Raw genomic sequence first — 72,089 nt, 5'->3', positions numbered from 1 at the left:
CAGTTAGCTTCCAAAGAGTCCAGGGGCATGCATGGAACCCGCAAGAGGCACTCGTCTTACACGTTCCACATTTCCAACCTCCTCCTTAGTACCAGTACCCGCCCCAGGGTGATCCGGGCCAGTCCTCCTCTCAAGGAGGCGGTTTTCCTAATTATCAAAGTTTGCATGATTTGTTGCAGGAAAACCTCATGTGCACCAGGAACACCTACAACCTAGCCAGCAACACGTACACCCGGGTCGGAGCAATAGAGAGAAACATATCCGACATACAGGTTGACATCAGGAACATCCGGGAGTACATGGCGGGGCACGGAGGAGGCGATGACGATGAAGACGAGGATATGGACTAAGCGGGAGGAGTGGAGGTAGTGGTTCATGGTTGGAGGTCCACAGGTTAATCCCTTTATCTCATGAACAATTTCCGGCCTGCGTGCCGTGTGTTGAACAATTTACTTTCTTTAACTCTTTTTAATTTCTGCATTTTTCTTTTCTTTTTATTAACTTATGACGTGGATGTTTGAACAATGGTAGTTTAGGATGCTTGTTATGGTTTGGCGTAGTATTTATTAATAAAACAGGTACATACGAGGCTTAGAGCACTAAACATTAGTGCCACCAAAGCCGGGACAGCAAAACCGAAGCCAGAAACCTGTTTTACACCCTTGCAGATTGTCTACACGGGGCCGTGTCCAGCCAACACGCCCCCGTGCCCATTACCCCAGACCTGCTGTTTGTCTAATTCTGCAGATTTTTGCCAGACACGGGGTCGTGCCAGCCAACACGCCCCCGTGTCCACCTTCTGTAAGTTTTCGTTACTGGCACTCTGAACACGGGGTCATGCTCATCGAGCACGGGGCCGTGTCCAGATGTCCAGTAACATAAATTTTTGTTTTTAAACACACTTTTACACATTCAATCAACCTAAAAACTTATTTTTGGGACACATTGAGGACAATGTGTAATTTAAGTGTGGGGTGGATGCTAAACCTTGAATTTTTGCAAGTCCTAATCACAAGCCCTACACAAAACTCTATTGGAACCGCTAATCACCCCAAAAATTTTTTCAAAAATTTTTCGTTTTTTTTGCTTGTCTTGGTTTAATTTGGGAATTACAAGTTTTCAAAGGGTTATATTTTTACAAATTTACAACCGATAGCATCTTGATAAAAAGAACCAACATAAGAAATTATGAACGGCATGACAAATCTAGTTAAAATTTGATTATATATACTTGATCACATAAAAACCCATTCCCACAAAAAGTGAGTTTTGAGCCCTTATTGAGCATACAAATACACATCTTTAAAATGCTCATTTTTCGTTTCTTGTGTGAATAGCCGCTTGGTTTCTTACAACTCTAGAACTTGCCACGACGAAACATTCCCGGTCCTTACCAACTTAAACCCGAGTAAGTAAATGATGGAGGCATTAGGACTAACCCTTTTTATTTCTACACCATTATTTTTCTTTTTTTTTTTTACCACCTACCCAAAATCCCCCTAGTTAACCCCTTTGAGTCTAAACCTTTTCATTTCTTAACCCACAAAACAAACACCCTTTTTCCCACCAAAATTTTTTTTTATTTTAAACCCTTTATTTTAGTAACAAAGCTCGGTTTTTCATAAGAAGTTTCTTATGAAAAAAATGATGAAGCCAGGAAATAAAACGAACAAGTTCATCAAAAAGAACTTTGTTTAAAGAATTGTTTCACTAATAAAAAATTATGAAAAATAAAAGTCTTGTGAAAACCGATGTTTTTTACGCCTTTCGCCCTTTTTCTACTAACCACTAACCCAACCACCTACCTTTAACCCAAGCCTAACCCTTCCCCAAAGTCCTCTTGATAATCACAAAAATTTATAGTTAGAAAGGAGGAGGATTGATTGCTTGACAAGCATATGGTAGGAGTAAGTGCCATGCCGCTCTCGAGAGTTTTCACAAAAATACACCTTCGGCCGAGTGTCGAGTGATCCCCCGTGAGGTATGTGAACCTGTATATAAATGAAATTTTAAAGAAGCATGTTATGCCCAAATAAGTAATTTATCTTATGTAATGTTTTAAATAAATCATGACGAATAGGATTGTAAATAAAATAAAAATAAAACCTAACAAAAATCTTGGAATCCCGACACTCTATGACTGTTAGTGCACCTACGTCTGTCGACTACGTCTTACATCGAGTCTTGAGGAATGAACAAGATCAGACATGGCACGGATACCTAGAAATGCAAGTTGTATAGAGATCGCTTATTAGTCACTAGTCTAGGACCGCTTATATGTCATGTTTAGGCTGGATCGCTTATTAGGTCAGATGGCTGGACCGTTTTTCTGTCATGTTGTTGGACCGCTCATACGAACATGTACGTATGAGCGGACTAGAAAGTCTATATATAGGTCCTAGGGGCGATCCAAAACACATAGTTGATGGTGTTTTGTTCCGGTACTCTGCCGAAGTGCTGTCAGATCGTGTAATCGCATTCGATATTAATAAAACAGCAAGATTAAAGTGAATACAGCTTCAATCGCACCGAATTATTAGTTTCCGCCTCTTAATTCGGATACGAACTTCTCTGAACGACTTAAACAGGTCTTGAAACGATCCTACAAGTGGTATCAGAGCTCAGGAGGAGGAGTTCTTGCCATTTTAGCTGCAATTCTTCTGATTTTCTACTCTTTCTTCACTTTTTCAAAATTTTTCACGGTAAAAACGGCTCAAAATCACACAGTGCACTCGGAATCATGAATTAACAAATCCTTGAAGTTTTCAGATCTAAAATCAATGTAGAAACCAAGATTCTAGGTGGTTCGTTTATACAGATTCGCGCAAAAAGTGACGTCAGCATCTGAACCGCTCCAAAATATCTCTCTGGACCGCTCCAAGGATCAAATTTTGGGTTAGGATCGCTGAAAATTTTAGTTTGGACCGCTCATTTGACAGTCTCTGGACCGCTTATTTGACAATTTTCTGAACCGCTCGGTTGGACATTGTTTGGTCCGCTTTTAGTGACATCAGTTTACTTTGGACTTTTGTGAACAGGGTGTTAAACTTTGGAAATTGTTGTGAATTTGTGAACAATTGTGAACTATGGATATGGAATTTTATAATGCTTTTGCTACTCCGGCCTCGATTACTCAAAGTGCTTTGATTGAAAATGAAACCGGAACGTCTCAGAAACCACCGAAACTCATGGATATTGATGATTACAACGTGTGGTCGGAACGATTCAGAAATTGGGTCGAAGCTTATCATCTCGATGCATGGGAACACACTGAAGAGCCATATGTTAGACCAGTTAAAAATGGTGTGCAGCAAACACTTCGAGAAATGAGTTCAGATGATAAAAAGAAATATCGTGATGAGAAGCTTATGGTGAGTCTACTTCAGCAAGCAATAAAAGAAGATATTCTGATCTTGCTTCAACATGATGGAACTGCATATTCGATTTGGACAAAATTGGAATTAAAGTTTATTGGAAGTGATGATATGCTTAAGAATAAAAAAATCTCTCATGAAGAAAGAATTCGATTTGTTTCGTGGTTTAAAATCTGAAAACACCAAGCAGATTATTGATAGATATTGTAACTTGGTGAGAAATATGACAAAACTTGGTATTAAGAAAGAAACTGACGAATTAATTGAAAAACTTGCAGATGCCTTTCCATACGAAACATGGGGAACATTTCTGATGATGCTGAGATCTAACAGAAAAGATTACAAAACTATGACCTTGGGAGATTTTATCAAGCATTTAGAAGCTCAAGAGATGGAGCAAAGAAAGATCGCTAGGATGAAGAACTACGATGGAGAACAGGATATTAGTCTGTACTACAAGCATGGTGCTACTGATTCAACAAAGTATTCTCCTAAGATCGAAACTGCTTACAGTGTTAAAGATTCTTCTGAGAAGACGGCATCTCAAGGATCAAGCAACAGCACAAGATTTTCATCTTTCGATCCTAACATCTCTGTAACAAAGAATGGTAGAAAACTTCAGTGTAACATTGTGTTAAGCCTTGAAAATGATCAAGACTACACTGAAGAGATTGCTAAAAATCAAATGTCTTTGTTAGGGATGATTTTAGAGTCTTATAGTTGTTTTGTTGTAGGAAAGATCGGAAATCCAATGCTCACGAAAGAGGATTACGATCAAATTGATGCTGAGGAAATGGAATTGATGGATATAAAATGGTGTATGGCGAGTGTGATGAGACGTGCTGAAAAGTTTAAACAAATTACTGGTCGTGATGATTTTCGTGATGCAAACGTTTCAGCTTTGGGTTTTGATAAATCCAAAGTTACATGTTTTCGTTGTAGGGAGAAGGGGCATTTCAAGAGGGAGTGCAAAAACCGTGAAGCTACTGGTGCCCAGAATCCTTTCAGAAACAATGATTATCACAAGAAAGCCATTTATCATCAAATCACACCACCAGCATAGCAGCAGGCACAAACAGCTCATGGAAGAGATGTGATAGATAATTCGAAAAGAGCATGTGTTGTTAGTCAGGGAAAATATGATAATTTTACCTGGGAAAAGTATCTTTCAAAAGATAGCAAAGTGTGTCTAGCTGAACAAGATGATGAAAAAATGGCTGAAGGTTTTACCTGGGATGATTTTTGTCCAGATCAAAATCTTATGGCCAAAGAGATGTCTAAAAACACTTCTCATGCTTTCTTTGCTTATGCTTATGATTTGAAATGTGCAGAAAGATGCAGAAAATTCATGGAAGCTGCTGAAGAGAGACGAAGAAAGATCAGAGAGGAGGCTGAAGAGGAAGAGAGATTGAAGGAAGAAGCAAAAGCTGAGAAATTGAGAAGAGCTCAATTTTTAAATTCAAGCAGGACAGTCAAAGAAGTTCCTGAATACGAGATTAAAGTGGATGCTGAACCGGTCATAGTCCAAGAAAAATGCATGAACTGTGATTCGCTGATTAAGCAGAACAATGAGCTTTTGCACAACATTCACAAGTTGAAAGAATCGTATGATACTATGAACAGAGAAATCAACAAATATACTGATTCTGATGGTGAACAAGCTGAAGCTATGAATACTTTGAAGATAGCTTACCTAAGACAGCTTGATACGACGAATTATAACATAAAGAAATGTGCAGATCTCGAGCTTGAGTTGGCAACACAAAAGATAGAAACTGAGAAAGTTAAGAAATTATTAGATAGTTACTCATGTTCTACTTTTGTTGTTGACAGGATTTATCCAGTTGTGAAAGATTTGAAGACATTTGAAGAAGTGAAGATATTTGGAGAAGAAAAATCCGTGACAAAAGATGAAGAAAAGTTGAAGAATTCTGGTAAGAAATCGAGTGTATCCTACAATAGATGTCCGCCCCCGGTCGAAAATGGATATTCACATCGAAAACCAAATTCAGAAAGAGTCAATAAAGCGATCAATTTGAAATGGGAGTCTGGGTCGTCGGATAACTTACCAGAAAATATTGATGTCACATATACTTCATCAGACACTGATCATGAGTCAAAGTTGATAAAAAGTATGGTAGATCAGGTGTTAGACACAGATGACAATGAGGAATCAAAACCGAAGTCAAAACTCGAGTTAAAGTCTGGGTCCAGTGTGTCAAAGCCAACAGTCAAAAAGGACAAACGGGTTTATGATAAAGAATTTTTATTTTCGAAGTCTAATTTGAATGATGAATCAGTCAAAGTGGCATATACTTTGAAAGGTTCTGACAAATTATATTCTGACGAGAGTTTTCCAATAAGAAGTGTCAGACTTGAAATGATTCAAAAGGTTTTCAAAATAACAGAAATTAATATTTCTGAAATAAAAGATTTTAATCTTAATGGAAAACCAAAACAATACACTTCAAGAGATCAACAGAGAATCAACAAGAAAATGGGTTACAATTGTGGTTATAGTTTCCAAAAGAAACCAAACCATAATCGTAATTACAAAAAGAAAGGTCTTGGTTTTGTTCCACCGAAAAACTATAAAAATGAGAAAATGTATAAACCAAAAACAATGTTTGTTGCAGGAAAAACTACAGAAGCTGAAAAAGAAAAATCATTCAGAAATCAGACGAATCAAGAATTCCTTGCTAAGAAGCAAGAGGACATGAAGAAGAAGGAAGACCCAAAGAAGGTTGAAAAGAGATCTTGTTTTCAGTGTAAAGCTGTGGGTCATGTTGCGAAAGATTGTCCAAAGACATTTCGACCAAAACAAGAAGTCTCAAGAAAAATGAAAGAAAAAGTTGTTGAGAAGACTGAATTGTCAACCCGGAAGTTCATAGGCTTTGAGAATTCAACTTATGAAAAAGGAGAATGTTCAAAGAGTGCTTCCAAAAGAATAGACAATGCTACAAATCAGAAATGGGTTGTAAAAGGTTCAGGTAAAAAGTCTGGTGATGAATCTGATTCCATAAAATCAGAGGAGCCACGTGCTGAGAAAAAGATTGAAAAGAAAGTTCCGAAAGTGGACGATGTGAATTTTCCGCCACTGAATGCTAAAAATTACAAATCTAAAATCGGAAAAGTTGAAATTTCAAATCAGTTTTATTCTGACAAGAAGAAAATTGATGTTGAAAAAACTTTCAATGGAAATGTAAAACGCATCTTTGGAAAAATGGTCAGTGGTAAGGCCCAAAGCATTAAGGATTTTTATGCTTCCAAAGGATGGGTTTACAAGTCAGTTGAAAGGAACGATGAAAACAATGAGGTTACACCCAAGGAAGGTCAGGCTTGGGTGGATATATTTTTCCAAGAATAAAATCCTGACTTGCCGGAGATTCCAATATGGTATTGTGGATCATGAATCGGCATTTTTCTAAATCTGTGTTTGAGATGTTGCAGGACTTGCCGGAACTCCCAGGTTTGTAAGCGAGGAGTAGGTATCGATACCTCGAGATTTCAACCAAAAGATGGTAATTGGTTGAAAAACAGGTTTGATAAGCTTAATTGCTAAACCTACAAGTGGTTGTATGGTAGTGATTGGTGTAAATCTTACAAGTGGTTAAATCAAGGTTATTAAATTGAACTTGATTTAATTATCATTCAAGAGTTTGGTAAACAATGTGATGATTTTGCCCCATTTTTACAAAAGGTAAAAGCAACTAAACTTATTTTCCGGAAAAACCATTATGATTAAAACAAACTTAAGTGTTTTGAAATCATTATGGGAAAATAGTTTGTTGTGAGGGGAAGTTCTGATTGTTTAAGCCAAACGGATGGAGAATTGAGGTGTTTAGATATCAGTTGTCTTGTTCTGTACAGTTTGTTTTCAATTTTCTTTAGATGTATTTGAATTTTAGGGGGAGTAAGAATTTTTAGAAAATCCAAAAACATCAGAAAATTTGAAAAAGACAAAAACATGATAAAGCTGAAAAATGAGTTTTTGTTGCATAAAAGAGGAAATGATAGTACATCAGTGGACTATCACAGCACGCTAAAGATTTGTAAAATCAAAATGTGATAAACAATCTTACTGCGGATGTGTCAGTAGATTTTCGCACATTTAGTAAATTGAAACGAGATATAAACCTAAATCAAACTTACTTAATTCGTGGGTAACTATTCTTGGATATATGGGTAACCCCCGAAATCTTGTTTGAAAGGTCCCGTATTCTGAAATACTAGGTCTTTATGCTCAGTGATATCTGGGGTATCATTCCGGGACTTCTGCTGTATGGAAATACTGACCTAGTCCCCGAATAATACTTTCTGCTAAAAGCTTTGAAACACAAGCTCGCCCTCAGCAATCTGATTAAACAATAAAATTGATAATCTTTGCTGTTGTAATAAAAGATCCTCTAAAGGGGACCCACCAAAAGTCGAGCCGTCATCTCTCTGCTGAACGGAAGTTCTGACCTGAGCTCTCACGGTTTCACATTTACCCCTTTACAGATATCATCTGTGGTATACTCACCTGTAAGACTGAATATTTGGGATCTGGATACGGGAGTATATTCAAGTGGAGTGATACACAATTAAGTTTAAGTCTCTAAAACATTAATATTGTATCTCGAATCAATTGAAATCCGTGTGAAAATTCAAGTGGACAAACATACTGACAATCTAGGTAAATTGTTTAGAACTTAAAACGATTAGAAGCTTAATGGTGCTTGTGATGTGTTTCATATCTGATATGATCCTCTTGCACAAACTCACAAAAATATTGTCTGTAAATATTTCATTTTCTGCAGAAAATTCAAAAAGATTTTTGGTGTGTTTTAGCATAAATTTTGAAAATTCAAAAAGATTTTCGACAACTGGTGTTGGGAATGCTGATTTTCGAAATTCAAAATGCTAAACTTGAAGAACTGGTTTGGGGAATGTTTGTGTGTAGATGGTAAAGTTGTTTTGATAAGAACCAGTTATAAATTCTTGAATGCAAAAACATTACTGTATTGGTTCAACATAGTTTCTAATTTGTTGAAAAGTTTTAATATTTGTAGAAACTTATAGTTGGGTAGAGATTGTGCAGGACTTGAGCCAGATATTGATCCTGAGAAAGAATGGAGCCAGGTATCGATCTGGAACCTGATGGGAGCCTGTTAACGATCTTAGAACCAGTGAAAGTTTGAATTCCAGACTACGATCCCAGCTGTGTGAGAGAGGGAGTCTGAAGACACCATGTCAACATTCAAGAGAGAAGAGTTTGTTGATGATGAAGATAGAGAACGAGGATTCTTGGAACGACAAATATTTCAGAGGCAGATTGTCGACTGATGAAGATTGTAGATAGACATGTGCGAAGACTCTATGAAGACTCCGTCAACATCCAAGGGGGAGTCTGTTAGTGCACCTACGTCTGTCGACTACGTCTTACATCGAGTCTTGAGGAATGAACAAGATCAGACATGGCACGGATACCTAGAAATGCAAGTTGTATAGAGATCGCTTATTAGTCACTAGTCTAGGACCGCTTATATGTCATGTTTAGGCTGGATCGCTTATTAGGTCAGATGGCTGGACCGTTTTTCTGTCATGTTGTTGGACCGCTCATACGAACATGTACGTATGAGCGGACTAGAAAGTCTATATATAGGTCCTAGGGGCGATCCAAAACACATAGTTGATGGTGTTTTGTTCCGGTACTCTGCCGAAGTGCTGTCAGATCGTGTAATCGCATTCGATATTAATAAAACAGCAAGATTAAAGTGAATACAGCTTCAATCGCACCGAATTATTAGTTTCCGCCTCTTAATTCGGATACGAACTTCTCTGAACGACTCAAACAGGTCTTGAAACGATCCTACAATGACAAGCCCAAAACCTTCTCTTCTACCCAGTCCATTTGGGAGTATAAAGCCACATTATAAAGAGTTTTGCGTGAGGAGAAGCAAATATTCAAGTGTCGGGGTATTTGATGTATGCAAAATGCAACATATAAATTACATCAATTGTGGCATAAAACTAACCCTTTTTTAGTACTAATGTTGGAAAAAGTGTGCTTTTGTCTTCCTTTTGTATTTTCAGGATTAAATAAGCTCAAATGAACAAAAGAAACAAAAGGCAGCTAAATCTAAAATAAATACAAGAAAAGGAGTAAATGTGGCATGCCCGACCCCTCGACATCATCCTCCCAAGAAAAAACAAGAAAACAAAAGGCTGAGCATGCCTCGTGCTCAATGAGCACGGGGGCGTGCCCAAGTGTCTGCAGAAAAGACAAAGCTGTAGAAGCTTCTATCACCCACCACGGGGGCGTGCCCAGCGGACACGGGGCCGTGGTCAACTCTAAGATTCGCAGAATCTAAGGAAATCTTGATAGTGCAGATAGCTTCTGCACACGGGGTCGTGCCCAGCGGACACGGGGGCGTGGTCAACTAATGCAGACAAACTGCAATTAATGAAGAAAGAGAAGAGGATGGACACGGGGCCGTGTCCGGGCTTCTGTGCATGCTATAAATAGGGATGCTTGGCTCACTTGCAAATCATCCCTTGGCAAACCACCTCTCTCACACTTCACCCACATTCTACCACCACCACAACACCATTATCCACCACCATCATCCATCATCCATCATAGAGTGTGTGTAGTAGTCTCGGGATCCAAGATTGATCGTAAGAGTTCTTGACAATCAAAGGCCATGTTTGCCTAAGTCTCTTACATTACTTCGTGAAGACAAGCATTTAGTGTCATACTTTTTATTTTTAATCTTTTCGCACTTTTTATTTGGTTATGTATTAATGACTTGAATAACTAGTTTCTTATGTTGAAGGTGAGTCTTCCTTATCATTTATCCGTGGTGTCTAGGCATTATTTTACTGTCTATATAAAATAAAAGATTTACACCATTCATCTCCACGGTCTATATGGAGGTATGTTGGCAACCTGGTCGGGGGTTAAGGGAATGGTTTGGTAAGAGTTTTGCCTTGTTCAGTGTATAGATCCTGCAAGGACCTGGGTCAAGCTTAGTAGGATCTCCTTCAATAACCATCGGTATTGGATGGCGGGGGTCCGAATTTCTTGATCCCCTCATATGTAAACTACTATTAATATATTAACCAGGTTACTTAGGACTGTATCCCTGCTGACTCAGACTACTTAGCCGAGGGTAACGTCACATTCAAAAGAGGGGCCTACCACATTACGCATTAATAACTTAATTAATTATCTTTCAATAATCCGACCCTTTAGGATTGTATCCTTGTTGACTCAAACTACTGGGTTGAGGGTAATGCCACCTTCAAAAGGGGCCTACTACAATAACTAAGATAATCTCTTAAAAAGTGCAAAAGTGCGGAAATAACCAAAGGTTACACTAAAGGCGAGTCGGATCCAAGTGATTCATCTTGTCTATCTGTTTTTATTTTATTTTTATTTTTCAGCATTTTAATTTTTATTTTCTAGTTTAAAACCTTTTTCTAAATTTTTGATTTGATTAGATGTTGAGGATAAACCGGTATTAAAAGCTCTTGTGTCCTTGGACGACCTCGGTATCTTACCAACACTATACTACGCTCACGATGGCTGCAGTTGCCCATATGTGTGTTTGGTGTTAGTAAATATCGTGTTTTATAAATTTAAAACTTGACTTAAGTGGTTAAAAAGGGCTAAAAATATACATAAAAATATATCACACCACACACGCATCAACATATCAACTATGTTTTAGTAAATAATAAGGCCAATTAAAATATATGTTGGTTTTGTACATAGTATATCAAATTATACTTTGGTAAATAATATCACATATGGGAGCATATCAAACTATACTTTGGAAGTATATTAAAATATACAAAAGAAAATGTGATTTAGAATTCATTCAAACCTTAGTATATCAAACTACACCTTAGAGACTATAGAAATACCACAAAGGCAATTTATATTTGGCTAAAATTTGGTTTCTGACATTCTATACAATAGGAATGGGGTGTCTAGTCCTATAGCGCTATATCATACTACCAATCAGTTTGGTGAATGTATAAAATAAGCACAACCCAACAATTAATTTATCATCTTTGAAAATTTGTTTTTAAACCATAGATAATCATACAATTTGTCAAAAGATATGTACTAGCATGTATAATCAATTTATACTTTGAAATCATGAAAATAACATTTACGCACACATGTTTCACCCCAAAACATTTGAAAACAGTAAAGGAGGGGACTATGTACTCACTTGAGAATGCTTAGAAGTCTTGAATAACAACCAAGCAAAGCTAGAGGGATCACGGAAATCAATCGGCACCTAATATAAGTAACTATGTAAATAAACCGGACCTAAGTCGGAAGATCGGATAGGTTGAGGTTTCTTAAACAAAATGAGTATTGGAACTCATATGATATGGTTTAACAAAGCCTACATACTAAATCGAAACCTAACCTAAGTGCTTACGACCCGTTTAGGTAGCTGACGCTACTTTAACGCGTCGTTCGCGTAAAACGCGTTCGGACCGCCTAGCTAGTCCTATGACAAGTATTATATGCCTTAACATGTCTAATAATGTTACCTAATCAGTTTAGACATAAAAATTTAGGTTACATATGCTTAAAATGAATTTATGCGTAAAAAGGGCATTTTAGTCATTTTCCTAAGGCATATAAACTACCTATCATACAACTACTTAAACGAAGTGACCATAAGGTATAACCTCGGAAGGTTATTCCCCATACAACTATGGTCACTAAACATGCTTGGTCGGATCCTAATGATCGACCAAACGGGTCTAATTCGAAAGTCTAAGCGGTTATTAAGACCGCTTGACTTACGACTCTATACAAGCACTATACTAAAAGTGACGAGCTAAACATGTTAAAACATGCTTAACGAAGTTAGAAAACAAGTTTGATATCAAAACAAACGGTTTTGATACCCAAAAAATAGTTTGATTGCAATATACGCATAGGCACGTATTTTGACCGAAACTATGACTCGTCACTATGCCTAATTAACGTGGTAATCAGTAGGTATAATCATAAGGGACTATGACCATCGTGATTACGCTCACGTTGCGAAGTTAAACGAACTTCGTGTTGACCATAAACTGGTCAAAGCAGAAAGTCAAACACTGCTTGACTTTCACGCTTAAAAACGCATAAAAGAACGAAAGAAGCTTACAAGAGGTCCAAGCGATGAGGATTTGATCTTAGAATTCTCAGGTATGAAGGTTTTTGAGCTTCAACTTAGAGAATTAAGATCAAGGTGTGAGCTTGGATTGAAAACATGGGGGGTTTATATAGTTTTCGGGCAACTGTTAAGATCATTCCTCGGTAAACGAGCTTCGATTTGACCCGTACAAGTGAGCCCATAGTTTTAGAATACCATGGGTGCCCCAAAACAGCCCATAGACTTGATAAAAACCATTTGCAAACATGGGGAACAGCTGGAACAAGCTGGAAACAACTTTTGCTGATCTGGGGGTCGCTCGCACCCCGTGTACGAGCCAGACAGATCCTACGCGGCCCGTGACCACCTGGGATATCGGCAACAAGTTTCAGATTTGCAGTTTCAGTCCCTACATGCTTTTAAGGCCATTTTTGATGCGTTTAAGGCCCGTTTAGCCAGTTTCAAGGCTCTACAATGATGCCTAAGCATAGGGGACATGGAACATGCTCAAAAATATGTCGGATGTCTGTTCTTTTGGTCATACGATCACGTTATTCGGTTAATTACGACGAAACACGAACGGACGTGAAAAACGATCCAAATTACGTGACGAATGAATTTTTATCATGCCAATCACTAAAATAAAATATTTTAATGATTACATAAATTTTTGGATGTCCGGATATATTCAGAACATAAGATATGCGTGAAAATGCAAACTTATGCACTTTTTGATGCTTTTAGTCGCTGTTGATCAAATAAGTTTATTTTTGCGCACCAAACACCTCTAAGCCTATTTCTAAGCTATGTAAGGGATATTTAGGGCATTTTTAACTTATGATCATATTCCAGAATGTTCGTTACAGTACGAATTGGCATACTTTCGCAGTTTGTCGAAATTAGTCCCTGTAAGCGAATAAACTTGATTTCAACACACCAAACCCTCCAAAACTTATTTCTAAGTTATGTAAAGGTTATTTAAGGTATGTTAAGCCCATGTCACTGTTCTGGAGTGTTTGTCGCGTTAAACTGATTAAGTTTACGCAGCAGTTTGCGTATAACTTTCCAGAAAGCGATTTAGAGCTCGAAATCGAACGAGAATTGATATGTGCAAATGATACACATATTTATACAAATCCCAAGTATGAAACACAACATTTAATTGATTTGGTATTTGTTTGATGGCCGTGGAGGCACAGATGTCACATGATGCTATTGTAGTAGCCCAACCTTGTAATTTATACACATTATCAATAAAAGCTTGAGCTACAGATGTTGCAGAAATTGGTTGGGTGAGACCTATAAAGTGAGCATATTTGGTTAATCTATCCACCACCACAAATATGATATTTTTGCCCTTAGACTTAGCTAACCCAATAATGAAATCCATACTTATAGCAAAGAAGAAACAAGTAGGAATGGGTAGTGGATGAATAAGGCTATGATTAGCAATTATGTCGTGTCTAGTTTGCTGACATACATGACATTGCTCGTAGCTTTAGCCTGCCTTTTCTAGTAAAACAAACTCTTAAGCCTTTGATAAGTTGCATGAAAACCAGAATGCCCTCTTAAAATTGAATCATGATAAAAGTGTAAAATCTCTTTCCTCAATTGATCAATATTACCCACTACCAACTTTTCCTTCCTTCCATGCAAATTATTAGCCCAAGTATAGTGACCCATTGCTTCATTATTCAATAACTTTTGAATGATTCCATGCAATTGCCCATCCTGATTCCAATCAACGGCTTAATTGAGGACGCAACCAACTCAAATAAGGATGGACTTTGTACACTTGAAAGGGCATCAGCTATCACACCCCAACCGATGACAGAAACATCGGGATGAGGCGAATAAATTGCTCAAAACTTCATAACACTATGAGACAATATGAATTTAAATTAAATTTCATAAATTTCTAAAAATGTCATACAAAAATCAAATATGAACAACATTGTTTAACATAACATAGAATGGTAAACTAATCTAGGTGTGTTTCTATGTCCACCTAAATCTCGTTCTTCATAGCATCATCAAGTCTATCAACTTGCAACATGTATTAAAATAATGAACAAAAAGTTGGCGACAAGTTTTGTTACATAGCATAACATAGAATAAAATAGTTTAAAGTCTCATATCCAACATGAATAACAATGTGCAAGTTACTAGTATGTTGAAACGGTGTAAGCTATATGTTCAAACCCAAGAATCCAATGCGTTAAAATAGTCTATCCCAAAGAATAATGGGAGGTAACATGTTTAACTTAACAATACCCCAAGACTCGTGGGCGGTGCATTACTCCTATAGCGCTATAATTGTTAAGGTAGGGTTGTACGAAGTTAATGAGCATATAGGCATGAAAAGTTTACATAACATACGAGATTAACAAGCATCATATAGTTTCATGTTCAACATGGATAGAGAGTGATTCAAATAGTTTCAAGTGTTTCATGTGTTTATATAGAATACATGTTGCACCCAAAAGTGTTAAAAGTAAAATGGGATCGAGTATACTCACAGTTTTGCGTAGGGTACCACGAAAACCGAGAGCAGAATTGACGAAGTCTTGGGATTACAAGTGGTTGCGTTTACGATTCCTTGTAAAATAACGCACGAGTAAAAATAAGGATTTCCGAACAAACTAAAACGGTTACCCTATATTTGAAAATATCACGTAACGATCTTGTTAATATTTCCAAAAATAGGACCCTAAGAAATCTTTTCTAATTACGGTAAGTTTCGAAAAGCGAGGCGTTACATCTGCAACAAGTTTTTCTACACCTTTTTTGTATTGGATTTCAAAATCATAGTGCATCAACTTTACCATCTAAGCATGTTGAAGTGGAGTAGTGATTTTCTAGTCTATTAAATATTTTAAGCTCTTTTGGTCAATCTTAATAACAAAATAACAAGAAATAAGGTAATAACGCCGTTCCTGCCAACAAAATAACAAGTAACTCTTTATCATAGACTAAAAGAGTTTCCTATTTGGGAGAGAGGGTTTTTCTTATAAAAGCTAATGGATGACGGGCCTGCATTAAAACTACCTTAATACCCACTGAAGAGGCATCTGTTTCTGTTATAAATTGTTGACTTAAATCTGGAAGTGCTATAGAACTTAAAGCATGTACGAGCTGTTGAAAGGATAATTTGGCAGACTCAAACCAATTAAAACCATCATTCTTAATTAAATCTGTTAAAGGCTTTGCAATCACACTATAAGACCTGATAAACCTTGTTTATTAAGCTGCTAGGATACAATCCCACTATGTCGGAATATTGAAAGATAATTAAGTAAGCTATTAATGCAAAATGGTGGCCCCCCTTCCAGGCAGCGGTCACCCTTAACCCGTTGGTCTGAGTCAGCAGGGATATAGTCCTCGCGGGGTTGGTTTAAAGTTTTAATAGTAGTTTATAGATAAGGGGTTCAAGCGGTTTCTTACTCTCAGTCGGGCTAGTCATTCCCGGCCAATCCATAGAGTAGTACTAAACTTGAACTAGGTTCTCACAGGACCTATATACTGAACGAGACATAGAATTACCCAACCACCCTTCTAACCCCCTTCCAAGTAGTTAACACGCTTTATATAAACAGTAAAGACACGAATATGTGAATCAACAAAATATGAAGAATGGTTGAATAAATTCGCCTTCAATATAAAAAAACTAGTTATTAAAGTTATTAATACATACCCAATTAAAAAGTTGCTAAAGATTAGAAATCATAAAAGAAAATACGTAAAAGATATGTCTTCACCAAGTGATGTAAGAATTTAGGCAAGCATGGCCTTTGTTTGACAAAGATTCTTACTATCAATCTTGGATCCCGATACTACACACATACTCTAAAAGATGGAAAATGGATTATGGTGGTGGATGATGGTGTTGTAGTGGTAGTGGAGTGGTGGCAAGTGAGAGAGAAGTGGTTTGCCAAGGGATGAGTTGAAGTGAAACCAATCATTCCTATTTATAGCTGAAAACAGAATGTCCACCACGGCCCGTGCCCGCTTGGCACGGCCCCGTGGCCATCGGTCTCTCTCTTCTACATTAACTGCAGTGTCAGACTTGTACTAACACGGCCCCGTGTGTCAATGGCATGGCCCGTGGCCAATGTACTTGATGTACTTCTTCATATTCTAGAAATCCTAGAGTTGACCACGCCCCGTGTTGCGCTTGGAATTTGTCTTTTGCTGTTGACTCTTTCTGCTGCAGTGAATTCCCATCGGGCATGGCCCATGCTAGGTGAGCACGGCCCCGTGCCAGAGCTCCTGTTTTTGTTATTTCTTGGGTTTGGATGTGGATGAGGGTTCGGCAAGTTGCGTCAATCCTTCTTTATTGCATTTTATGTTGGTTTTTGCTGTCTTTTTGCTTCTTTTGTTCATTTAAGCTCTTTTAACCTGTTTATTAAAAAGGAACAAAGAAACAAGCTTTTTCTAATATTAGTACTGAAAAAGAGTTGATTTTATGCCGTATTTGATATAATTTAGATGTTGCATTTTAAACACATCAACTAGTAAAAGATCTAAACCATTAAAAGCTAAATAAACAGTCCCTAAATCAAATGTAAAAAATATAAAACTAAAAAATAAAACATGTATTGCCAAAGGTTTTCATAAAAGTATTTTTTTTTCAAAAAGAAGAGAAAGCTGATGTTGAGTAGATCACATAAAACAATTATCACATAAGAACCGACTTTGCAGACTGAGATATACATTAATTATTTCATGGGAACATTTTTCACGTTGTACTATTGTTTCCCTTGATTAATTTTTCTCACAATTGTTTCTTAGTAACTTTTTAATGAGATAAACTAACACAATATTATTAGTTTATTTTGTAAGTCCTAAAGTTTTAATTTTAACATTTGTATGAACTATGAAGTAGGTTGTTAATAGTGTATATACAAACAAACAAATAAACGTACCCATTTGGTATAATAAGCGATAATATGTTTGAAAGAGGACATTATAAATGACTATGAATATAAATACTATGTACCATCGCTACCCTTATTTAGAATTAAGTTCGATTTACATGTTTGTGTAGAAAAAAGAAAATATAATATTTATCGGTATATTTACCCTTATTAATCTCTGCCGTTTCAAATCAAATCACATCCATTTTTACTTTTACGTCTCTTTGTTTCAATTATGTTCAGTTTACATGTTTATGTAGAAAACATAATATTTATCGGTATATTTACCCTTGTTAATTTCTCCTGTTTCAAATCAAATCACTTCCATTTTAAGTCTCTTTTTTTCTACAAGATATTCTCTATTATATTATTATTATACATATGAATTTAAAGTCATCATGAATAGTGATTTTATATTTTAAAAGTTTCTAATATTTTAAAGATTCATTTTTCCCTATTTTCACCGGAAACATAACATTTTTCCCTATTTTAAAAGATATTCTCTATTATAATATACATATAAATTTAAAGATATTCCCACTGGAAGTAACATCTCTATTCCTACGGGTGGAGATAAGGTTGTCTACATTTTACCCTCTTCTGACCCAATCTTAGCTTTGGTGTAGATGTGACTTACTGAGTATGATGATTATCAAACTGTGCGTGCATGAGGAAATGTTTCTGTTCAATCATCAAAAAGTTATGCATGTCGATTGATTCCAATAAAAAATTGGGGAAATGGACTGTATCACCCTCAACTTTGCAAAATTGGCCAATATCACGCTCAACTTTCAAGTTGGCTCCCACTACCCTCTACTCGACAAGTTGGTGTCATTGTCACCCCTTCGTTAAAAAAACACTAACTGAGTTAGTATTTTAAGCCTATGTAGCATTTAAATGATGAGTTGGAAGCACACGTGGACAGAGCCTCAATAAATACCCCCTTTCCCTCTCTAATCAGTTGCATTTCATCAAAACGCAGTTCACAAGTTCACTTCGATGTTGGCGATCAAACCCTAGTTCCTTGATCATCGATGATTGCAGGCAACATTCAGACTCCCAAGAGGTAAGGTTTATGTTAGGGTTGATTGCATTGTGATTTTACACACTGATTTAAGTTATGGAGCGTATAGATGTTATGCTTTGGTACGGTGGTTGTCTTGATTTCTCTGTTGATCAACCTCAGTATATTGATGGTAATTCTAAGTTAATCCAAATGGATTTTGATCATATCGCATACTTTGAGCTAGTTGATTATGTAATGGAAACCAACGAGTATGAAATTAGGGATTTTTATATGTATGGGATGGATGCGGATAATGGTGATTTTAAACTGTTTCGTGATGATAAAGATGTGTTGGAACTTGCAATTAAGGCTAAAAATTGGAGTGAATCGTTCATTGAAGTCTTTGTTCAACGTAGCCCAATTATGTTTGAGCATAAGACCCACCACTGTTCCGAACCCAGTAAACCATAGGCCCAGTCCACTTGCCAGTCCAGTACCCAGCCCATTAAACCTAAGTCTAGTTCCCAGCCCATTAAACGACAAGCCCAACCCAAAAAACTAGTACCCAAGCCCAGAAAAAAAGTAGTACACGTGAAAGTGGGTAGGGAATCTGGTAAATGTTTTACAACTCCTGAAGTCCCTAGATCTGGAAGTACATCAGGTGTTAAACAGGTTGTTGAAGAACCAGTACACGAGGCTTCATGGGCATTTGATATAGATAAGGAAACAAATCTTAAAGAGGTTGTGAAAGAATCAGTAAAAGAGGTTGTACAGGAAGAAGTCTTTGGTCAACATAGTGATAAAGAAGCTGATTTAGAACAGGACAGTGAAGACAGTGAAGACAGTGATTACAATTAATGAAGAGTCCAGTTGTGATGATGATGAGGATTGTTATTCTGATGAGGATGAGGTTTTGGAAGAATTGGTTGGCTTAGATTCAGACAAAGAAGATTTTGAATGGAAACAATAACAAGATGCAATTAAACAAGCTACCAAGGATGAAGAAGCAGCCACAAAGAAGATACATGAAGAGTGTATCAAACATAATGAAGAAGAAGGTAATTTGCATGAATCTAATGATGCAGGTTGTGCACATGTAGATGGATACAGTAGTTATGAAGAATCAGATGGTGATATTGCCACACCAGGTGATAGTGAAGAAGATGATGTTCGAGGTAAAAAGTTTAGGGAAACTGTTCCAAGTGTAAGTGCACAAACTAACTGGAAGAAGTTTGTTTGGAAAGTTGGGACAAGGTTTGCTTCAAGGGATTCCTTTAAGGAGGCAGTTAGAAGATATGCTGTGTCTAATGGCAGGAATCTTTTTCATAGCAAAGAGTGATAGCAAACAAGAAGGTCGTGTAGTAATCAAGTTGGTAGCAGGGTGTCCTTTCTATCTATTTTGTTCAATGCACACAGGGAAAGAGTGTTACATGATTAAAAGTGTGAAAAACCATCACACTTGCCAAAGAAACATGATAAAGAACAGGCAACTAACTGCTAAGTTTATAGGTGATGAGTTCCTACCTCAATGCAGTAAGATTGGTTCATATCTCAATGCATTAAGGAAAGCAAATCCATCATCAACTTTCAAGTTGGAAACTGCTCCACCAGGTTTCATTAATCTAGATCCAGAGGCCACATGTGAAGCATTCTTCAGACTGTTTGTATGTCGTGTCTCAAGTGGTTCTGCTCCAAAGAGACAGAAGAAGTCAACTAAAAAGGCAACCCAACAGTCCACTCATGACGCAACCCAGCAGTCCACTCTTGAGGCAACCCAGCAGTCCACTCAAGAGGCAACTCAGAAATCTATTCAAAAGGGAACCAAGTCAAGTCAAAAGGGAATCAACAGGTCAAGTCAAAAGGGAAAGAGAAAGACCAATCAAGGTTGAAGTTATATGTGATCTTTTGTGTTTGTGGCACTGTTATGTATGACTTAATTAAGTAGACAATGTTATGTATGACTTAATTAAGTAGACAATGTTATGTATGACTCTAATATTTTGTCTAAAAACACCTTCTAGTAATGTGGGACCAGTTAAGTAGTCAATCTATAACTTTTCTATGTTGTTTGACTTTTTCAGTGTTGTTTGACTTTTTCTGTTGTTGATTGAGTCACATATTGGTGTACATATTCCATTATGGTCATTGTGTTCACTTTAATAGGTTGACTCAAAAATTGATGACCATGCTTTCTGTTTGGTATGTTTTGGTCAGTCTGTAGTTTGGTTTGGTGATTTACAGTTTGGTCTGCTGTTTCTACAAGTGCACTTGGAAGTGCAGTTGCACTTTGGTTCATATTTGGCCAACTATGCACCTAGTAACAGTTTGACTACAAAACACTAATTTAGATGTCCAGTTGAGTCAAAGAAACAAAACACTTCATTTCATAACAAGTGGGCACAAATGGTTACAAACACTAAATACCACAACAGTTCATTATCAATAAATACTAATTCCACAAATACAACAATATGGCAATTGCAATTACAAAGGTTAGCACATATGGTTTCTTCGACTTCGTCTTTGTGTCAAATCTCATTGCTTTCAAGTTCTTGTTCTCTTCTATTAACAACATACTCTTTAATTCAAGGTTCTTTATCTTCAGGTCTTTAAACGTCACTTGAGTTGAGGTGCCGTATGAACGTTCAACGAACATCTTATCAACATCTTCTTTCCAGTGGAAGAATTTGCAATCCCCTCTCTACAAAACACAACAACTATAAGAAAATTGCAATGGAATATCTCCTAAACACCAAATTGATATGCAATTTCAACTTACAGGCCAGTGAGAACAGCCGTAAAATTCTTCACCATGTCGTTCACTTTTACGACCAGCTACTCGAAGAACAGCAACAACATCGTGATGACAGTACAAATTGCCATCTAAATCGACCTTGAATACTTTAGGTTTTCGAATTACAGCAGAGGTAGAAGAAGACGACATGTTGACTGAATGTTTCAATTGGCAATTAGGGCAAGATCGGCTCTGGGGAGGAGGTATTAGGGCAAGAACGGCGATGACCCTCTACCTGCAATTGATCTTCGTCACCAATTTGATGGGGGAGAAGATGAGTTTGTTTGGGAATTAGGGTTAAATGGTTGAATTGATGTTAAACCTCTGATACATCAAGTTTCTGTCCACGTGTGCTTCCAACTCATCATTTAAATGCCACATAGGCTTAAAATACTAACTCAGTTAGTGTTTTTTTAACGAAGGGGTGACAGTGACACCAACTTGTCGAGTAGAGGGTGGTGGGAGCCAACTTGAAAGTTGAGCGTGATATTGGCCAATTTTGCATAGTTGAGGGTGATACAGTCCATTTCCCCCAAAAAATTTGAAGTTATTGTTTTAAATGTAGAAGGCACATAATTAATGACCAAGTTCTTGAGAAATATTGTCATTGTCCAATAATCATAAGATCAAATGCTGACACGGCGTGAATATAACTCGTAGGAGAATGAAAGCAAAGGGACGTGCTTTAGGATTTATTGAAATGGTAAGAAAGTCTTTGTTTTAGGTACAATGCAGAAGAAATTGCATGATATCGGTTTGACTTATATGCAAGTGGTCCCGATTTGCAAGTTACAATTGTGTCTTTCAAGTACTATTCATATTAGATTGTATCGTTAAATGATTTTATGCACGGCGGTCTATCTAATATGACACTAGTAGAAGAAAAAAAAATATGTATCTGTGATTCCTGTGAAACCGTATATTTTTTAATAGTAACACCTATAAAAAAGTCTGTATATCACAGTTCCGATAGTTAGCATGCTACCTTCAAATATTTTTTTCTTTATCAGGTATGCTCTAATAACTATTTTGAATTCTGTTTCTTTGTTGGATTTGGTTCAGCCTTTAGCACTTGGGATCTTGGATTATTTAAATACCATAGTTCATCTCAAAGTTCTTATGTGTTTTGTATGAGTTAAGTTATTCTACAAAAGCTCTTAAAAATAAGAAGTGTAAGAAGACATTATAGAGTTACAAGTGTGCAAGAACCTAAAACCTAAACCCACTACACCACCACCCAAAACCTAAACACCCACCCCCACCCCACCCCAACGACACGATCTCTGTTATCAAACAAGAATCATAAAATTAATACATACCGCACCGATGTTGTTTAGTTTGATACGGTATGGTAGCGATACGATTTTACTATAGCAAGTGCTGGTACCACAACGAACCAAACATATATCAACTAAATTTCCATCGCGAAGCGTGGGAGAAAGTCACTATTAGGGGTTTATAGTATTTGTTTTGCAGTCAAGTGTTTGTTATTTACTTTCAGTCCCTTGGGTTTATATATTCTTACTTTTGGCCACTCAAATTTTGCCACTTTTGTGATCCATGTTAAAGCTTTCTTTGTATAAATTCGAGTTTTTTTTACGTTTACAACAGGTTGCGTAATAACTTTGCGTTTGTCTACATCATGTGACGGTAAAAATTCACGGTTTTGTTTTGCCATTTTTTCCGGTTTCGCTCGTCGTTTACTTACTACTTGACATGGTTTTACAACCTACGCACCTGCAACAGGTGGGTTAGACACTAGTTACTAATAGAGTATGTAACAAAGGTCAAACTATTGTAAAGTTAATCAGATGGTATAGAAAGAGATTTGATTTTATTGTAAGACAACTGTCAAAGGCAGGTAGAGAAGAACAAAAGGGGTTTATTGGAGTCACATGATAGTTCATTTTATAAGAATAAACTTCACTCATCGGTCATATAATGAAATTTAACCGAGTTATAATTTGTCATCGATCATGCAAGTGGAGCGTCCGACAAAGCCTTTTATTGAGTTTTAAAGAAGAATGAAAGCCTCAAGAAACAAAAGTCTTCAGGGAATATTAATATGCATCTATAATTGGTTTGACAAAATGATGATTTTATTCTATTTCTAAATTAAAGGAAAGCTTCCCAACATCCACAGAAAAACAAATCTCTCTCTCTCTCTCTCCTCTCTCTCTCTAGCGTGATGAGCTTCAATAACGTATGTGTTTGATTCATTTCTGTAAAGTGGTCAGAAGCACTCATGAAGGTATTTTATAAAAGAAGCTAGGGTTGATCAGCACTCTCAAACTGCTGCCCATAAAAAGTAGGAATGAGAAAAAAACTTGCTGTGCCTTAGGGTTTATATATATGATCGAGTTCGTGTTCTCAGCCTGGTGTTTATAGTATTTATGTACATATATTATATATTTGTTCTTCAGGTTTCTTAACCACCTGTGTTCTGATGCTTAGCATCTATATATTTTTTTAAAAATTTGAATTAAACATACATGCTTCTCACCTTTCTCACTTTTGTTATGTATGTCTTTTTTTCCTTAAAAAATACAACTTCTCAAAATAAAGTTTCTTTCATTTTAGGTTAGCTGACTTGGATTCAACTGTTTAGATGTTGCTTCATCTTTTGGAATAATTCATCATACCGATCAAACCGAAAATTGGAAGAAGTTAATGAAGGAGATTTTTTTTTTTTTTTGGAAAAAGGAACTAGGGTTCCAGCACCATTAAAGACAGACGTAAGTTGATGTATTATATTCCCTACATATAGCATGTTTTGATCAGTCTTTATAAACGTCATATATAATTTTAATCAATTCCAAGCCCAACTGCATAAAACCACTGAGTTTAAATTTGGAATATAAAAAAAGAGGAGTTGCAAAGAAGTTTATGGAAGTAGATAAAAGACTGTAAATATGGTATTAAACTATTAACTACTTAACTAAGTAGGCTATTCATGGTAGGGTAGTCCTATAATTTTAAAATAAAGATCACATATAGATCTAATTCCTATATACATGTGTGATAATAGCTATAGAAGTTGTTTATATATTTACATTTTCCTGCATGTGTCCTTGCATTTAGTTTAATTAATAGTTAGTCCTCTACAATAATAGTTAGTTGATCCATTCATTCTGCTTCATTGTACCCGTAGTTTTTACATTGTACCCGTATTTTTTCCTTAACTACTAATAATTCTGGACAATTACAGATTTTAAACAACAATGTTTTAATTCTATATACTTGCAGAAGTGAACCATGTCAGAAGATTTGGATATGCTAGGGAGTAAGGAGGAAATTAGTTTAGATCAACATGGAGAAAACACATCATCTATTTCTTCGTTAAATAAGCATGTCACATCTTTTGACTTAAATGAAGAAGCAAACAGCCGGGAAGGCAATGGCTCATCACTTGAGCATGACAAGAAGGCCGAAGCTGCAGGAAGTTCATCAATGAATATAAAAGGTCCGGTTAGGCGATATGTACGCTCCAAAATGCCAAGACTTCGTTGGACTTGTGAACTCCATCACGCCTTTGTTAATGCTATTGAAAGGCTTGGTGGACAAGATAGTAAGTTGTCTAAACTGTTCAGTATATTTATCGATTTAATCAATTAATAGTTTTCTCTTTATAGCCTAGTGGCATTTTGGTGGTGGGATAAGACTTATTATGATCAATAGGTCATGGGTTCGATTCCCACAAGGGGGTTTTTTCTCAGATTTTTGGGTTTCTTCCTTAATTGGTGTATAGGCATTCTTGCCTAGTGGAGATGGATATGATCGGGTGGTTCCGCTAGTGGCATGATGTGCGTGAAGTGTGTTATATTTTAGGTGTATATTTTAAGCTCATTTTACACTTTTAGCCAAGTTTTAAATTTATAAACACGATATTTACTAACACTAAACACACATATGGGCAAGTGCATCCATCGTGGACGTAGAATAGTGTTGGTAAGATACCGAGGTCGTCCAAGGACACAAGAGCTTTTAGTACCGGTTTATCCTCAATGTCTAATCAAATCAAAAAGTTAGAACATGGTTTTAAACTAAAAAAATAAAACTAACTAAAATGCTGAAAAGTAAAATAAAAATAAAAACAAATACACAAGATGAATCACTTGGATCCGACTCGTGTGTAGTGTAACCTTTGATTATTTTCGCACTTTTGCACTTGTTTAAGAGATTATCTTAGTTATTGTAGTAGGCCCCTCTTTTGAAGGTGACGTTACCCTCAACCCAGTAGTTTAAGTCAGCAAGGATACAATCCTAAAGGGTCAGATTATTGAAAGATAATTAATTAAGTTATTAATGCATAATGTGGTAGGCCCCTCTTTTGAAGGCGACGTTACCCTCGGCTAAGTAGTCTGAGTCAGCAAGGATACAGTCCTAAGTAGCCGGGTTAAAGTTTTAATAGTAGTTTAACTTATGAGGGGGTCAAAGAGTTTGGACCCCCGCCATCTAATACCGTTGGGTATTGAAGGAGGTCCTACTAAATTTGACCCAGGTCCTTTGCAGGATCTATACACTGAACAATGACAAGACTTGATGCGTGCTAGCGTGTATATAATTTAGATGAGTATTTAAGCCCTTTTTACACTTTTAGCCAAGTTTTAAATTTATAAAACACGATATTTACTAACACTAAACACACATATGGGCAAGTGCACCCATCGTGGACGTAGTATAGTGTTGGTAAGATACCGAGGTCGTCCAAGGACACAAGAGCTTTTAATACCGGTTTATCCTCAACGTCTAATCAAATCAAAAAGGTTAGAAAATGTTTTAAACTAAGAAAAGTAAAAACTAACTAAATGCTGAAAAATAAAATAAAAACAGATAGACAAGATGAATCACTTGGATCCGACACGTGTATTAGTATAACCTTTGATTATTTTCGCACTTTTGCACTTGTTTAAGAGATTATCTTAGTTATTGTAGTAGGCCCCTCTTTTGAAGGCGACGTTACCCTCAACCCAGTAGTTTGAGTCAGCAAGGATACAATCCTAAAGGGTCGGATTATTGAAAGATAATGAATTAAGTTATTAATGCAAATTGTGGTAGGCCCCGCTTTTGGCGGTGACGTTACCCTCGGCTAAGTAGTCTGAGTCAGCAGGGATACAGTCCTAAATAGCCGGGTTATAGTATTAATAGTAGTTAACTTATGAGGGGGTCAAAGAGTTTGGATCCCCGCCATCCAATACCTATGGGCATTGAAGGAGATCCTACTAAATTTGACCCAGGTCCCAAGCAGGACCTCTAAACGCTGAACAAGGGCAAGACCTTTACCAAACCGTTCCCTTAACCCCCGACCAGGTAGCCAACATACCTCCATATAGACCGTGGAGATATGAATGGTGAAAATCTTTTATTTTATATAGACAGTAAAATAATGCCAAGACACCACGAACAAACGATAAGGAAAGATCACCTTCAACATAATTAACTAGTTATTAAAGTCATTAATACAAAACCAAATAAAAAGTGCAAAAGATTAAAAATAAAAAGTATTATACTAAACACTTGTCTTCACCAAGTGATGTAAGAGACTTAGGCAAACATGGCCTTGATTGTCAAGAACTCTTACGATCAATCTTGGATCCCGAGACGACTCACACACTCTATGATGGACAATGGATGATGGTGGTGGATGATGGTGTTATGGTGGTGGTGGGTGGTGGATGAAGTGTGAGAGAGGTGGTGTGCCAAGGGATGAGAGAGAATGAAACCAAGCTCCTCTATTTATAGGCTGAACAGAACGCTGGACACGGCCCCGTGTCCGCTGGACACGGCCCCGTGCCCGTCTGACATTCTCTCTCTTCATTAATTGTAATTGCGAATTACAATTAATGCGCCTGCTGTACTTTCACCACGCCCCCGTGCTCGCTGGACACGGCCCCGTGGTGAGCAATGGAAGCTTCTACTGGTTTGTCTTTTCTGCTGCTTCCTGGGCACGCCCCCGTGTTCGCTGGACACGGGGCGTGTTCAGACTCTGTTTCTTTCTCTTTGCATTGGGAGGTGCCGTTGAGGGTCCGGGCAGTCCACTTTTGTTTCTTTTCTTGTATTTTTGGTAGAATTAGTAGTCTTTTTGCTTCTTTTGTGATTTTGAGCTCATTTCATCCTGAAAATACAAAAGGAAGACAAAAACACTCTTTTTCCAACATTAGTACTTAAAAAGGGTTAGTTTTATGCCTTAATTGATGTGTTTTATATGTTGCATTTTACACACATCAAATACCCCCACACTTGAACTTTTGCTTGTCCTCAAGCAAAACTCTTTAAATGTGGCTTACACTCCCAAATGGAATAGGTAGAAGAGAAGTTTTTTTTTAGCTTGTCCTAGAGTGTCGGGAATCCAAGGTTTTTATAGGTTTTATTTTTATTTATTTACAGTCCTATTCGTCATGATTTATTTTTGAACGTTTCATAAGACAAATTACTTAATCGGGCATAACATGCCTTATAAAATTCCATTTATATACAAGTTCACATACCTCACGGGAGATCACTCAACACTCGGCCGAAGGTGTATATTTTAGTGAATCACTCGAGAGCGGCACGGAACTTACGTCTTCCATAGGCTTGCCAAGCAATCAATCCTCCTCCTTTTTAACTTTTTAACTTTGTAAATATCAAGAGGACTTTTGGGGTGAAGGCTTGGGTTTAAAGGTGGGTGGTTGGTTAGTGGTTAGTAAAAAGGGCGAAAATCGTAGCAAGTGTCGGTTTTCGTAAAATACCTTGTTTTTAGTGACTTATTATTTTTGAAGTATTTCTCCAAACAAGCTTTTGTAGCTTTTGTTTGTTTTTGACTTCATATATATATATATATATATATATATATATATATATATATATTTTTTTTTGATGTCACATGAAAGGGCAAGTTGACGAAAAACCGAGCTTGTTACTAAAATAAAAGGTGAAAAAAAATGAAAAAGGTTTTTGGTGGGTAAAAAGGTTTTTTTTTTTTTTTTGGGGTAATGAAATGAAAGGTTTAGGCTCAAAGGGGTTTTCTAGGGGGATTTTGGGTAGGTAAAAAAAAATGAAAAATAATGGTTTTGAAAGAAAAATAGTTAGTCCTAATGCCTCCATCATTTACTTACTTGGGTTTAAGTTGGTAAGGACCGGGAATGTATCGTCGTGGCAAGTTCTAGATCTGTAAAAACCGAGCGGCTATTCACACAAGAAACGAAAAATGAGCATTTAATCTAAATATGTGTATTTTTTTTATGCTCAATAAAGGCTCAAAACTCACTTTTGTGGGAATGGGTTTTTAATGTGACCAAGCATATATAATCGAATTTTTAACTAGACTTGTTATACCGTTTCATAATTTTCTTATGTTAGTTCTTTTTATCACGACGCTATCGGTTGTAAACTTGTAAAAATATAACCTTTTTAGAACTTGATATTCCCAACTTAAACTAAAACAAGTAAAAAAATAAAAAATGTGAAAATGTTTTTGAAAAAAAATTTGGGGTGTTTAGCGGTTCCAATAGAGTTTTGTGTAAGGCTTGTGTTTAGGATTTTGCAAAATTTCAAGGTTTTAGCATCCCCCCCACACTTAAATTACACATTGTCCTCAATGTGTCCAAAAATAAAGTTTTTGGTTGATTAGAATGTATAAAAGTGTGTTAAAAACAAAGGGTTGTGTTACTAGCAGTCTGGACACGGCCCCGTGTCCGTTGGACACGGCCCCGTGGTGAACTGCCAGTAACGAAAACTTACAGAAGTTGAACACGGGGGCGTGTTGGATGAACACGGCCACGTGTCGGGCAAAGAATTGCAGGTCAGTAGCCAAACAGCAGAACTGGGAGATGGACACGGGGGCGTGTCGACTGGACACGTCCCCGTGTGGACGGTCTGTTAGCCTGAAAAATAAGGTTTTCTCCCGGTTTTCTGCATCCTAGGGCTGCAAGTGCTAATGTCTAGCACTCGAACCCTTGCATTGCACCTGTTTAATCATTCAATACCAACCAACCAAGCACAAACCATCCTAATTTACCATTGTCAAGCATTATCCAAACATAAAGTAAAAACAAAATAAAGATAAAAAGTAGTTCGGGAAAGTAAATTGTTCGACAAATGGCACGCAGGCCATGAATTGTTTGATAGATAAGAAGGGCATTCAAACCTGTGGGCTCATCACCAGCCAGCCCCTTGTTCCTCCCAGCCTCCTACTCCATGTCTTCATCACTACCATCACCTCCGCCCCCCTGCCTCGCCATGTACTCCCGGATGCTACCGATATCATCTTGTATATCGTTGACGCTGCGCTCGATAGCTCCAACCCGGTGGTATGTGTTGTTGGCGAGGTTGTAGGTGTTCCTGGTGCACATAAGGTTTTCCTGCAAAAGATCGTGTAAACTTTGAAAATTAGGAAAACCGGCTCCTTGAGAGGAGGATTGACCCGGATCGCCTTGGGGTGGGTATTGAAAATGTGGAGGTGGTGCATGAAGAACTAGAGCCTCCTGCGGGTTCCATGCGTAGCCTTGCGTCCTCTGAAAGCTCACCGTCCCGTCCTCCGCTTCATAAAGCAAGTTCATGGCTCGGCAAATATGATAATCGACCCGTCCCGACCATGGACTCCTTTCGAAGGACCTTGGGATATTCGTGAAGTGCTTGAAAAGACGGTACACCCATCCCCCGAAGAAGATTGGTGTAGGAGCAGAGGCAAGGCGGTTCAAGTGCATGTTTCGCAGTAGGAAGTAAGGAACATCGAGGGGCTTCTGGTTGTGGATGCAGTGAAGGACAACCAAATCTTTCAACCCAACAACGCCACTACTGTCATGGCGTTGGTTCAGCGAGTACGTGAGGAGCCTGTGGATGTAGCGGTATAACGGGTCCCTCAGTTTGGTGCTTTTTGTGCTGCTCGGGTTGTAGATTCCATCACCTATTTGAGCCCATGCGGCTTGGCGTTCAGTTGCATCCAAGTCTCGTAATCCCCCGGTATTCTCTTCATTCCCCGCTTCTTCATCTCTGTATAGCCCTATGATGGCTCCAAACTGCGCCATGGAGTTTCTATAGGTGGTCCCTCCACATCGAAATTCAACCGCCTCGTGGTCAAACGGTTCGCATCTTGAGTTGAAAATGAAGGTGCTATAGAACTCCATCGTGCATTGATGGACCGACCGAAGTCGGGCAGTCAATGCGACGTGCAGTGGACCCCTCACAATGTTGTTGAAGCGGTCCAGTTGGTTCACCATGGTTAGCAAATCAGTACATGCCCGCCTTGGGTACTCTTCCGGTCTTGTTTGTAGGACCTCGTAGCGTGCCCTAGCGTCCAGTTCGTTTGCGTTAAACCGTGTGAATTTAGACATCTGAAAAGAATACATCAAAAGTTAGTACGAAACAAGGAAAATCGGAGTGAAACTGCAAACAGTGAGCTGGACACGGCCCCGTGTTCAGCGGACACGGCCCCGTGTCCAGGCGTCTGTAACACAAAAATTTCATTTTTCGTCCCGGTTTCGAAAACCTGAAAATTTTTAGCCTAATAGCAGCGGTTTCCCCCGAAAAAGAAACCCTAAGTGTCATTTTTCCCAAAACAAACCGTTTACCCTTTCAATTTCGTGTTTTTCGGGTTAAGAACGAGGGTTTGGGTTTTTAGTTGGAAATCGGACAAATCTATCAACAATACATGTCTAGTTACTTTCTACTACTCTAGTCTAAACTACTACTAACAATTTTCATCAAAAATTTTGAGTTCGATCCGGATGAACATGAAGAACCCTAGATTTTTCCCCAATTTTTGATGTTTTAACTACATGCAAGTAACTAATCTAACTACTAAGAAGGTTAGAATCATACCTTGACGTTGTTAGATTCGGTGGTGACGTTGAAAATCCGCAGAAAATCGCCTCTAACCAGAGAGTTTTCGGTGAAACGGGGCGTGTGGAATGGTGTAACTGATAGGAAAAGAGGGTTTTATCCCGACAGTCGCCTCGACACGGCCCCGTGTCCAGCGGACACGGCCCCGTGCCGGGCGAAGTTTTTGAATTTTTTTTTTTTTTGTGCTCGTGTGCATGCCCCTTATTTCCGAAAAATGGTTAGATGATTTACCGGTTTTGAACGTACACTTACCTGTAACATGTCGGGTACGAGTTTATTCGTTAACCGTCTGAAGTGAGATCTCCTCTTCCTCATCCTCAATGGATCCTCGGTAGAGTTTCAGCCGTTGGCCATTGACTTTAAATGGTGTCCCATTTCGAGTTTTAATTTCTACAGCACCGTGTGGAAAAACATGGGTAACGGAAAAAGGTCCTGACCACCTAGATTTTAGCTTACCGGGAAATAATCGAAGTCTTGAATTGAACAATAGAACTTGGTCTCCAACCCGAAATTCATTAGATTTAATATATTTATCATGCAAATTTTTCATTCTTTCTTTATAAATTTCGGAGTTAGAATACGCATAATTCCTAAGTTCGTCTAATTCGTTTATTTGACAAAATCGATTTTTACCGGCAACTTCTAAATCTAAGTTTACGTTTTTTATTGCCCAGTAGGCTTTGTGAGCTATTTCTACTGGCAAGTGACAACTTTTTCCATAGACTAATTTATATGGGGTTGTGCCTATAGTGGTTTTATAAGCAGTTCGAAAAGCCCATAAAGCGTCGTCTAACTTGTCGGCCCATTCTTTTTTATTTATTCCTACGGTTTTTTCAAGTATTCGTTTTAAACCTCGATTAGTCACTTCGGCTTGCCCATTTGTTTGAGGATGATATGCCGTTGAGACCCGGTGATAGACCCCATACCTTGTTAATATTTTTTCGAGTTGATGATTACAAAAATGGGTACCTCTATCACTTATTAAAGCCTTTGGTGTCCCGAAACGAGAGAACAACTTTTTCAGAAATTTTATTACTACTCTTCCATCATTTGTTGGAAGAGCCTCGGCCTCTGCCCATTTAGACAAGTAATCGACCACCACAAGTATATATTTGTTTCCCTTTGAAGGTGGGAAAGGTCCCATGAAATCGAGTCCCCACACATCAAAGATTTCACAGACGAGAATGCCATTTTGAGGCATTTCGTTTTTGGAAGAAATATTACCTGATCTCTGGCAGGCATCACATGTCTTTACAAGGTTTTGTGCATCCTTGTAAATGGTTGGCCAGTAAAATCCCGAGTCAAATACCTTTCGTGCGGTACTTGCGGCACCATGATGTCCTCCGTATGGACCTTCATGACAATGACGGAGTATTCTTCGCGCTTCATTACCATGGACACACCTTCGGATGAGCTGGTCGGCACACATTTTGAAAAGATAGGGATCTTCCCAAAAGTAATGCTTTACATCAGCAAAGAATTTTTTTCTTTGATGATGTGGCCATCCTTTGGTGACTATTCCGCTAGCTAAGAAATTAGCGTAGTCGGCATACCATGGTTCTTGTCTACTTTCCATCATTTCCAGGGACTCCGTGGGAAATTTCTCGTTGATTTGCTCGTCCCTGGTTGTCTCCAAAGCTGGGTCTTCTAAGCGTGAGAGATGATCTGCAGCAGTGTTTTCTGCTCCTCTTTTGTCCTTGATTTCAATGTCGAATTCCTGGAGGAGTAGAATCCATCTTATCAAACGGGGTTTTGCGTCCTGCTTCTTGAAAAGGTACCTGATGGCTGCATGGTCTGTATAAACTACTGTTTTAGAAAGAACAAGGTAAGAACGAAATTTATCAAAAGCAAATACCACCGCTAGTAATTCTTTTTCCGTAGTTGTATAATTTTCTTGCGCATCATTAAGAGTTTTACTAGCATAATAAATTGGGTGGAAATGTTTTTCTTTTCTTTGTCCCAAGACTGCTCCAACAGCAAAGTCGCTTGCATCGCACATGATTTCGAAAGGAAATTTCCAATCTGGCGCTATCATGATAGGTGCATTGACTAGCATTTCCTTGAGGGTTAGAAATGCTTGATTGCATTCCTTGTCAAAGATGAAGGGTGCATCTTTTTCAAGCAATTTTGTTAGAGGTCTTGAAATTTTTGAAAAGTCCTTGATAAACCTTCTATAGAATCCGGCATGCCCTAGGAAACTTCTGATTGCTCGTACGGAGGATGGAGGAGGTAATCGAGAAATAGTCTCTATTTTTGCTCGATCAACTTCCATTCCTTCGCTTGAGATTTTGTGACCGAGTACTATTCCCTCTGTTACCATGAAATGGCATTTTTCCCAGTTAAGGGCAAGGTTAGTTTCCTCACATCGGGATAGCATTCGTTCAAGATTATCGAGGCATTGGTCATATGAGTCTCCAAAGATGGAAAAGTCATCCATGAAGACCTCCATTGTCTTTTCGATCATATCATGGAAAATGGCGACCATACAACGTTGGAATGTTGCAGGTGCATTACATAGACCGAATGGCATGCGTCGATATGCAAAAGTTCCGTAGGGACATGTGAAAGTTGTTTTCTCTTGGTCTTCCGGTGCTATCGGTATTTGAAAGTAACCTGAAAAACCATCTAAGAAACAATAGAATTTATGACCGGATAATCTTTCTAACATTTGATCAATGAAGGGTAAAGGAAAGTGGTCTTTCCTAGTTGCTTCATTTAATCTCCTATAATCTATACAGACTCTCCATCCTGTGACGGTTCTTGTTGGTATTAATTCATTTTTCTCGTTAGTTATCACCGTCATACCTCCTTTCTTTGGGACTACTTGGACGGGACTCACCCACGGGCTATCGGAGATAGGGTAGATTAGTCCGGCGTCGAGTAGTTTGATGACTTCATTCTTAACCACTTCTTGAACATTGGGGTTCACTCTTCGTTGCGGTTGAATTACCGTTTTGTAGTCATCATTCATTAAAATTTTGTGTGTGCACATGGAAGGGCTTATTCTGTTAATATCTACAAGCTTCCAAGCGATCGCATTTTTGTGTTTTTTAAGTAGGTTAACTAATTTCTCTTTTTCTATACTACTTAATTTAGGCGAAATAATTACAGGTAAACTACCATCTTTGCCTAGAAAAGCATATTCCAAACCTTTAGGAAGTTCCTTGAGCTCAATGGGTGGGTCTTTAGGAGACACCTTATTTTGTGGCTCATCTAAATCAAGAACCTTAAAGGTTTGTTCTATGGCTATCTCTTCCTCGACAAAGTGGTCTTCTTCGTTGGTTGTATCGGGTGGTTCAGCTTCATCTTCAATTAGGGGGTCATTGTTGCCAAAAGGATATTTCATTGAGCGCTCAAGATCTATGCTCCTTTTGAATGCCCCTAATTGAAGAGGTAGATTGTTGAATTTCCGGTTTTCAAAGCTTTATGAGTTTGTACAAAAGGTTTTCCCAAGACTAGGGGGGCATCATCTAAGATGATGAAGTCGGTTGGGATTACCATTTGATTTGTTTGAACCAAAACATCTTCAACTACACCGATTGATTTCATTACTTCCCGATTGGATAGAAAAATGGGTATTTGAAGTGGAGTAAAATCACTAACACTTAATTTTTCAAAAATGTAGTTAGGCATTATGTTAACACAAAGATCTTTATCAATGGTGATATTGCTAATAAACGAATTTTGAAAGAAACATGGAACCGGTGTAATGTTAATTTCAAAAGGATCTTCTTTTATTAGCGAGGTTTGATCATTAGTTAAATTAACACTTACTAAGTCTTTGATTTTAGCATTAGTGTTTAACTCTTTTAAAAACTTAGCATGAGGGGTTATTAAACAATGATTTTCGAAAGTAGGTGACAAGAGGTTAATTTCTTCAAAATTAGACTCTTCTTGAATTGTAACATTATCAGACTCACCATTTTCGTTGTTTAACTCATGTGTCAGTTTTTCACTTTCTTGTTCTTCCATTTTTACACTTTCAACTATCTCTACGTTATTATCGTTTTTTAACTCTTCTCTTACGCGGGATTCCTCTTCCCTTGCGCGAGATTCTTTTATATAATGTTCGATAGTTTTAAGTTGTTCTATTATCCTATTAGTTACTTCGGTGAGATTGAAAGAATTCGGATCCTCAAAGCTTGAATCCGGTTGCTCGATCCTTGGTTCCTCATAATACTCATATGAAGTAGATGGTTCACACCATTGTTCTTCATTGTAAGTATATGATGGATAAGGGTCGAAACTTTGTTCTTCATAGTACTCATATGAGGTGGGTTGTTCACGCCATGGTTCCTCATAAGAAGAGTATGAAGGTGGTGGCTCATATCTCGAATCTTCAAAGTATGAGTATGAAGGCTCATACCTTGGTTCATCAAAATATGAGTATGAGGGAGGAGGTTCATACCTTTGGTCTTCATAGGATGTGTATGAAGTTGATGGCTCGTACCTGGTCTCCTCATAACGGTTGTATGAATTGGATGGTTGACATGGAGTATCATATTGGACCGAGCGTGCATTACAACAATTAGTGCAATAATTACCCCTATAATCATCCTCATCATAGGTGTAGTTGTAACCTCTTGAGTATTGATCCATAAGAATCACTCAACAGATCACAACTGAGTCTCGGGACCAGAAAACAAAAATAAAGACGGAAACAGAAGCTGGACACGGCCCCGTGTTGAGTGAACACAGCCCCGTGTTCAGGGACTGTATCTGGGCGTTTTAATTAATTTTACTGGTCTCGTTGAGCACGGGGGCGTGTTGAGTGAACACGGCCCCGTGGTCAGACTCTTTATCTGGGTATCTACTCTAAAATATGCAGCACGGGGGCGTGTTCAGCGAGCACGGCCCCGTGTTCAGGCTACTGTAAATGCAAAACTAAACTAAAATGCAGAAAAATGCGCGCGTTTTGAAAAGGTTTTGAAAAACTGATTAGGCCGTCGATTTTAAGCTTTCTTAAAATCCTTGTGTCCCCGGTAATGGCGCCAAAAACTTGATGCGTGCTAGCGTGTATATAATTTAGATGAGTATTTAAGCCCTTTTTACACTTTTAGCCAAGTTTTAAATTTATAAAACACGATATTTACTAATACTAAACACACATATGGGCAAGTGCACCCATCGTGGACGTAGTATAGTGTTGGTAAGATACCGAGGTCGTCCAAGGACACAAGAGCTTTTAATACCGGTTTATCCTCAACGTCTAATCAAATCAAAAAGGTTAGAAAATGTTTTAAACTAAGAAAAGTAAAAACTAACTAAATGCTGAAAAATAAAATAAAATAAAAACAGATAGACAAGATGAATCACTTGGATCCGACACGTGTATTAGTATAACCTTTGATTATTTTCGCACTTTTGCACTTGTTTAAGAGATTATCTTAGTTATTATAGTAGGCCCCTCTTTTGAAGGCGACGTTACCCTCAACCCAGTAGTTTGAGTCAGCAAGGATACAATCCTAAAGGGTCGGATTATTGAAAGATAATGAATTAAGTTATTAATGCAAATTGTGGTAGGCCCCGCTTTTGGCGGTGACGTTACCCTCGGCTAAGTAGTCTGAGTCAGCAGGGATACAGTCCTAAATAGCCGGGTTATAGTATTAATAGTAGTTAACTTATGAGGGGGTCAAAGAGTTTGGATCCCCGCCATCCAATACCTATGGGCATTGAAGGAGATCCTACTAAATTTGACCCAGGTCCCAAGCAGGACCTCTAAACGCTGAACAAGGGCAAGACCTTTACCAAACCGTTCCCTTAACCCCCGACCAGGTAGCCAACATACCTCCATATAGACCGTGGAGATATGAATGGTGAAAATCTTTTATTTTATATAGACAGTAAAATAATGCCAAGACACCACGGACAAACGATAAGGAAAGATCACCTTCAACATAAGTAACTAGTTATTAAAGTCATTAATACAAAACCAAATAAAAAGTGCAAAAGATTAAAAATAAAAAGTATTATACTAAACACTTGTCTTCACCAAGTGATGTAAGAGACTTAGGCAAACATGGCCTTGATTGTCAAGAACTCTTACGATCAATCTTGGATCCCGAGACGACTCACACACTCTATGATGGACAATGGATGATGGTGGTGGATGATGGTGTTATGGTGGTGGTGGGTGGTGGATGAAGTGTGAGAGAGGTGGTGTGCCAAGGGATGAGAGAGAATGAAACCAAGCTCCTCTATTTATAGGCTGAACAGAACGCTGGACACGGCCCCGTGTCCGCTGGACACGGCCCCGTGCCCGTCTGACATTCTCTCTCTTCATTAATTGTAATTGCGAATTACAATTAATGCGCCTGCTGTACTTTCACCACGCCCCCGTGCTCGCTGGACACGGCCCCGTGGTGAGCAATGGAAGCTTCTACTGGTTTGTCTTTTCTGTTGCTTCCTGGGCACGCCCCCGTGTTCGCTGGACACGGGGCGTGTTCAGACTCTGTTTCTTTCTCTTTGCCTTGGGAGGTGCCGTTGAGGGTCCGGGCAGTCCACTTTTGTTCCTTTTCTTGTATTTTTGGTAGAATTAGTAGTCTTTTTGCTTCTTTTGTGATTTTGAGCTCATTTCATCCTGAAAATACAAAAGGAAGACAAAAACACTCTTTTTCCAACATTAGTACTTAAAAAGGGTTAGTTTTATGCCTTAATTGATGTGTTTTATATGTCACACCCCCAAAATCCCACACGCGGAGTACCACCGCTTGGAGGCGTGACATGACCAGGATCAAGCCATCAATCATATCAAACATAGCAATTAATAATAATAAAAGTAGTTAAGGTAGTTCATCATGACATGATTGATGTTTCAAAACCAAACATTGTTTAAGTAGCGGAAGCATTGTTGTAAACCCAAGTTAAAAATACTGAAATGTCATAGGTGTCTAACATAGTAATACGATCCTTGTCCACAACGACCGGCTCCTCTTTGTGCAAGCTCCATGTACCTAACGATCTGCAAGGCATGTAACAGAATGATCAACAAACTAGTTGAGCGAGTTCACAGTAAGTAAGTGCGTAACAGTAAGTAACGGGTGGCTCTACTGGGCCGATAGTAAGTTGTATAGGTGGGGGCTTCCCATGTTATGTGACCACTAGACTATTCGTAACAACTACTCGTATCATCCCTGTTCTTCTTCCGAGAACAGTAGCGCGTATGGGGTGTACGTAGGTTTTACGCACGTATCCTTCACAACCGAGGATAGGAGACGCGGGGGTGTACATGGGTTTTACGTACGTATCCTTTGTACCGAGGATAGAAGTAAGTAATGCGTACACGTAGGTTTTACGTGCGTGCCTGACATCCGAGGCAGTAATTGGCATATGACCACGTAGGTGTTATCCTAACCTACGGAACCGTCCTGACATCCGAGGATCATGGTATGTGATAGTCTAGGAAAGCATATGTACGTTCTTAGTCAATAGTAACCTTTATCCCATTCCCACGACCCGGGAATCCCATGCCTTAGTAGGGGTGTGAACTCACCTGGGTTTGCTCGGCAGACAGTAAAATGCTCAAGTATACAAGTAAGGGATCAACCACGTCCTATCATGGTTACTTATGCAAGTTAGGTTCGTATATAGCACGTTTGTATCACGTATGGTATCAAGTATGATCATGGCAAATCACATAAACGTATCAGTAGTTCATATCATGTAACGAGTCCAAGTAGTCGGCCCAATTAACATAAGCAGTCCAATTAGCAGCTATGTAAACAAGTCCAATTATGTGCACGTGCGTGGTCTCGACTCGAGACTAGAGATCTCGAGTCGCAACAAGGGAGATCTCGACAGATGCATATCCTTCGAGACTAGGTGGTCTCGAGTCAGGTCTCGAGTCGCAACGGGCTGGTCTCGGTTTGTCATGGTCCACTCGAGATCATACAGTCTCGAGTCACAATCCGGACTCGCAACCAGAGTTTCGAGTGGTGCTGATTGTGTGCGTGTGTGATGGTCTCGAGTTATCCTGCTTTGGTCGAGATCACATGATCTCGACTCGCAACCGTGTCATTGTAACAACTTTCCATATTTCCAGTTTATCAATCCCGTAATGTTAGCAAACAAAATATCAGTTTCTCAATTCAGATCAAACAGCAATTAATCTATAATCATGGACATTCATATCATCAATCATGCATATTCATAATAACATCCAACAACAATCGGGTTATCAAACAACCCTACCCCGAAAATCATAAGCATATCCTTGGACTAGCATGCAACCTAACCGGTTATACTCGGGCCGATTATTTATCACTTCATATATACAGCCGATTATCATCATCAACAGTACAAGGAATCGGATCATCAACATAAATCTGTTATATGTTTTCAATCTATTTGATTTATATAAACTCTACCCAATCATACATGGACTGATTACAAGATCACACAAGAATATCACATTAACAGTTTATGCACTAACTATCATATTCATCATATAGAGCATGCATGGCTCAAAATCAAATAATACAAACCGACAATATTACACTAACCGGATCAGGAGATGAACAAGAGTTAGTCCGAAACTTCAAAGAATGGAGGTGGGATGTTCGGCTGCCTCGGTTTTGGTTCCGGCCAAGAGAGAGAGCGTTTGGTGTGTGTGTGTTCTTGGTTGCAAGGTTGTGAAAAACTAAACCCTAAAGGGATGTGTATGCATACATACGTATGGAATGAAAGTGGGCCGAAACCCCCACTTGGGCTACCTCATAGTCTCGAGCCCAACCGTATGGACCGAGTGGGTTTGTGAAATCAAGTGGGTGTTGTGCGTTTTGGGCCGTTTATGACATATATACACACACAATGCACATAAACAAACATACCAAGTATTCATTCAATTAAATAAGGTTCACATAAACACGTATCGTTACACAAAGCAAGTCTAAAGTTCGAGTTGTCACATTATCCCCAACTAATTGGAAATTTCGTCCCGAAATTTGGTATGCACTCACTGAGGAAGCTAGGTAAGTTATAGCGTTCACTGGTTTTCCTGGGGTGTCACATCCTTCCCCCGTTGATCTGGAATTTCGTCCCGAAATTCCGAAGTAGTAGCTTCAGCCTCAGTAGTGGTTGCATTGGTTTCGAATAACTGGGGGTACTTTTCTGTCATCCTGTCTTCGCGTTCCCAGGTGTACTCTGGGCCACGTTTGGAGTTCCAACGAACTCGGACAAGAGGGATTCTCTTGTGTTTGAGGACCTTCACATCCCGGTCCGTGATTTCTATTGGTTCCTCGACGAACTGCAACCGCTCGTCGATAGTGAGTTCCTTAAAAGGAATGATGAGGTTTTCATCTGATAGGCACTTCTTTAAGTTCGATACATGAAAGACATTGTGAACTGCTCCGAGTTCAGCTTGTAGGTTCAACTTGTAGGCTACCTTGCCAATCTTTTCTAAGATTTCGAATGGTCCGACGTACCGCGGATTCAGTTTGCCCCTTTTGCCAAAACGTACCACACCCTTCCAGGGTGAAACTTTTAGTAAAACCCGGTCCCCGACCTGAAATTCCAAAGGCTTTCTACGCTTGTCCGCGTAGGCTTTCTGACGGTCGCGTGCTGCCGCCATGCGTTGCCGTATCTGTGCTATCTTTTCTGTGGCGTCCACTACAATCTCTGGACCCGTAATCTGACTATCCCCCACCTCTGCCCAACAGAGAGGTGACCGGCATTTACGTCCGTACAATGCCTCGAATGGAGCGGCTTGAATGCTGGTATGGTAACTGTTATTATACGAGAACTCCACCAAAGGGAGGTGCTTTTCCCAGCCGTTGCCGAAATCGATAACGCATGCCCTAAGCATGTCTTCAAGTGTTTGAATCGTTCGCTCAGACTGCCCATCCGTCTGAGGATGATATGCTGTGCTCATGTCCAATCGTGAGCCGAAAGATTTATGCATTGCTTGCCATAGCTCTGACGTGAATCGTGCATCGCGATCCGAAATAATAGAGGTGGGCACTCCGTGCCTCGAAACAACTTCTTTAAGATAGACGTCTGCGAGAGTGGAGAACTTGTCCGTCTCCTTAATCGGCAGGAAGTGTGCAGACTTGGTGAGTCGATCAACTATGACCCATATTGTATCGTTCCCACGCTGAGATCTAGGTAAGCCTGTAACAAAATCCATGGAAATTTCTTCCCATTTCCATTGAGGTATCTTAGGCTGCTGAAGTAGACCAGCTGGCTTCTGATATTCAACCTTGACTCTCGCACAGGTCAAACATTTTCCAACGTACGTAGCGATGTGGGCCTTCATGCTAGGCCACCAATAAGTAGTGCTGATGTCGTGGTACATTTTATCTGACCCTGGATGTACCGAGTAGCGAGACTTGTGAGCTTCATCCATTACAAGTTCGCGTAAACCGCCATAGAGAGGGACCCAAATCCGACCCGTTACATAGTAGGCGCCGTCTTCCTTTTGTTCCATTTGTTGTCGTGAGCCGCGTAAGGCTTCGTCCTTGACGTTTTCGGGCTTCAGTGCTTCTGTCTGAGTATTTCGTATCTGTGTAGGAAGGCTAGACTGAATCGTAAGCTGTAGCGCTCGCACGCGCTTCGGTAAGGTGTCCTTTCGACTTAGGGCGTCAGCCACAACATTGGCTTTGCCTGGATGGTACTTGATGGCACATTCGTAGTCGTTAAGTGGCTCGACCCATCGTCGTTGACGCATGTTCAAATCCTTCTGCTTAAGGATATGCTCGAGACTCCTGTGATCGGTGTAAATCGTGCACCTGGTACCGTACAGGTAGTGTCGCCATATCTTAAGCGCAAAAACAACAGCTCCCAGCTCTAAATCGTGCGTCGTGTAGTTTCGTTCGTGAACCTTGAGTTGCCGAGAAGCGTAGGCTATCACTTTATCACGTTGCATCAACACACATCCAAGACCCTGGATGGATGCATCACAATATACTACAAAGTCTTCTGTGCCCTCTGGCAATGAAAGAATAGGTGCGCTGCAAAGCCTATCCTTTAGATACTGAAAAGCAGTTTCCTGCGTGTTGCCCCAACGGTAGGTGACACCCTTCTGTGTCAGTAGTGTAAGTGGTTGCGCGATCTTTGAAAAGTCTTTGATAAACCGTCTGTAGTAGCCTGCCAAACCCAAGAATTGGCGTATTTCTGTCGGTGTACGCGGTGCAGGCCAGTTCCTGATCGAATCTACCTTGGATGGATCGACATGGATCCCATCCTTGTTTACCACGTGGCCTAAGAAGTGGACTTCACGAAGCCAGAAGTCGCATTTAGAAAGCTTGGCGTACAGCTGTTCCTTTCGAAGGAGTTCCAAAATAAGGCGAAGATGCTGCTCGTGCTCCTCCTGACTCTTGGAGTAAATCAGAATGTCGTCGATGAAAACAATGACGAACTTGTCGAGATAGGGTTTGCACACCTTGTTCATAAGATCCATAAATACTGCAGGTGCGTTCGTAAGTCCGAACGGCATAACCAAGAACTCATAGTGACCATAGCGAGTTCTGAATGCTGTCTTGGAGACGTCCTCCTCACGGACTCTCAGTTGATGATATCCTGACCGTAGGTCGATCTTGGAATAGTAACACGACCCTTGCAACTGGTCGAATAAGTCGTCTATGCGTGGAAGAGGATAACGGTTCTTCACCGTCACCTTGTTCAGTTCCCTGTAGTCTATACACATCCTGAACGTACCGTCTTTCTTTTTCACGAAAAGCACTGGAGCTCCCCAAGGCGAAGAGCTTGGACGAATGAAGCCCTTTTCCAAGAGCTCTTGTAGCTGCTTTGACAATTCTTCCAATTCTGATGGAGCTAGACGATATGGTGCGCGAGCTATGGGTGCTGCTCCTGGAGCGAGCTCGACCTGAAATTCAACCTGACGATGAGGCGGTAAGCCAGGTAAATCTTCAGGAAACACCTGAGGGAAGTCACGTACGACTGGTATATCCTCCAATTTCTTTTCCTTTACTGATGCGTCTAAAACAAGAGCCAAAATGGCTGTGTGACCTTTACGTAAGCACTTCTGAGCTTTCAAGAATGAGATGATGCCAACCACAGCACCACTCTTGTCGCCTTGGACTTCGAGAGGTTCTTGACCAGAACGTGGAATACGGATGATCTTCTCACTGCATAAGATTTCTGCCTGGTGTTGGGATAACCAATCCATCCCAATCACGACGTCGAAACTACCCAAAACTATGGGAATGAGATCAATAGAGAAGGCTTGACCAGCTAGGATAAGATTACAACCCTGAACTACGTGCGTGGCTTCTAGACTTTTACCGTTAGCTAACTCTACTACATGTTTGGTGGGTAAAAGTGTTGGTGCACGTTTTAGCAGTTGACACATTTTCACAGACATATAGCTTGTATCCGCACCCGAATCAAATAAGACAGTAACGTAAATATTGTCGAGGAGAAACTTACCCATAACAACGTTGGGATCGTTCACTGCGTCGCCTCGACCTAGCACAAAAGCACGCCCCCGAGCTTCGTTGCCGTTGTTATTTCCTCCGTTGTGGTTGTTGCCGTTGCCCTGGTTGTTGTTGTTGTTCTGGTTCCTGTTGAGCTGTGGGCAGTGTCTCTTGATGTGGCCTTCAGCACCACAATTGTAGCATCCCTTATTGCCCTGTTGTTGGTTAGGCTGAGCGTGAGGCTGCTGCTGATTTTGGTTCGCAGGACGAAGGCTTCTACAGTCTTTGGCCTCGTGACCCATCTTGAGGCATCTTTGACAACGACCCTTGGTACACTGACCGTTGTGGTGCCTGTTGCAGTTGTTGCATTTTGGAAGATTTCCGCGATATCCACCCTGCCTGTGGCTACCTGACGACTGCTGGTTAGGGCTTTGGTAGTTGTCAGTCTTTCGCTGCTGATTCTGGGACTGAACCGAAACTGATGCTTTGCTTGAATCCCCCTCCCATTTCCTCTTGTTGTCACTGAGGGTAGCGGGAGTAGTTGAAGGAGTGACTGTAGCAGTAGAGCTGACACGCTTAGGCAGTTTATTCTGATCCACTGCCTGATCGGTGATGCGGTGAGCGAGACGCTGGATTTCCTGGATGTTGTCGAGGTTAGCCGAGGTAACGTGGCTCTGGATTTCTGGTGCCAACCCCTTGAGATACATCTCGATACGCTTGTATGGAGGGTCTACCATAGTTGGACACAACACGGCCAGCTCGTTTGACCGCTTGGTATACGCTTCAATCTCCGACCCAACCATTTTCAGATTATACAGCTCGTCTTCTAGCTTGTGAATATCTTCACGCGTACAATACTCTCTCTTGATAAGCTCCTTAAAATCGTTCCAGGGTGTGGCGTTAGCGGCTGCCAACCCCAGAATTTGCACCTGCGCGTTCCACCAGGTTAGCGCGATTCCTTCTAAAGTGCCGGTGGCGTATTTCACCCTGCGTGCCTCAGGGCATTCACACATCTCGAATACTGATTCTAGCTTCTCGAACCAGTGGAGGAGTCCAACCGCAACTTCTGTGCCACTGAACGTGCCAGGACGGCAGTCCATAAAGTTCTTGAATGTGCAGACAGGCTGCTGCGCGTGTTGACCTATTGTGTACGAATAGGACGAAGTTAAATACGAGAGTTAATGTAGGATCTAAAGATCCTAGTGTGTGCCTATACTGCAGGATATACTACCTGCTTGAGCTGCTGCAACTGCCGCAGCAACTTGGGCTTGAACAAGAGCCTCTAACTGGGCTTGTGTCATGTTAATTCTTCCAGCCATTGATCTTCATGTCAAAGGCGAAATAGGTGAGAAAAGTTCGCGAATAGTGCGATGACAGAAAAGTGTAAGCACGTAAGGGTTCTTAAGCAATAGCAAATAGTGAGCATTGTAGTCTAAGCATACCACGAGCAAAGTTCTAAATAATTCTAGCAAGTAGGCAATAAACGTAAACCTTATTACCTAGGATGTCGAGTCTTGCACGTGGAGCGAAGCGTCGTTGTGGATCGTTGAGAGCACTGTACTGGTTATAGTCCGGTTTTAATATAAACGTTTTCCCGTATTAAAACCAAGTTCTCTATAACCAATGGCTCTGATACCAATCTGTCACACCCCCAAAATCCCACACGCGGAGTACCACCGCTTGGAGGCGTGACATGACCAGGATCAAGCCATCAATCATATCAAACATAGCAATTAATAATAATAAAAGTAGTTAAGGTAGTTCATCATGACATGATTGATGTTTCAAAACCAAACATTGTTTAAGTAGCGGAAGCATTGTTGTAAACCCAAGTTAAAAATACTGAAATGTCATAGGTGTCTAACATAGTAATACGATCCTTGTCCACAACGACCGGCTCCTCTTTGTGCAAGCTCCATGTACCTAACGATCTGCAAGGCATGTAACAGAATGATCAACAAACTAGTTGAGCGAGTTCACAGTAAGTAAGTGCGTAACAGTAAGTAACGGGTGGCTCTACTGGGCCGATAGTAAGTTGTATAGGTGGGGGCTTCCCATGTTATGTGACCACTAGACTATTCGTAACAACTACTCGTATCATCCCTGTTCTTCTTCCGAGAACAGTAGCGCGTATGGGGTGTACGTAGGTTTTACGCACGTATCCTTCACAACCGAGGATAGGAGACGCGGGGGTGTACATGGGTTTCACGTACGTATCCTTTGTACCGAGGATAGAAGTAAGTAATGCGTACACGTAGGTTTTACGTGCGTGCCTGACATCCGAGGCAGTAATTGGCATATGACCACGTAGGTGTTATCCTAACCTACGGAACCGTCCTGACATCCGAGGATCATGGTATGTGATAGTCTAGGAAAGCATATGTACGTTCTTAGTCAATAGTAACCTTTATCCCATTCCCACGACCCGGGAATCCCATGCCTTAGTAGGGGTGTGAACTCACCTGGGTTTGCTCGGCAGACAGTAAAATGCTCAAGTATACAAGTAAGGGATCAACCACGTCCTATCATGGTTACTTATGCAAGTTAGGTTCGTATATAGCACGTTTGTATCACGTATGGTATCAAGTATGATCATGGCAAATCACATAAACGTATCAGTAGTTCATATCATGTAACGAGTCCAAGTAGTCGGCCCAATTAACATAAGCAGTCCAATTAGCAGCTATGTAAACAAGTCCAATTATGTGCACGTGCGTGGTCTCGACTCGAGACTAGAGATCTCGAGTCGCAACAAGGGAGATCTCGACAGATGTATATCCTTCGAGACTAGGTGGTCTCGAGTCAGGTCTCGAGTCGCAACGGGCTGGTCTCGGTTTGTCATGGTCCACTCGAGATCATACAGTCTCGAGTCGCAATCCGGACTCGCAACCAGAGTTTCGAGTGGTGCTGATTGTGTGCGTGTGTGATGGTCTCGAGTTATCCTGCTTTGGTCGAGATCACATGATCTCGACTCGCAACCGTGTCATTGTAACAACTTTCCATATTTCCAGTTTATCAATCCCGTAATGTTAGCAAACAAAATATCAGTTTCTCAATTCAGATCAAACAGCAATTAATCTATAATCATGGACATTCATATCATCAATCATGCATATTCATAATAACATCCAACAACAATCGGGTTATCAAACAACCCTACCCCGAAAATCATAAGCATATCCTTGGACTAGCATGCAACCTAACCGGTTATACTCGGGCCGATTATTTATCACTTCATATATACAGCCGATTATCATCATCAACAGTACAAGGAATCGGATCATCAACATAAATCTGTTATATGTTTTCAATCTATTTGATTTATATAAACTCTACCCAATCATACATGGACTGATTACAAGATCACACAAGAATATCACATTAACAGTTTATGCACTAACTATCATATTCATCATATAGAGCATGCATGGCTCAAAATCAAATAATACAAACCGACAATATTACACTAACCGGATCAGGAGATGAACAAGAGTTAGTCCGAAACTTCAAAGAATGGAGGTGGGATGTTCGGCTGCCTCGGTTTTGGTTCCGGCCAAGAGAGAGAGCGTTTGGTGTGTGTGTGTTCTTGGTTGCAAGGTTGTGAAAAACTAAACCCTAAAGGGATGTGTATGCATAAATACGTATGGAATGAAAGTGGGCCGAAACCCCCACTTGGGCTACCTCATAGTCTCGAGTCCAACCGTATGGACCGAGTGGGTTTGTGAAATCAAGTGGGTGTTGTGCGTTTTGGGCCGTTTATGACATATATACACACACAATGCACATAAACAAACATACCAAGTATTCATTCAATTAAATAAGGTTCACATAAACACGTATCGTTACACAAAGCAAGTCTAAAGTTCGAGTTGTCACATTATATGTTGCATTTTACACACATCAAGACTCTTACCAAACCGTTCCCTTAACCCCCGAGCAGGTAACCAACATACCTCCATATAGACTGTGGAGATATGAATGGTGAAAATCTTTTATTTTATATAGACAGTAAAATAATGCCAAGAAACCACGGACAAACGATAAGGAAGAATCACCTTCAACATAAGAAACTAGTTATTCAAGTCATTAATACAAAACCAATTAAAAAGTGCAAAATATTAAAAATAAAAAGTATTACACTAAACACTTGTCTTCACCAAGTGATGTAAGAGACTTAGGCAAACATGGCCTTTGATTGTCAAGAACTCTTACGATCAATATTGGATCTCGAGACGACTCACACACTCTATGATGGACAATGGATGATGGTGGTGGATGATGGGGTTGTGATGGTGGTGGGTGGTGGGTGAAGTGTGAGAGAGGTGGTGTGCCAAGGGATGAGTTGCAAGAGCTCCAAGCACTCCTATTTATAGGCTGAACAGAAGCTCGGGCACGTCCCCGTGTCCATTGGGCACGACCCCGTGTCCATCCTCCTCTCTTTCTTCATTTAATGCAGTTTGTCTGCATTAGTTGACCTCAACCCCGTGTCCGCTGAGCACGACCTCGTGTGCAGAAGCATATCTGTACTATCAAGATTTGCCTGGATTTCGCGAATCTTATAGTTGACCAAGACCCCGTGTCCACTGAGCACGGCCCCGTGGTGGGCGATGGAAGCTTCTACAACTTTGTCTTTTCTGCTGACACTTGGGCACGCCCCCGTGCTCATTGAGCACGGGGCGTGTTCAGCCTTCTGTTTCCTTGTTTTGATTGGGAAGATGATGTCGGGAGGCCAGGCATGCCACGTTTGTTCTTTTTCTTGTATTTATGTTAGATTTAGCTGCCTTTTTGCTTCTTTTGTGTAGGAACGTTATACGCCCTGACGAGTCGATCAGAAGAGTGCTCAGACTGAATCAGAGGCGGAATTCATTGATTCAGTCTTTGTTTAGCTTGAATTTCACTAATTTGTCTCTGTTTATTGATCTTTTAACAGTTTACAAGCTCTGGAGACGATTTGGCATGGCTTCGCCGTCGTATACAAAACCACAACCTAACAGCTACATAGTTCCGCTCATAGGTGCCTATTTATAGGCCTGATGGGTTCGCTTATATGGTCATGACATAAAAGCGGACCATCATGATGACATATGAGCGGACCTACTCAAAGACACATAAGCGGACCTACAATGTTGACATATAAGCGGACCTATCTAACTCATGTGTTTCCTGATTTTCGTTCACTGTACAATCAGCCCTAGCTAAGACTCGAACTAAGATGTAGTCGACAGACAACTGCACCAACAGACTCCCCCTTGAATGTTGACGGAATCTTCAGTGAGAGTCTTCAAACATGACAATTCTTCAATCTTGATCGGTCTTCTTCAGGAACTCTTCCTGGAATCATATACCCGGAACTTTCTCTGGCTCTAACTCTCATCAGACTCCCCCTATCATCAAGCTGGGATCGCCGTCTGGAATTTGTTATCACCATTGAAATCAAATCCTGGCTTTATCAGTTTAAGCTCTTCTCAGGTTCTGATGTATCTCCTGGCTTTCCGTAGCAGCAAGATCAGAAACCTACACAACTCAAACATTCTATTACAAACCAACAAAGTTGTGATTCAACTTAATGAATCAACTAAACATTTGAGAATCTTCACATGTAAAACTTATCAAACTTTCCAAAATCTGATTAAACATTTCAAACCAAATTAACCAAACCATCTGTTCATCATGTTTATCCTTGGAGATTTTGAATATCAGCTCTCCAACATCAGTTGTCGAAAATCTTTTTGGATTTTTTCAATAATACGAAACATAAGTGCAAAAACTGAAATTAAATGCAGAAATGAAATATGTACAAACACTATTTTTGTGAGTTTGTGCATGAAGATCATATCAGTTGCCGACTAAACACTAGTACTGTTAAGCTATTAATTCATTTTAAGCTTTTAAACAGTTCGCGTTGATTGCCGATATACTGATCCTCTTAAATTTTCACAAAACGTTCAACCTGTTTGGGATACAGAATTAGTGTTTTAGAACTTAAACATCTACATGTGTCCCACCTCAGTATATACTCACGTATCCAGACCCCAATATTCAGTCTTACAGGTGAGTATACCACAATTGATATCTGTTAAGGGGTAATTGCGAGGGCCGTGAGAGCTCAGGTCGATACTTCCGTATACGCAGAGAGATGACAGCTTTGACTTTAAAGTGTGTCCCCTTTAGAGGATCTTTTATTTACAACAGCAGCGACTATCAATTTTATTGTTTCATCAGCATGCTGAGGGCGAGCTTATATTTCAAAGCTTTTTGCAGAAAGTATTATCTGAGGACTAGGTCAGTACTTCCATACAGTAGAAGTCCCGGGATAATACCCCAGATATCACTGAGTATAAAGACCTAGTATCTCAGAATACGGGACCCTTCAAATAGGATTTCAGGGGTTACCTATATATCCTGGAGGTGTTCCCCACGTAAACGCAAGTGAAATTTATGTTTATATCCCAAACTGATCTACTAATTTTGCAAAAACCTACCGGCACATCTTTAGTGAGACTGCTTAATTGCATTTATACATTACAAATCTTTAGCATAATGTACCAGTCTAGCTGATGTACTATCATTTCCTCTTATATGCACCAAAACTCATTTTTAATTTTTATGTTTTTGACATTTTCAAATTTTCTAATTTTTTTAAAATTTTTGTCCCCCTAAAATTAAAATATATTTCAATTTTGATTTTCTGGGAAAATTTGAAATAAATTGTACAAAGATGACAACTTGATGAGAATCACTTCAATTCTTCATCCACCTGGCGTAAACAATCAGAACTCCCCCTCACAACAAACTATTTTCCCATTATGATTTCAAAACACTTAAGTTTGTTTTAATCGAAATGGTTTTTCCAGAAAATTAGTTTTGTTTACCAACCATTTGTAGGTTCGGGGTTGTCTTATCATCTTGTTTTTTTTTTTTTAAAAAAAAAAAACATATGATAGATTTTACAATTTCAGTTCTAAACCTCGAACATCGCTTGTAGAAAATCAAGTACAACTTAATGTCCATGATTTACCACATGTAAGGAGAAAAATCACCAGAGTGAAATTTCTCAAGAAATGTGCCGATTCATGTTCCACGCTTACCAACCTGGGAACTCCGGCAAGTCAGGTTTTTCTCTTTAAACAGATTCACCCAAGCCTGACAGTCCTTGGGTGATTTTGAATTCTTGTTCAACAATGGTGGAAAATTTACATCATCCATTGTTAAACCTGAATTCTCCTCTTTTATCTCAACCAATGGCTCCTCTGGCTTTGAAGAACCAGAATCATTGCCTGAACGTGGCTTGTCTGACTTTGATGAGCCAGATTCATCGCCGACATGTGGCTCCTTTGTTTCCAAAGAAACAAATTCATCGCCAAAAGGTGGCTTGTCTGACTTTGACCTGTCAAATTCATTGCCGACCATTTTCTTTTTCATCTTTTCTTCTTTCGTCCTCAGATTTGTATCCGATGAATTCGTCTTGCCTGACTTTGCAATCAAGGAAGTTGATTCATCAGAACTCTTATTCGATCTGTCTGGTGAACCCAAGGACAAAATCTTCTCCAGATACTCTCTCGCCTTCTTCCTCTTCTTCCTCAATCTATCTTTCTGCCCTTGAGAAAGCTTCACTTTCTTTTCGTGAACTTTAGGTTCTTGAACCTTCTGTTCTTTGGGCTTGACATTGACTGAAATCTTTGCCAATTTTTGAGACTTAGCCCTCAATCTGTCATTCGATCTCCTTGGGCAATCTCTGGCAATGTGACCTTTGATTTGACAATTATAGCATCTTCTTGTCTCATAATTCCAGCTTTGGCAGTTACCAACAATGTTTCCTTGATAACCGCATTGGTAACACACTCTGTTATCGTACCAATCACCATTTTCAGCCTAAATACTCAGATCAAAGCATTGTTTGGCTTGGTGATATTCCTTTCTCCTGTTAATTGCTGGGTTTGACTTTTGAGCACTGTGGTCCGACCTGCACCACTTATTCCCATCAATTTTTGAATTTTAATATTTCAATTTTTGTAATTTTTCATTGCGATTGGATGATTGATCTGATGAGCTTTTATTATCTCTTTGAACATTTTTATCATTTTTAATTTTTTGTTTCTGTTCCACTTTCTTCTTCAAAGGTTTTTGCTTAGAGCATTCTCCCTTTTCGGTCGATTGTAGTACAGTTTTCTGAAATTTTTCTTTTAATTTCAAAAACAATTTTTGTTTTTCAATTTTTTCATTTTCATCATCAGATTTCTCATCACAATCTTCAACTTTGACATTGTCAAAGTTTGTGACATCGTCACTTATTGGAACAGAATTGATTGGTTTTGGACAGGGAAAATTCAAATTCTCTGAGGAAATCACAAAACCTTTCAATTTCTTCTCAAGTTCATCAATCTTGTTTCTTGAATTTTCAGCTTCATTTTCAAGCTGAGATATTCTTTCAAGATGAGACTTGATTGATTTTTTATTCTCATTCTTCATGTTTTCAAGAACATACTTTTCATTTTCCAAAACTTTTATTTGTTCTTGAAATCTCATTAGCTTTCAGATTTTTGTTCTCAAGCTTTATCCAGAAATCTTCATTTTCTGAAGATTTCTTTTTTGCTTTCAAAGTCTTTTTCTAAATCTTCGATTTTCTTTCGAGCACAATCACCTTCCTTTTCAAGTTTAATAATTTTCTGAAGATGGGAATTGATTATTTTTTGCTTTTCAATGTTGTTTTGACTAAAACCATTTCTCCCATCTTCAAGAATTTTTATTTGACTTTGAAATTCTTTCTCAGCTTTTAGTTTCTTTATTTCAAAAACTTTCAGTTTATCTTCAAAATTTTTTGCATTTTCTTTCAATTTCTGATTTTCCAATGTCAAACTGTTCAAGTTACTCAACAGTTTGTCATTTTCAGAGTTCAGCTTTACACAGTTTTCCTGCAAAACAAGAATCTGTTTTTCATCAGTCTGCTTTTCATCGTTCAACTTCTTGACTTCCAATGTCAAACTTTCCGCATTCTTCAAGAGTTTGTCATTGTCAGTCTTAAAGTTGTCACACTTAGAGCACACTGATTCACAACTTGAGGATCCAAACTCTACAGATTCCTCAGCATTTAAAGCTTCTTCTTCCTTTGCCCTGAATATACCTGCACAAAATATTTTAACAAAATCAGGAGGATTTTCATTCTTATCTATATAACAACCTTTCTTGATATCGTATTTCATCACATATTTTGCCCTAACACATTCAACAATCCTTTTGTTCATCTCATCAATCACATCTAATCCCATATCCATCAAATGATTTTCCAACACTTTAATCATATCTTTTCTTTTCTTTTCTTTCTATTTTCAAATTCATGAGTTTTAAGTATGCTGATGAATCTGTTTAGATGTAATTTTGAAAAATTTGAATCCTTCCTTAAATTTTTCAAACATTTACTCCATTCAATAGGTAATGTATCTGCAAACTTTTCTATCTTTTCAGCATCTGACAGAAATATCTCATGATTTTTCAAGTAACTAAGTAAGACTCTATATCGGTTTTCTAGATCTTCCAAAGTTTCATTTTTCAAACATACAAAATATTTAAACCTTTTTGCCCATCCATCCTTGCTCACTCTTTTATAACTCTCATCTATAAACCCTTGATTCCAATTATTAAATCTCTCAAAATAATAGTTTTCTTGTTCATCAAAGACCATTGCCATTTTTCTAATAATCCCAACAAATCTTTGTTGTTCACAAAAGCGAAACAAGTAGTGTCCAAATGAGCGAAACTAATCAAGTTCACAAGAGCGAAACACCTGTAATGTTCACAAAAGCGGACCCAACTGATTGTTACAATGAGCGAACCACAACAAATATGTAACTACAAGCGGACCTCTTGAGCGAACCTACAACAAATATGTTCCTAAAAGCGAACCTCTAGAGCGAACCCTCAACAATCAAGTCCCTATGAGCGGACCTCTAGAGCGGAACTCCAACAAACCTGATCTTATAAGCGGACCTAAAAAGCGAACCTCTATAGTGCCATAAAAGCGGAACCTATTCACGAGCAGTTTTAGGTCACTTATAGGCCGATTTTAAGCCTGAATTTCTCAAGGGTTTGTCTATGTCCAATAACACACAATCTGAGAGATTTTGAGCTGATTTTGACCGTTTAAAAAATTTTCTGAAATGAAGAAAGAAGGTGTAGAAATCAGAATATTTGAGCGAAAACGAGCTAAACTGTAAGAACTCTTCCTCCTGAGCTCTGATACCACTTGTAGGAACGTTATACGACCTGACAAGTCGATCAGAAGAGTGCTCAGACTGAATCAGAGGCGGAATTCATTGATTCAGTCTTTGTTTAGCTTGAATTTCACTAATTTGTCTCTGTTTATTGATCTTTTAACAGTTTACAAGCTCTGGGGACGATTTGGCATGGCTTCGCCGTCGTATACAAAACCACAACCTAACAGCTACATAGTTCCGCTCATATGTGCCTAGTTATAGGCCTGATGGGTTCGCTTATATGGTCATGACATAAAAGCGGACCATCATGATGACATATGAGCGGACCTACTCAAAGACACATAAGTGGACCTACAATGTTGACATATAAGCGGACCTATCTAACTCATGTGTTTCCTGATTTTCGTTCACTGTACAATCAGCCGTAGCCTAAGACTCGAACTAAGATGTAGTCGACAGACAAATTTATATGTAATTTATATGTTGCATTTTGTGCACATCAAATACCCCCACACTTGAATCTTTGCTTGTCCTCAAGCAAAACTCTTTATAATGTGACTTTTTCACTCCCAAATGGAATGGGTAGAAGAGAAGGTTTTTGGGCTTGTCATAGAGTGTCGGGATTTCCAAGATTCTCTATTAAGTTTTATTTTTATTTATTTACAATCCTATTCGTCATGATTTATTAAAAACATTTCATAAGATAAATTACTTATTAGGGCATAACATGCCTCTTTAAAATTCCATTTATATACAAGTTCACATACCTTACGAGGGATCACTCAACACTCGGCCGAAGGTGTATTTTTAGTGAATAACTCGAGAGCGGCATGGAACTTACTCCTACCACAAGCTTGCCAAGCTATCAATCTTCCTCCTTTTTAACTATATACCTTTGTAAATATCAAGAGGACTTTTTGAGTGAAGGGTTAGGCTTGGGCTAAAGGTGGGTGGTTGGGTTAGTGGTTAGTAAAAGGGCGAAAAGCGTAAAAAGCGTCGGTTTTTAAAAGACTTTTTATTTTTTGACAATTTATTTTATTTTGATGAACCATTTCTTTCAAACAAAGTTATTTTTGATAAACTTGTTTGTTTATTTGGTTTCATCATCATATTCTCTTTGTTTTTAGTCATAAGAAAAACCGAGCTTTGTTACTAAAAGAAAGGGTAAAAATAAAAAAAAAATAGGTGGGTAAATAGGGTGTTTGTTTTGGGTTAAGAAACGAAAAGGTTTAGGCTCAAAGGGGTTAACTAGGGGGATTTTGGGTAGATGGTAAAAAAAAAATAATGGTGTAGAAAGAAAAAAGGGTTAGTCCTAATGCCTCCATCATTTACTTACTCGGGTTTAAGTTGGTAAGGACTGGGAATGCATTGTCATGGCAAGTTCTAGAGTCGTAAGAACCAGGCGGCTATTCACACAAGAAACGAAAAATGAGCATTTAGTGTAAAGATATGTATTTGTATGCTCAATAAAGGCTTAAAACTCACTTTTGTGGGAATGAGTTTTTATGTGATCAAGTATATATAATCAAATTTTAACTAAGCTTGTCATGCCGTTTCATAATTTTCTTATGTTGGTTCTTTTTATCACGACGCTATCGGTTGTAAATTTGTAAAAATATAACCTGTTTAGAACTTGAAATTCCCAACTTAAACTTAGACAAGTAAAAAGAAAATGAATTTTTTTTAAAAAAAAAATTGGGGTGATTAGCGGTTCCAATAGAGTTTTGTGTAAGGCTTGTTAATTAGGACTTGCAAGATTCAAAGTTTTAGCATCCCCCCCACACTTAAATTACACATTGTCCTCAATGTGTCCCAAAAATAAGTTTTTAGGTTGATTGAATGTGTAAAAGGATGTTAAAAGCAAAATTTTTATGTTACTGGTACTCTAGACACGGCCCCGTGGTGTCCGGGCACGGCCCCGTGTTCAAGTGCCGGTAACAGAAGTTTGTAAAAAGAAACAGAAGCCTGGACACGGGGGCGTGTTCAGTGAACACGGCCCGTGTCCAGTTACCTGAACTGGGCGTTTTCTGCAGATTGTGCAGCACGGGGCCGTGTCGGGTGGACACGGGCCGTGCTGAACTTGCTGTAATGAAGAAATTTTTGTCGGATGGCCCTGTTTTCGTGCATGGGTCGCTGGTGCAAGTTTCCCTTGTCATCCTTTACCATCCCAAGTGTGTTTTATTAAAACATCATCCAAACACCAAGCTAAAATCATCATTCATTAAACCATAGAGAGAATTACATAATGTTCCTAGAAAATTAAAAACAAAGAAGAAAAATAAAAGTTAAAAGTCCTAAACTAGATAGGTCAAGTGATACATAAAATTATCATAAGGAGTTCTACTTTTTCATTAGGAACCAAAATCCCGGAAATAGTTTTCCGGTATTGAGAAATGTAGTAGGACTCTCGGCCAAGGGTTATTTTCCTAGATGTTGTTAAAGCCATTCTTCTATCTCTCTTGGGAGGAAGAAGGCGGCTTCATTTTCCTCAACATCTTGTGGAGGAGGAGAAACACCAATCGGGACCCCTTGTAATATATCGCGAGGAGGTCCCGGGTGTATGGTGTACCACTCGGCTGGTATGATGACGTCAGGCACCACGTTCCATGCCCTTTGGGTTACTATTGGCACCAAAGGAGGAGAGGCGAGAATGTTTAACCTCTGGTGCAAGAGGTTGACCTCCCGGAGACACCCTTCCAGTCCCACCGTTAAGTGATTGATACAGTCGACCAATGCTTCTTACACCCCCGTCATTTCATCAATAGCCTCTCTTAAGGCGTAAACATAGTTTACAAGAGAGTCTTCCGCCGTTGATGACCTCCTCCCCTGTCGGTTGTTCCTTGAGTGCGATGAAGATGTTCCGCTTGTTCTGCTCGCCATTCTGGGAAAACACACCGAAAAGAGCTCATTTTATATGAAACAGTACCTCGGACACGGCCCCGTGTTCAATGAACACGGCCCCGTGTCCAATTGTTTGTAGGTTTTTTAAAGCAAGGAATCATGGAGTTTTAAATTATTTTTTCAATTTGTAGGTTAATTTTAAGCATAAATAATTCAAAACAAAGTTGTATAACTTATTTTAAGCAAGATTCCTTGAATAATAACCTTACAAACATCACAATAAAGGTTGGAATCATGAAGCTCCCAAGCTTTAATGGAGGTAGTGATTGGAAATTGAAGAAGAAGGCAATGAACACAAGTGGAAAAGACAAGATGGTTCTTGAGAACCTTCTTTTAGAACATACCTAGGATGGTATGAGTGAAGATCCCAGAAATCTCTGTCTTTTGGAGTGGTCCAAATGAGCAAGAATCTTGCTGCATTTATAGAAAACGACAGCACGCTGGATACGGCCCCGTGTTGGCTGGACACGGCCCCGTGTGCAGACAGATTCCTGACACATTTTTTCCGTATTCTAATGAAATCAGAAGAGAATCTTTTTGGTGGACACGGGGGTGTGTTGACCTGGGCACGACCTTGTGTCTGGAAGCTGTCTTATGGAGTTTGCCTATTTTCAAGGAACTTATCCGGATCGGGTGGTTCCTTACTGGATGGAACAACCCCAAAGTGCCTAAGATACCTTAATTGCTCTAGATTAAGACGAGAATGCAAGAGGTTGTCGGTGAGGGCGATTCCTATGTTAAATGTAGGTGGACAAGTCCAACCCTTTCCCGGGCCTCGTTAAAGAAGGTGTATGCCGAATCCCTCAGGTCTATGTATGCACCGAACGAAGTCGATGGAGAGTCCTTCACGACACAATCGGCACAGGGACGACTATCGATCAAGTCCTCGCTAGAGTTGGAGGTATCATCGGGAATATTAGAGTTGTTTGAATGCGATCCCAACAATTCTTCTTTGGTATCGTCTTGAGATGAGTTAATAAAATCCATCTCAAGTTCTTTTAACCAATTAAGAATTAGATCTTCTAGTTGAAATAGTTCATCAAGAAGCATTGCTCCTAAAATGTCCGGTTGGGCGTATTCGAGGGAGAGATAGGGATTATTTTCACTTTCGCCCCTCTTAAGGATACAGGGAAACGATGGGTCTATATAGTGGGGCTTATAATTTAGAAAGAAACATTCTAATTCCTCATGAGAGCCTCCACATATTTGACACCACGTACCATAAGAGTGCCGAAAGTAAAAAGTATCAGTATCACTCATGTTTATGTCAGAAATTACCAACCGTCGGGATCTTACGGTTCTGTTTTCAGTAACTGAATCTTTGGCACGGGGGCGTGTTGAGTGGGCACGGCCCCGTGTTTAGCTTACTGTCTGACTTAAAACATGATTGCCAGTTCCAATGATTGGGCACGGGGCGTGTTCAATGGGCACGGCCCGTGCTGAGTTCTGCAGAAGCTGAAAAATTAAGAAACTCCTAAAAATAAAAAAAATAAAATAAAAAAAATGATTAGGCCGCTGATTCCTAACTTTCTTAAAATCCTTGTGTCCCCTGCAACGGCGCCAAAAACTTGATGTGCGTGAAGTATGTTATATTTTAGGTGCATATTTTAAGCCCTTTTTACACTTTTTAGCTAAGTTTTAAATTTATAAACACGATATTTACTAACACTATACATACATATGGGCAAGTGCACCCATCGTGGACGTAGTATAGTGTTGGTAAGATACCGAGGTCGTCCAAGGACACAAGAGCTTTTAGTACCGGTTTATCCTCAACGTCTAATCAAATCAAAAAGTTAGAAAAAGGTTTTAAACTAAAAAAAATAAAACTAACTAAAATGCTGAAAAGTAAAATAAAAATAAAAACAGATAGACAAGATGAATCACTTGGATCCGACTCGTGTGTAGTGTAACCTTTGATTATTTCGCACTTTTGCACTTGTTTAAGAGATTATCTTAGTTATTGTAGTAGGCCCCTCTTTTGAAGGTGACGTTACCCTCAACCCAGTAGTTTGAGTCAGCAATGATACAATCCTAAAGGGTCGGATTATTGAAAGATAATTAATTAAGTTATTAATGCATAATGTGGGAGTCCCCTCTTTTGAAGGCGACGTTACCCTCGGCTAAGAAGTCTGAGTCAGCAAGGATACAGTCCTAAGTAGCCGGGTTAAAGTTTTAATAGTAGTTTAACTTATGAGGGGGTTCAAAGAGTTTGGACCCCCGCCATCCAATACCGTTGGGTATTGAAGGAAGTCCTATTAAATTTGACCCAGGTCCTTTGCAGGATCTATACACTGAACAATGGCAAGACTCTTACCAAACCGTTCCCTTAACCCCCGACCAGGTAGCCAACATACCTCCATATAGACCGTGGAGATATGAATGGTGAAAATCTTTTATTTTATATAGACAGTAAAATAATGCCAAGACACCACGGACAAACGATAAGGAAGAATCACCTTCAACATAAGAAACTAGTTATTAAAGTCATTAATACAAAACCAATTAAAAAGTGCAAAAGATTAAAAATAAAAAGTATTACACTAAACACTTGTCTTCACCAAGTGATGTAAGAGACTTAGGCAAACATGGCCTTTGATTGTCAAGAACTCTTACGATCAATCTTGGATCCCGAGACGACTCACACACTCTATGATGGACAATGGATGATGGTGGTGGATGATGGTGTTGTGATGGTGGTGGGTGGTGGGTGAAGTGTGAGAGAGGTGGTGTGCCAAGGGATGAGTTGCAAGAGCTCCAAGCACTCCTATTTATAGGCTGAACAGAAGCTCGGGCATGGCACCGTGTCCATTTGGCCCGGCCCCGTGTCCATCCTCCTCTCTTTCTTCATTAAATGCAGTTTGTTTGCATTAGTTGACCATGCCCCCGTGTCCGCTGAGCACGACCCCGTGTGCAGGAGCATATCTATACTATCAAGATTTGCCTGGAATTCGCGAATCTTATAGTTGACCACTGCCCCGTGTCCGCTGAGCACGGCCCCGTGGTGGGCGATGGAATCTTCTACAACTTTGTCTTTTCTGCTGATACTTGGGCACGCCCCCGTGCTCATTGAGCACGGGGCGTGTTCAGCCCTCTGTTTCCTTGTTTTGCTTGGGAAGATGCTGTCGGGAGGCTGGGTATGCCACGTTTGTTCCTTTTCTTGTATTTATGTTAGATTTAGCTGCATTTTTGCTTCTTTTGTTTATTTGAGCTCATTTAATCTTGAAAATACAAAAGGAAGACAAAAACATACTTTTTCCAACATTAGTACTAAAAAGGGTTAGTTTTATGCCACAATTGATGTAATTTATATGTTGCATTTTGTGCACATCATGGCACGATGATACTCTAGTGGTCCGTCAGTCATCCAAATTTGCTGTTCAAAAAAAAAAAAATAACTTTAGGGTTTAAGGTGTTGTTTGTTTTTTCAGAAAAAAACTGTCTGCAGTCTGATTTCAGCTGATTTTATGTCTGCAACTGAAGATGTGGTCTAAGGTCTGCTAGCTGAAAATATAATACTGTTTGTTTTATAAACTGGATATTGTCTGTATAACATAAAAAAACCCATAATATAACCACCACATCCACCTCCATTTTACAATCAACAAACAAGTGTGCATTTTCATTTTACAATCAAACAAACAGTTGGCCCTAAATATTAGCTAAATATCACTAATACAATCAATAATTACATACACTCATCATCATCAACAGTAGCAACAACATTCATCAACATCAACAGTAGCAGCAACATTCATCATCATCAGTAAATGAAAGAAAATAAAGGGTGTTTTACCGGAATATTCTTCGGGCGGAATAACCATGCTGCCGACGTCTCCACTGTTGCCGCTGCTCCATCTCGTCGCCCTCTCTCTCTCTCTCCGCCTCTTTCTCTCTCTAAAAATCTTCGACCTTTTTGCTTGGGAAAACAAGCGGGTGGAGAGGGGTGTGGGTACTAGTAGAAGAATAGGGGGGTTTGGGGGTGCTTATCGGACCAAAGGGAGGGGCGCCGGGATCCATCTCCGGTTGCCGGAGGTCAAACCAGAGGAGGGGATGGGTGTGCGAGGAAGATGGGTGTGCGGTTGAGAAACAAGGGGAGGAAGGAGGGGAGGTGGAGGTGGTGGTGGTGGTGCTGGGTTAAAGAGGGGGAGAGAGAGAGGAGGAAGATGGTTTTGAAGATCTGAATGTTTGTGAAGACATTAGATATATGCTTTTCTTAAGCTAATAAAAGCAATATTCAGATCTTCTTTAAAAAAAAAACAAATAGTCTTCAAGGTCTTAAGTCTGCCCGCCTGAAGACATAGGCTCCTTGCAGATGTTTTAAACAAAAATAAACAGCACCTAAGTCTTCTGTTTTTGCGTTAACTTATTGGTGAGGTATATGAAAAGCCTCATATTAGAAATCCAATATTGGATATTTATGTGGGTGTGAACACTTATGACATTCGAGCGGTATATATATATTTTTTAAGTGTTCCTATTGTTTGTTGCAATGTAAGGGTCAAAAGTAGGACACAAAATACCTATTTAGTTTAGTTATTTCTTTAGTTTTGCATTTGTTCATAAAAAAGGAAAAACTTTTTAAAATTTCATCTGAAAACTTGATGTCTACTTTGTCATCTTCAATTGATTATAAACTTCATTTCATTAATGATTTTATTTGTCAAAACTTCAAATGCTTATGGCCTTACTGCAGAAGCTACTCCCAAGTCAGTTCTCCTGTCTATGAATGTGCGAGGACTAAGCATCGCTCATGTAAAAAGTCATTTGCAGGTCAGTAAACTTTTAACAAAGTAATTGAGCTCTTTGCATGCATTATCCAAATTTTATCCAATTTTGATCAAGAATCTCTTCTTAATTTCAGATGTATAGAAGCAAGAAGCTTGATGAATCCAGTCGAGGTACGCCATGAAGCATGATCTTGAAAAAAAATTAACCTTTTTAGAGGGTGTTTGGGATTACGTTTTGAAGTGATTATTTGATTATTGCGTTTGTAAAAACATAAATAATCTAAAAAAGTGTTTGGATGAAAAAGTGATTATCTGCCTCCAAAACGCAGTTTTGGAGAAGCATGTACCTACATACTTTTTCAAAACGCAGTTTTGAAAACGCAAAATCTATTTTGAAAACGCATAATCTATTTTGAAAACGCAACACCAAACACCCCTTTAGAGGATAATAAGCAAGTCGATTACTTGGATGAATAAAAAAGGCTCTAAAATTATAAACACATCCGTCACATAATAAAAAACATGTACCATGCCTGGCAGAGCAACAAACATACTACTTTCATCACTAGGAAATTATGGAGTACTTTTTGAACTATTCACTATGGTGTTGTTTGTTTTTTTAAGAAGTAAAATGTCTGTAGTCTACAGACCACATCTGCAGACATCTGTAGAAGAAGAGGTACACCAAACCTCTGCAGTCTGCAAGAAGAAAACTGTTTGTTTTTTAACGTGTGTAGACTTTTAAAATAAACTGGTGGTGGTGTACTGACGGTGGTGGTGGGTGGTGATGGTGGTGGACAGTGATGGTGGTAGACAATGATGGTGGGTGCTTGTCACACCCCAATATTCCACGTATTACCGGTGGGCCCGGTGGGGAGTATCGTGACGTAGTTGATATCATCATAGTCAATACACACAATAATATAGCACAGCGGAAGGCTGGGTAAAATAAACTATTACAAACCATAACGTCTGAGCATTCGAGTTTATGAATGTACAGACAGGAATGTAATAAGATCCACAGGCGGATCATAATGTACAAAGAAACAAAACTACAGACTTCAGGTAACTATTGGATTTGCAAGATCCTCTATAACACCCTATAGCTCCAGCCTATTTCGGGAAGTACCTGTCAATCAATCTTTAGGAAAATACGTCAGTTTACACTGGTAAATACAATTTAACCGACTCGTTTTAAAAACATTTAAGAAAATTGATTTAGGTGCACAAGGCACAAATCATCTATAACTTGGGACAATCTTTATTAAGATCTTGTATACAGCTTTACATATTTGTCATACATGTGGGACCGGTTTGGAAGCCGGACATGATTAACTGACTCACCACTTATAGAACCCACAAAGGAGTTATCCCCAACTTGTGGGTAATTTAATATTTAGCATTTGCATCTGTCAGGTGCATGCCTGCACCCCGTGCATAGGTCGTGGCCATTAACAACTTAAATGAGCCGAGGATATCCAAGACACGGTCGTTAACCGCCAAATGTTTATGTTATCAAATAATATAGATTAAAACGGGTTATGCGGATTTATTAAATCACAATCCGACAAAATAATCCCATACCCGACCAAGCGATATTAATATACCGTATCCCAAGTACGTATAGGGAAAATAAGTTAAAAGTATTTACCTGGTGGTAGCAGTAAATTCCAAAGGTTCTTGAAAGGCACTTTTTATCGGAAGCTATTAATCTGTATAGAAGGTTTAATTAGCCTATAAGGATGCTAACGGGTCTTTAATTAAGTCAAGGACTTAGACCGGCTAGCTAGAAGGAAACCTTATGGATTTAAACGCTAGATTAAGTAGAGACCGGGATAGAATGTGATTTAGACCCGACAAGCTTGGATACTTGTATAATATGGGTAAACTAAACACATTCTGGAAAAATGAGGATTTAATGATAAGGTTAAGCCTGTTTCGGCTATTTTACGTAAACCGATCCGAATGCATAAACGCGTAACGGGTAACCAATTAAACTACATACAGGTCTTAATCATTATTATGCTCAAAATATGTTAATATATTAGTAATATATTAACATTTATGCCCAAAAAGCAATTTAAACCAAAATAAGTCCCATAAGGGTATTTTGGTAATTTTAATGCCCATAAAAGAGTTTATTTATAAAACTGAGTTCCAGGTCTGATTAGATTAGTAAAAACATGTATTTTAATGAGTTACATCAGTAGGATACTTAATATATGAAAAAATATACCTTTTATAACCAACTATGCACCGTAGGGGCATTTTGGTAATTTTACATAGGCTTTTAAAGGTTAAAATAGGTTTATGAGTTTAAAAACTTTAGCTTACTGTACTATTATATAGATTAGCTTAATACATCAGTAGGTTATGAATTTTATATGTCAAATCTAGTTTTGACCCATACTTGGTGCTAAAAATGCTTAAAACCGATTAAAAGAGCTATTATGGTAAAAATAGTAAATCTGAGATCTTGATCAGTTTATAAGGTTCAAAATATTATATTTATCATATAGAATCAGTAGCAAAAAGTTTGGCATTAAAATGTTATGTAAAACTCATTTTATGGGTGAAAATGGTAAAACCGACAATTACCGAAATTAGGCTATAATCCTATGTTATGCTCAGCCTAAAAGTAAATAAAAATCTTCAAAATCCCAAAATATTATTTAACATCAGTAGGTAAAAAGTTTGGTGTTAAAAATCGGGTTTAGATAGGCTTTATGCTAATTACGCCTTTTAATTACTAAAAAGTTCCTTAATTACGCTATTGAGCATAACTCCTATTCTAGACCTTAAACTGATGTCATATTTTCGTGACATGTCTAAATATCAGTAGCAAAGGTTTTAGTTCATTCACATTGCTAAAAATCTCGGTTTTATACAAAAAGGGCGTTTTAGGCACTAATGAGCATAATTTCGATCAAGAGCATATATTCCAAACGATTAGGCACCATGCAATATAACTTCAGAGGGTTATACTACAATGTAATGTGGTCCTAATGGAAGCTTAAAACATGGAAGAATTAAGCTTGAACGGGTCAGAACTGAAAGTCAAAGCAAAAGTCAAGCTTTTGCGACTTTCGGTTATAAACTGCCCTTAGGCTATTAATTGTCGGATTAGGACTGATAAAACATGATTAAATATTAATTACCAAGTCATTAGAATGTTATAATATAATTTAGAACCTCTGATTTATTAATTTTAATCAAATTTGCAATTTCAGTCCAGTTTGACTTTTTGTCAAACTACTTTGACCCGACAATTAACTGGTCAAACGAGATAATTAGGAGACACCATTTTAAGGGTTAATCACATATACTAATGTGGTTCTATAACCACTTTCGATTTAATCAGTGGTTAAGCCACATGTATTTAAAATGAAAGTCAAACTGATTTTATAAAAAGTTTGACTTTATTGTAATTAAACTAAATTAAACAACTAAACAAGTAATTAGAGGATTACTAATGGTCCTAGCAATCTTTTCTACACTTGTAATCCTCTTGTTACTGATGAGAGCTCCAGAGCAAGTCCCACAAGTGAAGTGTTTGTAAATGTGTTCAAGAACACAAGACCAGGTTCACTTATATAGTAAATTCCATGCTTCTTGATTAATTCCAGGTGTTTTGGGGGGCCCTAGGATCACCCCAGGTGTCCTAGCTAGTAGATTAAACCGACATATAGCTCCAAGGGTCGTCACAAACTAGGTAAAGGCGGTGGAACAGGCCAAACCCGCACCTGGCACAACTTTTCTGTTACTGGCACTCTCTCGCGGGCCACGTAAGCCATAGAGAAAGCTTACGCGGGCCGCCTGGACCGGCTTAACTGGCAAAACAAGTTTCCTTGTTGGCAGATTCAGTCCCTGAACGGTCTTTAACCCCTTTTTACCTTATTTTTGACACATAAGGCCCTTGGAGTTAGTTTGATGAAGCTCTAGGATGAATAACCAACTTCGATAGGCTCGGTTTCGTTAAATATCTTCATGAACGCAAGTTTCATCAAGTTGACGCTTTTATCCCAAAGTTTGGAAAACATGCTTAACGATCTCGGGATCACGTGAAATTTTTACCACTTATTCTCGGGAGTATATTTGAATATTTCGAAGCCTTGGTTTCGTTAAAAGGTCACTCAGAGGTCAGAATTGACATATTGACACTTTTAACCCTTGTAATTTATAATCTCTTGATTATTTTCACAAACGGCTTCTTATACCCAATCAATCACCCATTTAAGAATATTTTCTTCACGTGTGGTCATTCAGAGGCCCAAGTTTGGCATGTTGACACTTTTAGTCCTTCTGTAAGCATAGTTTCATTGGTTGTCCACTTTAGTCCTTCAAACTAATCTTTCTCACAATTAAAGTTTGGGACACGTGCTTATACATAATTGGACACGTTTTTACGTGGTGTTACAGTGCTGGACGGAGGTGGTGGTGGTGATGAACGGCGGTGGTGGTGCTGGACAGTGGTGGACAGTGGACGGTGGTGGTGGTGATCGATGGTGGTGGGTGACGAACGGTGGTGGTGGTTGAGATGGACAGTGGTGGCGGGTGGTGGTGTTTAACCCTCTACAGACCTTAGAAGATTTTAGAAATGACTCGACCAAGTCTACACCAAGAAGAGATCGTGCAGACGTTTTTTAATGAAACGTCTTAGGAAAAACAAACAGTCTGCGTTTGGCAATGTTTACGCGTGGTCTGCGCGACGTAGATAGAAAAGATTGCGCAGAGCTTTTCAGAAAAAACAAACAACAACTATATGTCTTACGATATATAAAGTAATTTATTGATGATTAAACAGTTATGAAAAATCAAACAACAATCAGAATCTTATAATAATTATGATCCACAAACAGGCATATTGAGCATTATCTTGCCACAAGAATAGAGATAAAATTATGCATCAGATAAGTGGATAAACATGGAGATTCAAGTGGGTTAATATTGGTAGGTTTAAGATATAAAATAAACTATAAACCGGAATTATATTATGTGTTTGATATATGTAAAACCCAACAATTTGTTTAGTGATGTTAAAGTTATAGCAGAATTACACGATTGACATACAAAGAAAATGAACGAAATTCAATGAGAAAACGAATAACAAATCTATCGAAACTTAATGTTTTATCAACGATTTAAGAAAGAATACAAAGCTACAACCAATTTGAGAGAAAAAGAACGTATTGGAATGAATTGAAACCTCTCTCAACTCCTGCTCTCCTAATCACAGAATAATAGCATTGTGCAGCTTTTCTAGTATGTCTTTGTTCTCCTTATCAGTCAAATATGTTTAAATATGTTGGTAGATTGTTTTCTCCCAAAAAAGCATCACTAATACCTTGATGAACTAGAAGAGCCCTCATCTTCACATGCCACAAACTGTAATCATTCTTGCCATCAAATTTCTTGAGATCAAAATTGCATTCACCATTCTTTAATCTTCTATACAATCACCAGACGAACAAAAATAGTACAGATCGATCGAGAGTCGTAGCTCTGATACCAATCGTTAATGTTATAGCGGAATTACATGAGTAACATACAAAGATGATGAACGTAATAGAATGAGAAAACAAAGAACAAATCAATCGAAAGTTTAGGGTTTCATTCAAAGATTCAAGAAAGAATAAAAAATTACAATCAATTTGAGAGAAAAAAGAACGTAAAGGAGTGAATTGAAAACTAATTGATTACAACTTATTAAAACCTAACTCTTTGGGATAGTTTGGAGTGTAGAGGGGTACTTGTGAAATATATTGACATAATTAGGGATATGTATGTTAGGACTAAGACTAGTGTGTATGCACCTATAGGAGATATTGATTTCTTCCCTGTGGAGGTAGGACTCCATCAAGGGTCTGCATTGAGCCCGTTTCTTTTTGCGGTTGTCCTAGATGAGTTGTCAAAGTTTATTCAGGAGACAGTTCCGTGGTGCTTGCTTTTTGCGGATGATATTGTGTTAGTAGCAGAGAGTAAACAAAACCCGAATGCAATGTTAGAGGAGTGGCATGCAACTTTAGAGGGTAAGGGTCTAAAGATTAGTCGCGCTAAGACTGAGTATCTCTATTGTGATTTTAGCGGCGTACCAGGACACTCAGATCACCATTGAGGGGCAAGTGGTTCCAGAGGTAACTAAATTCAAGTACCTAGGATCGTTTGTACAAAATGATGGGGAGATAGATAGTGATGTAGCCATCACATTCAAGCTGGATGTTATAGGTGGAGAGCAGCTTCTGGGGTATTGTGTGACAAGAGATTCCCAACTAAATTAAAGGGGAAATTTTATAGGGTTGCAGTTAGACCTACTATGTTATATGGTATAGATTGTTGGGCCATAAAGAAGACACAACTGCGTAAGCTGGAGGTAGTAGAGATGAGGATGCTAAGGTGGATGTATGGGAACACTAGGTTGGATAGGATAAGAAATGAGGATTTTAGGGAAAGATTGGGAGTGACTATTATTTCAGATAAGATAAGGGAGGGGAGATTGAGATGGTTTGGGCATATAAGGAGGAGACAAAGGACAGCTACTAGTAGATCAGTAGAAACTCTCAACGTGGAGGGGAGGAGCAGAGGCAGACCGAACCTAACTTGGGAAGAGCGAGTTAGAAAGGATTTATTAGACTTACACCTCTTTGAGGACATGGTCGAGGATATGAGTTTGTGGAGACGTAGGATTAAAGTTAAAGATTTATAGGGGGCTTTCTTGGTTTAGGAACTTTAGATTTTGTAGTCGTTTTTTTCTAGGTGTGATTCTAAACAAAATATGTTTTTCTGCTTTTTATGCGTAGATGCGTGCATATGTATACTGTTATGACGCTTACACCTAGATTTGTATTTGGAGCCGGGGGTCTCGTAGGAAGTAGCCTCTCTATCCCTTAGGATAGAGGTAAGGTGTGTCTACATCTCACCATCACAAGACCCTACTAATAGCTTTATAGCTATATGTGGGAATAACTGGGTAAGGTTGTTGTTGTTGTTAAACCTAAGTCTTGTGCTTAATGGTTTCTTTACAACCATCTTTGAAACCTATCACTTTCAGCCCTCTAATTTTCTTCAAGTTGTCAAATAACAACTAAACTTCTATTTAATTCTTGAATCAACATTATTGCATTTCAGCCCACCAGATAACTAAACTACATTTGACATTCGTTGACTTTAAGCATAAACTAATATCAACAAGCGAATTACACATATTATATGCCTACTAAATGACCCTTATCCCACCATTGTGATTCTTGAAGTGTCAGTTAATTGGTAGTTTGTCCTATAACTAATTACAATACCATAAATTATACAAACTATTTCACTGTTATAATAATAATAATAATAATAATAATAATAATAATAATAATAATAATAATAATAATAATAATAATAATAATATTACTATAATTGGAAGTCTAGATTACAATTTTAACATTACCCTCCAATCTCGACTTCCTATCTTCACTTGACGTCTTTCGTTTAAGGAGGGATTTCTTCATGCAGTTCTTTATGGCTTCACAAGTCCTTGGATTTTCCTATCTTATGTGTTTGTTCATGATTAGCATTTCTTCTCTTGGATATGCAATTCACTTAACAATTCTTTCTTCTTCAAAGTTTCAAAAACCATTCTAACACAACTAGATATTTGACATAGATTAATCTTAGATGTGTAGAGATTTCCCAATCATGACCAAGTCTTGTAAAATCACATTCTAGCTTCCTTTTAACACTTTTATGACCACCTTCTTTTTGGACATCAACATAAAATACAAAAAGGTTAAAAGCATCCCCATTGGTAGGTTTTGGAGGTAAAGGGCAACCCGTTTAGGAACTATGCAATTTTTTTTTATAGAATACTTCTTCAAGTTCATCTCCTGATCATTGAAGCATATTATATTGTCAAGAATTTGTATACAATCACTAATAGATTTTAATGTGTACCAATTCTGATGAATGTGTTTGTTGTCTTGCATGTTTCTCATTTATTATTTGCTTAACATGACATACTTTACCCGATAACCATCTCACTGGACATATCATCTAATGAACCTTCTTTATTTTTATTTCCTTCTTTATTGGGATAGATGTGTAAGACCCAATTCGTTCATTTTCTTATGCAAATCAACGAACAGTGCAGTTGTTTTAGTGCCACCATTTGTGTTTTCATTCATCATTCCTTCCCAGATTTAGAACCATTTAACTATATATCTTTAGGCATTGCATCATGTTCTTTTCACTTTATCATATAACTGTTTTTTATTTTCCTCTTTTGCCTAATTTGATTGACGTCCATAATTTCCTTTAACAAATTCCTTGTAATCTTTCGTAACTTTGACTTATAAATCCAACATTGACCTTTTGTTCCTTATCTCTAAGTTTCCTCTCCTTAATAGAAGACTTGTTTGAAAGTCCCATTCCTTAATTTGATTCATATATCTTATAATTTTCTTAATTTCATAAAGTCCTCTTGATTTGCGGATCCAAACAACAATTTATTGTTTTTCACTATCTTATAAAACCAACTTAAAACATCCATATATTTGATATAAACTAACCTCAAACCTCAATTTTGTTAAGGTCCTCACCATGTAGCGCAATTCTTTGGCCACCAAACTCCATATATCATTTTATGATACACATTTCTATCCACCTTTTCCTTCAACATTCAAATATAAACCTCTAATGAACTAACTTCCTCACCATCTTCAAGTATTGGTGGAACCGGCCTAAAATTTTTAATCATGCAATAATCACTGATAAACCAAGACACTCGGGCTCGATGTTGTTTAGTATCAAGGTGATTCTTTTTGTGTTCCTATATATATGGGTCTATGCAACAATTTGATGATATTGTTATGACCAATTAATGGGACTTGGCCACTTGATCAAAAGTCTTCTTAAGTCATTTAATCACATTTCTATAGTTCATGCAACCTGCATAAATGTATATTTATTTCTTCTAGAATTCTAACACAATCCTACGCAGTCTACTATCAGGATCAATTATATAACTCAAGAATAACCAAACACAAAATCTATGTAATATAAGTGATTGTTAATTTACAATATATGATAGGAGAATTTATACTAACAAACAAGTAACTAATAGTAAGATAGCAATAACCACCATAACTAACTTTAATTGTTGTTAGCAACCAACAGTGTTAACCATAACCATCTAAGTAATAATTATATAAACTTTGGTTATAAGTCTTAGATTAAATATTTTCAACAATCTCTCCCTTAATCAAGACTTTATTAATGTTTTGATTAGTGTGTAGTGTTGTTCCTTTATTCATCCATGCTTCGTTAGATTGTTAAATTTTTCATTGCTTTTCTACTCCATTCTTTTGTCATTCTTTCTTGTTTACTTATCAATTCATTTGATTTGACATGTTTTGCGAGCACTATATCTTTTTTTGTTTTTTACCCATCCTTGCAATCTGTGCAAATTTTGTTTACCTTTTTCTTTGGAACTGTATTTGAACTTTAACCATTGATTCATTTTGAACTTCTTTGATTTTCGTTTGATGATTTCTAGCCCTGCCTTCATTGATTTGATTTCATGTTTCTAATCTTTAATATTGAAATTCTTCTTGCGGTCTCATTATGGATTTCTAATTCTTTTTTAAACATATATGAAGTAGGGTTAACATTGTTGAAATCATGTATAATTCTTTTATGTGACTTTCTTGAGTGTCTTCATGGAGTTGGACCCTTTGTCCTAAATTCACCTGGTCTGCGATTTAATGTATGGATCTCAACTTGCTCATTGTTTGAAGAATTTGTTGGTTCAGGCCCCACAATACACACACAATCACACACTTAAACTCTCACGTAGTAGTATGTATGTGATATGTGTAGAGGAAATAGAAATGCAAGGCAATGTGAAAGCTACTGTTACGATTAGAAAAGGTTTGTTTTGATAAAATTATTACTATCCTATTTATACTAAACAAATAAAATCACATGCTAAAATATCTAACAAACTATCAGCTAACAAACTTCACAATTTCTTCCATGATCTCCACCAATTTACCGGTCAACATCTTGACCAATTCACAAACCAAACTTGCTGCAAAAGGACTCCAATATTTTCACTTGACAAGTGCTAGAATGACCCTTTTACCCTTGATTTGTTTGCTCTTTTTACCAATAATCGGTGACCCGAATTGAACCCGCGACCTGCGATTCGCGTGACCAGTAAACAAAACCCGATTAACCCAACAATCACCCCCTTAATCGGTTTGTTCACACCACTCGTTCACAACACCCAAATCACCATCTCATCTCGAACCATCTCGACTTTTTCTAGACACCTGACCTTCGCCTCGATCACGTCCAAAGTCTCCCAGTTCAGCCTGAATTAAAAATATCATATCGTGTTTCTTTTTAGCTCTTATTTTCTTTCTACATTGTTTCTTCCTTGTGAAGTGCTTCAACAAGTGTCTAGATAGTTGACAAAAATAACATCATATTTGTGAAGGCAACCTTGCATTTCTTCTACTCTCACCCTGTACAACCTTGCAATTCATTGTGTTTTGAGTTTTGCTTTCTTTATCTGTGTGGTCTTTATTATCCATTTCAAAACATCATTCTTGCTTTCATTTTATACATACTCCTTACTTCTTCTAAGATTTGGCTTCAAGAGTGTTTCCTCTTCTCATTCAAATCATCTGTAAATTTTGTTTCCACTTGATTGTTTTTTGCATTCATTCCCCATTTTTTCTTCTATAAATATTCTCGGTTCTGTGATTAGTGCACTGGTCTTCATCACCATTTTGTTTATTTTTCATTTCCTGGTCATCTTCTTGATTC

General features: G+C 38.6%; 1 protein-coding gene across 1 annotated transcript; it reads left to right on the top strand.

Moving 5' to 3' along the window:
- Positions 1–23,378: 23,378 nt before the first annotated feature.
- LOC110923509 (putative Myb family transcription factor At1g14600) lies at positions 23,379–61,518 on the top strand. Its single transcript, XM_035986396.1, has 5 exons — positions 23,379–23,493; positions 23,823–23,977; positions 24,489–24,810; positions 61,244–61,320; positions 61,412–61,518. Exons 3-5 carry the CDS (start codon positions 24,498–24,500, stop codon positions 61,457–61,459), a joined length of 438 nt encoding a protein of 145 aa, XP_035842289.1. The 5' UTR covers positions 23,379–23,493; positions 23,823–23,977; positions 24,489–24,497; the 3' UTR covers positions 61,460–61,518.
- The last annotated feature ends 10,571 nt before the right edge of the window (positions 61,519–72,089 follow it).

The sequence above is a fragment of the Helianthus annuus genome, chromosome 17 (assembly GCF_002127325.2).
Source record: "Helianthus annuus cultivar XRQ/B chromosome 17, HanXRQr2.0-SUNRISE, whole genome shotgun sequence".
Taxonomy (NCBI): domain Eukaryota; kingdom Viridiplantae; phylum Streptophyta; class Magnoliopsida; order Asterales; family Asteraceae; genus Helianthus; species Helianthus annuus.
This window is presented reverse-complemented; position numbering and strand designations above follow the sequence as displayed.

Excerpts from the sequence above, each read along its gene's own strand:
- LOC110923509 (XM_035986396.1), top strand. The coding sequence starts at position 24,498 with ATGTCAGAAGATTTGGATATGCTAGGGAGTAAGGAGGAAATTAGTTTA. Across the intron at positions 24,811-61,243 it reads AAGGCTTGGTGGACAAGATA|AAGCTACTCCCAAGTCAGTT; the intron begins GTAAGTTGTCTA and ends GCCTTACTGCAG. Across the intron at positions 61,321-61,411 it reads ATGTAAAAAGTCATTTGCAG|ATGTATAGAAGCAAGAAGCT; the intron begins GTCAGTAAACTT and ends TCTTAATTTCAG.